The 71,237-nt window shown below is 47.2% G+C and overlaps 3 protein-coding genes and 1 non-coding gene across 6 annotated transcripts; all 4 read left to right on the top strand.

Moving 5' to 3' along the window:
- Positions 1 to 16,338: 16,338 nt before the first annotated feature.
- On the top strand, positions 16,339 to 18,776 carry LOC127335567 (uncharacterized). Of its 2 annotated transcripts, none has more exons than XM_051362277.2 (6): positions 16,339 to 16,465; positions 16,559 to 16,725; positions 16,981 to 17,067; positions 17,163 to 17,294; positions 17,378 to 18,380; positions 18,477 to 18,776. In XM_051362277.2, the coding sequence occupies exons 1-6, from the start codon at positions 16,373 to 16,375 to the stop codon at positions 18,504 to 18,506; spliced, it is 1,512 nt and encodes a 503-aa protein (XP_051218237.1). In that variant the 5' UTR covers positions 16,339 to 16,372; the 3' UTR covers positions 18,507 to 18,776. The 2 variants fall into 2 exon arrangements, with proteins under 2 accessions (XP_051218237.1, XP_051218236.1); XM_051362276.2 differs by having other exon boundaries at positions 18,472 to 18,776.
- Positions 18,777 to 26,560: 7,784 nt separating this feature from the next.
- LOC127335566 (uncharacterized) lies at positions 26,561 to 32,764 on the top strand. Of its 2 annotated transcripts, XM_051362272.2 has the most exons (10): positions 26,561 to 26,707; positions 28,173 to 29,443; positions 29,757 to 30,339; positions 30,471 to 30,581; positions 30,713 to 30,799; positions 31,187 to 31,294; positions 31,753 to 31,805; positions 32,119 to 32,218; positions 32,310 to 32,408; positions 32,492 to 32,764. In XM_051362272.2, exons 2-10 carry the CDS (start codon positions 28,260 to 28,262, stop codon positions 32,558 to 32,560), a joined length of 2,394 nt encoding a protein of 797 aa, XP_051218232.1. In that variant the 5' UTR covers positions 26,561 to 26,707; positions 28,173 to 28,259; the 3' UTR covers positions 32,561 to 32,764. The 2 variants fall into 2 exon arrangements, with proteins under 2 accessions (XP_051218232.1, XP_051218234.1); XM_051362274.2 differs by lacking the exon at positions 30,471 to 30,581.
- Positions 32,765 to 33,558: 794 nt separating this feature from the next.
- On the top strand, positions 33,559 to 33,629 carry TRNAG-GCC (transfer RNA glycine (anticodon GCC)). The gene has a single exon. It is a non-coding gene; the product is annotated as a tRNA-Gly (tRNA).
- Positions 33,630 to 35,806: 2,177 nt separating this feature from the next.
- Positions 35,807 to 39,752, top strand: LOC127335565 (probable inositol transporter 2). The gene is made up of 7 exons (XM_051362271.2): positions 35,807 to 36,181; positions 37,023 to 37,178; positions 37,363 to 37,433; positions 37,542 to 37,877; positions 37,978 to 38,085; positions 38,281 to 38,883; positions 38,982 to 39,752. Exons 2-7 carry the CDS (start codon positions 37,046 to 37,048, stop codon positions 39,474 to 39,476), a joined length of 1,746 nt encoding a protein of 581 aa, XP_051218231.1. The 5' UTR covers positions 35,807 to 36,181; positions 37,023 to 37,045; the 3' UTR covers positions 39,477 to 39,752.
- The last annotated feature ends 31,485 nt before the right edge of the window (positions 39,753 to 71,237 follow it).

Genomic DNA, 71,237 nt, shown 5'->3' with positions numbered 1-71,237 from the left:
GCATCTTGCGATCTAGGCAGTACAAGTTTATTCGTCATCCATGCGTTGCTCGTACTGAAGCCTTTTTGATGGCGAGCAACGTAGTTATCTTAGATGTGTTAGGGTTAGCATTGTTCTTCGTATCATATGCTGTCGTAGTGCAACCCTTAGACATCTAGCCGCCCTTACGCCTATCTTAGGTGTAGGGGCGGCACCCCGCTTGATCATTATTCAGTAGATCCGATCCGTTACGGTTGCTCCTTGTTTTTCAAGGATTAGTTTAATATCTGCAATAGTTAGGCCTTACAAAGGGTTGAAGGATCCAGCGACGTGTAGGGTGTAGTTTGCTAGTCCTAGACAGGATGTTCCGGGGATCAACCTCGTGTTGGTTTTTAGGCCTTGTCTAGGATTGACTTACGAACACCGTGCGCGGCCGCGAGGCTCAATCACGAGTAGGATGTTCCGATTATGCGGTGAAAACCCTAAATCGTCGTAGATCGTTTTAGCTTTATCTTGATCAAGCAGGACCACCATATATTCGTACACCTCGTGCGAATCATGGGTGGATCGGCTCTTTGAGCCGATTCACAGGACAACCTGAGAGCCGATCGAGGCTCGTATTTAATGTTTACGTGTATGCCATGCAGGAAACTAAGCGAGGCATCATCCATCACCTTCCTGACCAGGTATAGGTCAGGTGGCACGCCCTTGCACCAGCATCGGACGTGCGTGCCGAATCTTTGCGGGCCGTCGCTCGGAGGGACCAGGGCCAGCCGCAGCCCTAAGTTGCTCCCGGCTCTCCTGTGTTGCACGTCGCTGCTCGCCGGTGGGTTTCTGACCGCAACAGGAAGGCACGGCCCGATCTGGACGTGAAAATTCAGCAAACGTTGGAGTCAGAGATGCGCCCGCCAAAGAAAGTGTGGCGCCCTAAACAGACAAAAGCCGATGCAGAAGCATCGGCTGATACAAACATGGTGTTTATACTCCCGTCGGAATTTTGTGCTCCAAAGGACGAGGAAGTATCGGTGGCTCAATTCGACTGCGGTCCACGGCCAGTGATCTTTGAGAAGCCACGAGAGAGGAGCTACAGGCATTTGAAAGCTCTATACCTAAAAGGTTATATCGATGGGCAGCCTGTCAGCAAGATGTTGGTTGACACGGGAGCGGCAGTCAACATAATGTTGTATTCCATGCTACGACGTTTGGGACACTCCAATGACAATCTGATCAAGACCAACGTCACGTTAAGCGATTTCAACGGCCAAGCATCAGAAGCAAAAGGTGTTCTGAATGTAGATCTGACCGTAGGCCGAAAAACCATACCTACCTCGTTCTTCATCGTCGACAGCAAAAGCAATTACGCTGTCCTGTTAGGAAGGGATTGGATTCACGCTAACTGTTGCATCCCATCCACAATGCACCAATGCATCATACAGTGGGATGGAGATGAAGTGGAGGTTGTTCAGGCAGATGACTCAATCGAGATCTCACTAGCTGCCATGAATATTTGGGATGCAAACGACCAAGAGCCGCTCTCTGGAATCAGTTTGGACGGTTGTGAACGCATCGAAGCTTCAAAAAACGGGGTGAGGCTGGTCTTATCCACCGGCCTGACAGAGTAGCAAGATCTAAATCAGTAGATGTACGTGGCAAGGCCGATCCCTGCGATCGGCCCCAAAAAATGAAAAGTAGTAGTCTTATCTCAAGCGCGTCACGTAGCCATAGTGAAGCACCAAGAAGTTGTAAACCCTCATTGAGCATTGCAATGAAAAAGGAGGCCGATTCTAGCAATCGGCCAAAATTATCCTCAACATGCATTTTACCTGTGTTCAGCATTGATCTAGCAGGTGATGGAAAGCTGGGGTATGGGTTTACGTCAGCTGATGAGCTAGAAGAGATTGACATTGGTCCTGGGGATAAGCCACGACCAACATTTATCAGCAAAAAGTTAGATCCACATCTCAGGGGCCTGATGATAGCCTTGTTAAAAGAGTACCCAGATTGTTTTGCATGGGATTATACGGAGATGCCTGGGTTAGACAGGAGCATCATTGAGCATCGGCTTCCCCTGAAAAAAGGATTTCGGCCGTTCCGGCGGCCGAGCACGACAGATGAAGGCCGAAATCTTGGTGGAAGTCAAGAAGGAGATCCAGAAGATGTTGGACGCCGGGTTCATCAGGACATGCAGGTACGCTGAATGGATTTCCAATGTCGTACCTGTGGAGAAAAAGGATGGCCGATGGCGCGTCGCCATAGATTTTCGGAACCTCAACAGTGCCACTCCAAAGGATGAATATCCAATGCCAGTAGCGGAGTGTTATCACCAGAATTTGACCGAGTCAGAGGTGGGCCGCGATCAAGATGGACTTGAAGATATACATGGAAGAAATATGTAAATCGGCCTTGATATGCAAAGTATGGGCTAGTTGGCCCGTGTATCTGTAACATATTAGGATACGTGTCGGTTAGTTAGAGTTTTACTTGTGCACGGTTAGGTGCACGTCTAAATTAGAAAGTCCCCTGGACTATAAATATGTATCTAGGGTTTATGGAATAAACAACAACCAACGTTCAACCAACAAATCAATCTCGGCGCATCGCCAACTCCTTCGTCTCGAGGGTTTCGGTAAGCAACATGCTGCCTAGATCGCATCTTGCGATCTAGGCAACACAAGCTTCATGTTGTTCATGCGTTGCTCGTACTGAAGCCTTTTTGATGGCGAGCAACGTAGTTATCATAGATGTGTTAGGGTTAGATTTGTTCCTCGTTTAAACATGCTGTCGTAGTGCAACCCTAGCATATCTAGCCGCCCTTACACCTATCTTAGGTGTAGGGGCGGCACCCCGCTTGATCATTATTTAGTAGATCTGATCCGTTACGGTTGCTCCTTGTTCATCAAGGATTAGTTTAATATCTGCAATAGTTAGGCCTTACAAAGGGTTGGAGGATCCAGCGGCACGTAGGGTGGCGTTCGCTAGTCCTAGACAGGATGTTCCGGGGATCAACCTAGTGTTGGTTTTTAGGCCCTATCTAGGATCGGCTTACGATCACCGTGCGTGGCCGCGAGGCCCAATCGTGAGTAGGATGATCCGATTATGCGGTGAAAACCCTAAATCGTCGTAGATCTCATTAGTTTTATCTTGATCAAGCAGGACCACCATATATTCGTGCACCTCGTACGAATCATGGGTGGATCGGCTCCTTGAGCCGATTCACAGGATAACCTGAGAGCCGATCGAGGCTCGTATTTAATGTTTACGTGTATGCCATGCAGGAAACTAAGCGAGGCATCTCCATCACCTTCCTGACCAGGTATAGGTCAGGTGGCATGCCCTTGCATCAGCATCGGACGTGTGACCAGAAGGCTTTGCGGGCCGTCGCTCGGAGGGACCTCGGCCAGCCGCAACCCTAGGTTGTTCCCGGCTCTACGGTGTTGCCCGTCGCTGCCCGCCGGTGGGTTTTGATGTCAACACATTCTGGCACGCCTGGTGGGACAAGCTTCAACATCAACCACATCGCCATCTACATCTGAGATGGCGGACGGCACGCCAGTCACGTACGAGGATCTGACGGATGAGCTCAAGAAGAAGTATGACGAGATCAAAGTCATCCTCGAAGCCGACCTCATCGGCTCTTTCCACAGAACCCGTTCACATGGCATCAGGTGGACGGGGTTCTCGCCTAATGGTGCACTCGATGGGATAGACCTCTCTGCCCCGTCGGAAGAACGCACCAGGTCCCTGCGGCAGGAGATCAACTACTTGGTGGCTCACTCGCTACACCGCCACTCTGAGAACCTGGTAAACACGTTGGAGCGTGTCGCTCTTCGCGTGATCCAGGAGATCATGAGGCACCAGTATTCGCCGTCAGGACCAGCTCTCGGGACGCATCAAGGAGAGTTGCCACTCCAGTCCCGTCCACCGCTGCCATTTGCATGGGCAGCGCCAGAAGTGCCGAATTCACTGGCATTCGTCGTCTACAAGATCGGTGGTGACCCTAGTGACTACCAGTTCTTGCTTGAGGCGCCTAAGGAGATCCCTCACGGGTACACGTGCACGTATGTGCCGGATTGCGGCAACTGGGCGCTCACAAACCAGGCCACAACATCAGGGACTTCTGGGAAAACAGGAGGGACGTCAGCGACAGATCTTGAGAAGCAGACGTGGCTAACTAAGTACGCCACCCCGACGAACCTCCAGAGCTCAGCTCCTGCAGTTGGCTCAGAGCTGGAAAAGCAAACATGGCTGGCTAAGTACGCCACCCGCGAATCTTCGAGTTCAACTCCTACGCCGGCACGGACGGATCAGATCGGTACCATGCGAGAGACCAGTTCGGCATGGTGCCGAAAAGGAGGGCAATCGGCTATTCCAAGCCGTACCCCCGACGAGTACGAATTGATCCCACTACCACCTAAATATCGGCTCCCCGATTTCTCCAAATTCGATGGATCGAGATGGTTCCAGCTCCATCGAGCACATAGGCCGATATTTGGCACAGCTAGGACCGGCTTCAGTGTCGGATCAACTACGCGTGAGGTTCTTCTCACAGTCCCTCACGGGATCGGCTTTCGGGTGGTACACCTCATTGCCACCAGACTCCATCCGGACTTGGAAGCAGTTGGAAGAACAGTTCCATATGCAGTATCACTCAGAGGCTTCCGAGTCTGGCCTTGCCGATCTAGCACAACTACGTCAGAAGCGTGGAGAAAGCGTGACAGAATACATCCAGCGCTTCAGAATCTTAGGAACCGATGTTATTCGGTTCGTATAAGCTGAAAAGGAAGCGATCGAGTTGGCGGTGGCGGGCCTTGCAGCACCGCTCAAAGACATGGCCTCCCAAGCGAGACTACCCCTCACGGCGCATATGGTTCGAAGCGTCGGCATATGAACAGCGCCACCGGACTGTACCAGACAAATTCAAGCGTGCGATAGTCCTGGTCGAGGCGAGAGGAAGACGAAGTTTCTGCGGGAGATCAAGAGGTAGCAGTGGCTGAATGGACTCGGGGGGAACCCCGTGTCCTACAAATGGGTAAAGCCACCAGGCCCGCCCGGGGTTTGATTTTGACGTGACCAAAGCGAGCAAATCTTCGACCTCCTGCTCAAGGAGAAGCGATTGACGATCCACGAAGGTCTCAAATTCCCCACGGTACAAGAGCTGAACGGAAAGCCATACCGCAAATGGCATAACTCGCTCTCCCATGCCACCAACGCCAGGGTGTGGCGTCGGCACATCCAAGCGGCGATAGAAAAGGGCGTCTAATTTTCAACCGATGCGCCATGAAGGTCGACACCCAACCCTTCCCCGCCGTTAACATGGTGGAATGCACTTATCCTGAAGGTTGCCCGCCCGGGGTCCTCGTTCAGCATCAACATGGTAGGATCTGGGCACCACTCTGGCAAAGATGGAGACGAGGGCAGCTGCTCTCGTAGCAAGGACACAGAGGAGGCCGCTCCACGCGATCGGCTCCGTCATGATGGCAAGCGCTACGTCACAGGGGGAGAAGTGAAGAACATACGATATCAGCGACCCCTCTCTGATCACCTCCTCAACAAGTATGTGAGTCAGTATGACCAACGCCGACGATCAAGCAATGATGATGAAAGAGATCGTCTGGCTAGAGAAGCCAGAAGACATCGTCGGCACGATCGCGATGAGGAGGAGCACGAGCGCCGTGCCGAAGAAAAATCAAGGGAGCAAGACGACAACGATAGGCACTGGGACTGCCCCTTCTTCAGACACTGCTGGGATTCAGGAATGAGCCGATTGCCCACAATCGGCAATTGCCCAGAATGCAACCAGAAGAAGAAGGAGGCAGCCAACGTGTCTGTGTTCAAGCGCCTAGGGCCTCTCCCGCCACAAAGCAAACGCGCTGAGTCACCTCGTTGGGCAGATCTCGAGGATTCAGAAGACGAGGGAGAAGAAGAAGAAGACAGGTACCACCGGCCAAGGTGGTGCCCTGACGGACTCAGCCGTTCCCAAAAGCGCAGGGTTCAGCGATTGCGCGGCCTGGAGGAAGCCGAAAGGTTATACTTGCATACGTTAAGGAAGGCACGACCTGATCTGGCTGCGAAAGTTCAGCGAACCCTGGACGAAGAGGGTCGTCCACGGAAAATGGAGTGGCGCCCCAAGCAGAGGAAAGCCGATGATGAAACATCGGCTGGCACGAACATGGTGTTCATCCTCCCTGCGGAGTTCAGTGCTCCAGGATTAGACGAGGCACCTGTGGCACAACTTGACTGCGGCCCACGGCCAGTTATCTTTGAGAAGCCACGAGAAAGGAGCTACAGACATCTGAAGGCCCTGTACTTGCGAGGTTATATCGATGGGAGGCCTGTAAATAAGATGCTGGTGGACACCGGGGCGGCAGTCAACATCATGCCGTACTCTATGCTACGTCGGCTGGGACGCTCTAGCTCAGATCTAATCAAGACCAACGTGACGTTGAGCGATTTCAATGGCCAAGCATCTGACGCACAATGTGTTCTGAACGTGGATCTGACCGTAGGAAGGAAAACTATCCCTACAACGTTCTTCATCGTTGATAGCACGAGCACTTATGCTGTTCTGCTAGGAAGAGATTGGATCCACGCCAACTGCTGCATTCCCTCCACGATGCACCAATGCATAATACAGTGGGATGGAGATGAGGTAGAGGTCGTCCAGGCCGATGACTCAGCCAGAATTTCAACGGCTGGCATGAACGCATGGGAAGCAGCAGGCCAAGAACCCCTCTCAGGTATCAATTTGGATGACTGCGAGCGCATCGACGTGACGAAGGGAAGGGTTAAGCTAGTTTTATCCACTGGCCTGACCATGTAACTGAAGCAAAGCGATGAGCAAACGTGGCGAGGCTGATCCTTGTGATCGGCCCCAAAAATTACGAAGGAGCATTACAGAACCTTCAGTCGGCGCTTCAATCGATATGGAGGCCGATTCCAGAAATCGGCCAAAATTATCTTCACCATATGTTCTGCTTGTGTTCAACATTGATCTACTGGGCAGCGGCCACGTCGGCGGATGAAAGTTAGCACGAACCCTCGCGGAGCCGACGTGCAAGTACAGTGCTTTGGCTAACCACAAAGCCGATATCTGCAGTCACCTGGCAGATTCGGCTCGGGGGGCATATAGTCGGATGAACATGTGCAGATAAACATGTGTAAACACATGTGCAGTGAAACATTGGGGGCCGGTTAGGAAAAAATTGGCCAGTAAAAAAAAAAAAATTACAGCCGATGCAAGGGCATCGACTTTAGAATTAAGAGGCGAAGCCGATGCGCAGCCATCGACTCTAGTACAATCATACGAGGTTTACCGGATCTCCACCAAGTCCAGTTCAGTTGAGAACAATGAGAACTTCTTTAGCTGCTTCGAGCCGATCCGGGTTCCTGAACCTTCTTGTCGAAGATTTACAACCTTTGATACTAGTTCAGCCGTGTTGACAGAAGGGGTATATCGGCGTTCTAAGGAAGAAAGGTGATCGGCTTTGGCGCATCCTCTTTGACATTCTCGCCTCGAGTAAGGCTCGGGGGGCAGCAGGCCTGGTAGATGCTCTGTTCAGGAGCCGATTGGGGTACCATCGGCTGATCTTTCATCACAACCTTCTTCACAGATGATGAATGCTAAAGAAGACCATTAGGTTTGGTTGGAAGAATTCAAAGGCTTCCCTGAAGATTCTACATTATCCACCAGATTTCAAAATCATCAGTTGAAGGGTGAATTTTAAAGGACCGATGCGTTGCCATCGGCTCATTACGCATTGGCAAAGGGGACGAATCGGCAAGGTCAGTATGAGAGGGAATCGGCTAAATTAAGCTCAAAGGAAATCGGCAAAATCAAATTGGGAAAAGTTCTTCATTGATAGGCGAGATTTCTTACATAAAGAGCTGATTGCTCTCAAAAGGAAGTACTAGGGGATACATTGCCCCATCTACTGCTACTGGCCCTATACTAGAGGTCCTATCTACGGGCCGTCACTGCCCTCGTCGTCGCCATCGTCGCCGCTGTCGGCGCTGCTCCCGACGGGCTCGTCGTCGCTCCAATGGCCGTCGACCGGGCCCTCATTGTCCTCGTCTTCTTCGTCAGCGTCATCGTCGCTGTCGAAGTCGCTGAGGTTTCCCGGCCAGGGGCAGAACCGCTTGGCCGGCGGCTCGTCGGAGGAGGTGTCATCCTCCTCCTCCTCCTCTTCCTCTTCCTCCTCCTCGGGAGAGGTGAAGTCGCAGGAGAAGCGATCGTCGTCGCTCTCCTCCTCTGTTTCCCCGTCGGCGAGGAAGCAGAGGTCGCTTTCCCCGTCGGTCAGGGACTTGTCGTCCTCCGACCAGATGGAGAAGTCATGGCTAGACTCCTCCCCGGCCTCAATGGCGCGGCGGGTGTTGGCTGCGTGGACCTCCGCCGGGTTTGGCTCCGGCGTCGGCTCGCGGGAGGAAGAGGACTGGGTGGAAAGATCCGATGAAGCAGAGGAGGAAGAAGACATGGTGCCGCAGGAGGGCTTTTGGGGTGCTAATGCGAAGAAGATGCGGAAATAAACTGTGCGGAGCGGTTAAATAAAAGGGGATATAGTGGAAATTCAATGCCACAGCAGTTTCCGAGGAAGTGGTGCCTAAAAGAAAAAAAAAACTGCCAGGTCACGCGGAGAAGTTGAGAAGGCAAGGCATCATGATGACGGATACTGCAACGGTTCTGCCACGACATGACCCAACGAAGGGAACGTAGAGTGATTTTGGAATTACCAATTCCAAAACCAGGGGGGCATGTGTTATCACCAGAATTTGACCGAGTCAGAGGTGGGCCGCGATCAAGATGGACTTGAAGATATACATGGAAGAAATATGTAAATCGGCCTTGATATGCAAAGTATGGGCTAGTTGGCCCGTGTATCTGTAACATATTAGGATACGTATCGGTTAGTTAGAGTTTTACTTGTGCACGATTAGGTGCACGTCTAAATTAGAAAGTCCCCTGGACTATAAATATGTATCTAGGGTTTATGGAATAAACAACAACCAACGTTCAACCAACAAATCAATCTCGGCGCATCGCCAACTCCTTCGTCTCGAGGGTTTCTACCGGTAAGCAACATGCTGCCTAGATCGCATCTTGCGATCTAGGCAGCACAAGCTTCATGTTGTTCATGCGTTGCTCGTACTGAAGCCTTTTTTGATGGCGAGCAACGTAGTTATCATAGATGTGTTAGGGTTAGCTTTGTTCCTCGTTTAAACATGCTATCGTAGTGCAACCCTAGCATATCTAGCCGCCCTTACACCTATCTTAGGTGTAGGGGCGGCACCCCGCTTGATCATTATTTAGTAGATCTGATCCATTACGGTTGCTCCTTGTTCATCAAGGATTAGTTTAATATCTGCAATAGTTAGGCCTTACAAAGGGTTGGAGGATCCAGCGGCACGTAGGGTGGCGTTCGCTAGTCCTAGACAGGATGTTCCGGGGATCAACCTAGTGTTGGTTTTTAGGCCCTATCTAGGATGGAAACTACGATCACCGTGCGTGGCCGCGAGGCCCAATCGTGAGTAGGATGATCCGATTATGCGGTGAAAACCCTAAATCGTCGTAGATCTCATTAGCTTTATCTTGATCAAGCAGGACCACCATATATTCGTGCACCTCGTACGAATCATGGGTGGATCAGCTCCTTGAGCCGATTCACAGGATAACCTGAGAGCCGATCGAGGCTCGTATTTAATGTTTACGTGTATGCCATGCAGGAAACTAAGCGAGGCATCTCCATCACCTTCCTGACCAGGTATAGGTCAGGTGGCACGCCCTTGCATCAGCATCGGACGTGTGACCAGAAGGCTTTGCGGGCCGTCGCTCGGAGGGACCTCGGCCAGCCGCAGCCCTAGGTTGTTCCCGGCTCTACGGTGTTGCCCGTCGCTGCCCGCCGGTGGGTTTTGACGTCAACACGGAGACATTGATCAATGCAGCTGCCGGTCATAAAATTTTAAGTTTCATGGATGGCAATGCCGGCTACAACCAAATTTTTATGGCTCCAGAAGATATACACAAGACTGCATTCAGAGTGCCAGGCTCGGTGGGCTTGTTTGAATATGTAGTCATGACTTTTGGACTGAAGAATGCTGGCGCAACATACCAAAGAGCTATGAATTACATCTTTCATGATTTAATCGGCAAATTGGTGGAAATTTACATCGATGACGCGGTGGTCAAGTCTGTTTCGACGGATGGACACTTGGAGGATTTGCGACACGTCCTGGACCGAACTAGGAAGTTCGGACTAAGAATGAATCCAAAGAAGTGTGCCTTTGGTAAGGATGGCAATGGAGCGGGTTTGGACGGATATAAGAAAACCAGATCCATGCCCAAATCCATCAGGCTCGCTCTGCCCCGCCCACGAAAGTATCCATGGGCATGGATGTCGCCCCAAATCCAAATCCGATGGATACCTGGATATCCATGGATATCCATGCCCATAAAATTTGAGTACCATTTCAGCAATATTTCACTTGCATTTCGTCAATAATAAGCTAACATGAATATTTTGGCAGCATTTCGACATTATTTCAGTACCATTTCAGCCGTAATTATGTCAACAATTCATAGGAATATCAAAGCAACAATATATCACATTACCGAGGAGGCAGAGCAATCAATGAAGATCCATAGTCAATGCGGCCGACGGAAGCCCTACCAGCACAAGGCGGTTCCGTGATTATTTAGAGTATAAAATCATGAAAGCTTAAATTAAGTGTTTGGTGATTTGGTCCTAAAAAGGACAGCCAATCGTAGGTAAAATCGCATGTGTCACTGAAATTTGGGTCCCACATGTCAGTTGGATATCCATCGAATACCCATGGAGCAAAAGCTCTGCCCGTGCCCGCTCCATGAATTATCGGATATCCGCCCCATGAAATCCGTGGACAAAACCAACCCTCCATACCCGTGCCAGGCGGGTCGAATATCCATGGATACCCGGATCCGTGGATAAAATTGCCATCGTGAGCCTTTGGTGTGACGGCCGGTCAGTTCCTGGGTTTCTTGGTTCATGAACGCGGAATTGAGATCGGCCTGAAAAGTCAAGAGGCAGTGCGAACGATGAAGCCACCCACCACGAAGAAGGAACTTCAATGTCTCATCGGCAAAATTAATTTCGTCAGAAGGTTTATCTCCAACTTGTCAGGACGAATCGAGCCGTTCATGGGATTGGTTAAAATCAAGTCTGATGAGGAGTTTCGCTGGGGAGCAGAGCAACAACAAGCATTTGACGATATTAAGGAGTACCTAATGAAGCCACCTGTGTTAGTTCCGCCACAGCAAGACATGCCGTTCTACATTTACTTATCAGTGGCTGACATCTCCATCGCATCAGTGGTGGTGCAGGTTTATGATGGTCTGGAAAAAGTGGTTTTCTACCTCAGCAGAAGGATGTTGGATGCAGAAACAAGGTACCCTGAAATTGAGAAGTTGTGCCTCTGTCTATTTTTCACCTGCACCAAGATCCAGCACATCTTCTTTGTCGCAGAAATCATCATCATCTGCAAATCGGATGTCATCAAGCACATCTTGTCGGCTCACATCTTGAAAGGCCGACTCGGCAAATGGATGTTTGCGTTATCGGAATTTGATATCCGGTATCAACCTGCGAAAGCAGTCAAGGGACAAGCGTTGGCCGATCTTATCGCTGAACGAATAAACACGAACGTAGCCGCACTATCTGTGCGTGCATGGGCCATGTTCTTCGATGGATCGGTCTGTGAGGATGGTTGCGGCATCGGCGTGCTACTCGTGTCGCCTCGGGGGGCAACATTTTCCTTCTCCATCAGGATAGCTACCCCTTGCACCAACAATGTTCCTGAGTATGAAGCGATGTGCAAGGGAATGGAGTTGCTATTGGACGCTGGGGCGGAAGCAGTTGAGATCTTTGGAGACTCCAAATTGGTGATTTCTCAACTCACGGAAGAGTACAAGTGTGAGAGCGAGTCGCTCTTTCCATTATGGATACAATGCCGTGAGCTGATGACACGGTTCAGATATATAAACTTCCATTGGATCCCAAGGTCGCAAAATACCGAGGCGAACGATCTCGCACAAACGGCGTCAGGATACAAGGACGTAGCCGATGGAGCCGATTTTCAGGTGCAGTTCATGGAACCAGATGATTGGAGAGCCGATATCTTTAATTACTTGAAAGATTCGGCTCGGGGGGCACCTAAACGGATAAGATATAGGGCCATGAAGTATGTACTGATTGGCGATGACATGTTCTACAGGACATTGGAAGGATTGCTTCTCAAATGTTTGGGACCAGCCGAGTCCAATCGGCTCTTGCATGAGGTGCATGACGGTGCCTGTGGAACTCACCAATCGGCTCATAAGATGAAGTGGCTGATCAGACGATCGGGATTTTATTGGCCCACCATGCTTGAAGATTGTTTCCAGTATTATAAAGGGGGTCAAGCATGTCAGAAGTTTGGGAGCATTCAGATGGTACCCGCATCAGCAATGAATCCTATCATCAATCCTTGGCCATTCCGAGGTTGGGGCATGGATATGATCGGCAAAATTCATCCTGCATCGAGCAAAGGCCATGAATGGGTTCTGGCCATTACAGATTACTTCACTAAATGGGTGGAGGCCGTCCCTATAAAGTCAGTAGCATCGAAAGATGTTATCAGTTTCGTGTTGGAACATGTCATTCATAGATTCGGGATTCCCCAGACTATCACGACCGATGGAGGTTCGGTCTTCATTTCTAAGGAGTTTAGAAAATTCTGCGAGGATATGGGAATCAAGCTGATCCGATCGTCTCCATACTATGCTCAAGCAAATGGGCAGGCCGAAGCGTCCAACAAAAGCCTGATCAAGCTGATTAAGAGGAAAATCGACGAGCACCCTAGACGATGGCATGAGGTATTGTCAGAAGCTTTGTGGGCTTATCGCATGTCGTGTCATGGAGCAATAAAAACCTCGCCATACCAGCTGGTCTATGGACAAGAAGCTGTGTTACCCTGGGAAATCAAGGCTGGGTCGAGACGGATAACATTTCAGAATGATTTAACTGCTGAAGAATATGCAGCCCTAATGAGCGACAGCATTGAGGATGCAACGGAACTCAGACTATGGTCACTTGAGAAAATCAAGGAGAATAAAGGTAAGGTGGCTCGCGCATATAATAAGAAGGTGAAGCCAAAGGAGTTCCAGGTTGGTGATCTGGTATGGGAAGCTGTATTACCGTTGGGGACTAAGGACAAAGTATATGGCAAATGGTCTCCTAATTGGCACGGTCCTTACAAAGTCATCCAGGTTTTGAAGGGCAATGCCTACATGCTTGAACAGCTGGATGGTGTGAAGTTCCCAGTGGCCGTCAATGGCCAGCATCTCAAGAAGTATTTCCCAAGCATGTGGGATGATGGGCAGTGAGGTATGGGGGCCGATTTTAAATCGGCCAGTAAAAAAAAAGAAAAAAAATGTGTACATATAAATCACAGCCGATGCACAGACATCGACTTGAGAAAATATGCGAAGACAACAGTATACTAGTACAGCCGATGCACGGACATCGACTTCAGAATAATAAAAGCCGATGCATTGCTATCGACTCTAGAGGAACAAGCTCAATTGAGCAGGTTAACAGATCGGTTTCAGACCAGAGATCATGATATCTGAGATGAATCTCTCAGTGGATTTGCTGAGGATTTGAGTCTGCGCGTTTGAGGTTGGAGGATAGTTTGGACATGGACTGGACCTGTTTGACCGTGTGAATAGGCAACTGTTTGGCCTCAAATCGCGTTTGTAGTGCAGGCCGATGCTTTGCCATCGGCTCTTTGTACAGCGACTTCGTTTGACAATTGGTAAAATTGACAAAGAAAGCAAAATTAATAGGGGAATATTTTCTTCATTAATAATAGGAGTTTTTACAAAGAGAGAGCCGATTGCTCAAGGGAGGAAGAACAAAAGAAAGGTCTATTGACCAATCTGCTACTACTACTAGGCCTACACTAGTGGATCCTAGTCTACGGGCCATCGCTGTCCTCGTCGTCGTCGTCCTCGGAGCTCTCGTCGGTGCTGCTGCCAGCGGGCTCCTCGTCGCTGCTCCCGTAGCCCTCTACGGGAGCCTCGTCCTCCTCGTCATCGTCGCTGTCGTCGTCGTCCCACCAGGTGCGGAGGCGCTTCGCCGGTGGGTAACCCTCGAGGGAGTCGTCGTCGTCGTCGTCTTCCTCCTCCTCTTCCTCGGAGGAGGTGTAATCGTCCCAGGAGAACGAGTCGTCCTCGCTCTCCGATTCCAGTTCCCCATCAGCGAGGAACTGGAGGTCTTCATCTCCGCTGGTCAAGGACTTGTCGTCCTCGGACCAGACGGAGGAGGCGTGGTCCTCCTGGTCCCACTCCTCTGGGGCGTGCTCGTCGTGCGCCGCCATCTGAGCCGCCACCGGATCCCACTCTGGCGTGGGTTCGCGGGTGGAGGAGGAGGAGGAGAAGGTCTGGGAGGAGAGATCCGACGAGGCGGAGGAGGAAGAGGAGGAAGACATTGCTCTGAGATTGGGGTTTGTTGGTGCCGATGGCCAGAACAGAGCAAGGGGATGAAGTGGCGAACTGTTTGGAGCAGTTAAAATAAAGGGGACGGGGAGATTTAATGCTGTGGTGATTTCCGAGGAAGTGGTGCCAAAACTGTCGAATCGTGCAGAGAAGTTGAGAAGGCAAGGCATCATGATGTAGGATACTGCGACGGTTCTGCTCTGCTACGACATGACCCGTCGAAGGAAAAACAGAGTGGTTTTGAAATTATCATTATCAAAACCAGGGGGGCATGTGTTATCCCCAGATTTTAGCCAAATCAGGAGATGGGCCGTAATTGAGATGGGCTTGAAGAAGATACACGTGGAGAATATCTGAAGCGGCCTTGCACGTGAGTTTGGGCTGAATTGCCCGTGTATCTGTATATTATTAGATCGTATTTAGAATTAAAAGATAGAGTTTGGCTCGTACACGGTCAGGTGTACTTCCGAATTAGAAAGTCCCTTGGACTATAAATATGTACCTAGGGTTATTGAGAAAGGAGGACAATCACGTTCACAACAAACACAAACCAGGCGCATCGCCACCCCTTATTTCGAGGGTTTCTTCCGGGTAAGCATCATGCTGCCTAGATCGCATCTTGCGATCTAGGCAGTATACGTTTATTCGTTACCTTATGTTACTCGTGCTGGAGCGTTGTTGATGGCGAGAAGCACTATTTATCGTAGATGTTTTGGGGCTTGCATTGATGCAGGTGTAAGGGCAGCACCTTGTTTGTTCGTTACTTAGTAGATCCGATATGTTATAGTTGCTCCTTGTTTCAAGGATTAGTTTAATATCTGCATGATTAGGCCTTATGCTGGGGTTGGATGATCCGGTAGTGCGTGAGGTGTTGTTTTACCGTTCCTATAAGGGATGTTCCGGGAATTGACTTAACGTTGGTTTTTAGGCCTCTTTTAGGGATAGTTTCCATCATCTTTCGTATCTGCTAGGCCCAACTACGCGTAGGATGTTCCGATTATGCGGTGAAAACCCTAAACTGTCGTAGATTGGTTTAGCTTTGTTTTGATCAAGCAGGATCCCCATGTCATCGTAAATCCAACGTGAACCATGGGGCGATCGGCTCTTTGAGCCGATCCACAGGGCAACCTGAGAGCCGATCGGGCTCGTATTTAATGTTTACGTGTCTACCATGCAGGAGACTAGTTGAAGCAATCCAACACCTTCCTGATCATGTATAGGTCAGGTGGCACGCCCTTGCAACCGCCAGGACATGTGCTGGGACTTTGCGGGACGACGCGAGGCACCAGGGCCCACTTAGCTAGCAGTCTTGGGAGTCTCCCGGCTCTTCGTGTTGCTTAACCACTGCTCGCCGGTGGGTTTTGGTAGGCAACACCATGTCGCCCCAAGCGGAGCGGACAAGGAGTTCTAGACTAAACCGGTTCCATGTGTTAAAGTCTACCGATGGCAACCGAAAAATACCACTCCGTATGTGACTCCTTTTTGCGTGTGAATCCAAATCAATCTAGGAGGCCCTCGCAGAAAAAGCAAATCCCTCTAGTCTAGGTAGAAGTAAATGATTTGATTCAAATTTGGAATCACCGGTCAAACAGCCACTAGACCCTACTGGCCGCGCCGCGCCGCGCCGCGCTGGAGATCCACCATTGGCCCGTTCAAACTTGCGAACAAACAAACCAGCACAAACGTCAGGCCCCACCAACCGAGATGAACGCCTTGATCATCAGTGCGGCTGGCCCACCACCGAGCCGCGCCATTCACGCCAACAACAACGGTCAGATTCCCCACGAACCCAAATACCCACCGCAAAAATTCCCCACAAAATTCAAACCGAGGCAGTCCTCCATTAAAAAAAAGCTCCACCCAAATTGAACACCCCGCATCTCCGCCGCCATGGGCTGCTTCCGCGCCTGCTTCGGCGGCGGCGGCGACCGCCGGAAGTCGCGGGGGCGGTCGCCGGCCAGGCTCCCGCCGCGCCCGGACCATGTGAGTTTCCCGATCTCGGGGTCCTGTGCTAGGCAGGGCGCCTTGGTTTGCGGCGGGTTTCCTGATCCTGATCGGTTGGGTTTTGCCTCGCAGGTCGCTTCGGTCGGCAAGGTCTCGCCGCCAGCAGATGTGGTGGTGAAGGAGGCGGCGCCGCCATCGCCAGCTGCGAGGGCTTTGGCGAAGCCACCGCCTCCGGTGCTGCTCGTGGAGGCCGCGGCGGAGGAGGCGGTCACTGGCGCGAGCCCCGGAACGGAGCAGAGGTGCGTGTAACCCCCATTGCGTGCCGCGCCTTTGCATGTTCCCTCCCGTGCTTGAATGTTTACGCTGTGCAATTATGTGATTTGAGCGTGCGTTCGCATGATACGCTCGAGACACGACTGGCTAGGAGCGAATTGCAGCTCTGCTGTTTGCTAAAATGCCACACAGAAGCATCATCATATTAGAATTGATGATCGATGCGAGGGCTTTTGCGCAACAGATGTTAACTGCACTTCTTCTTGTTGGTTTGTTTGCAGTAAGTCGAGTGAGCAGGAAACTTTGACACCGCCATCGGATGTTGAGGAGGAGGTGGTCACTGGTGCAAGCCCTGGAAGAGAGCTGAGGTGCGTGTACTCTTCATCCGATCGCCACTAGGCGTCTTTGCGCGTTTCCAGATCCTTCCCGTAACCTGTGTTTCTTGCTGGTTGCTTCTTTGCAGGCAGTGGAGTGAGAGCAAGGGATCGCCTGTGCGCTCTTTGCCGCAGGAGAAGACAGCCACACCACCACTCTCCCCAGTGAGATGTTCCCCCGTGGCAGCACCAGTGGTTTCAGCTCCCGATACGGAATTGAGGTAAATGGCTTGTCCTCTCCGTGTGAATCATGATGCAGACTAAGTGCCTGCCCTGTTAATATGCCACCTTTCTTGGTTTGCAGGGATGGTAGTGAAGAGGATAGTCGCAGCGGTGGCAAGAAGAAGGTAACATTCGACATGAATGTCACAACATACGAAGATACATCGCTACCACCTGATGAAGAAGGGGAACTTTCAGAGCCTGTTAAGTGCGTGGAAGATGAAGACGCAGAACAGACGCAGAAGAGTGTTGTGCTCCCAGAGAATCATCGGTATGGGAATTGCACAGACAGTGAAGACGACGAAGATGAGTACGCTGAGGATGGCAACTATGGTGATGACAGTGAAGCGGAGGAGGATTTCGTGGACTGCAAGATTGACTTGGTGGATGAGGAGGAAGTGCGAGTTGTAGAGAACACGGAGGAGTCTCATGAGTCTCTATTCTCACTGCCAATGTCTAATGATTGTCAGAATGGCCAAGAAGTCAGCAGCCCTGTACCCAAGAGCAGTGTTACCCCTGCACAGGAAGAAAGCCCGTTAATCCATGGGAACAATCACCGTGATAGGAGCCAGTACGTCCGTCCCGTACTGAACCCAGTTCAGAATCTGTCACAGTGGAAGGAAGTTAAGGCCCAAGCAGGACCAGTTAAAAAGTTGTACAAGGAGAATGTGAACTCGGTGCCAGATGCTGGTGCAAACCTTAGTTGTAAGGTTGCAAAGCAGTCAAAGATGGGCCCTAGCAACTCTGGCAAGGGAGAAGTTTCTGTAGATGCAAGCCTCTCTACGTGGTTGGTTTCTTCAGATAACTCAACAGTTGACAAGGCCCAAAGTAAATCCCCCCGCTCCGTTTCCTCCGTATGCAGAGAAGAAAGGCCTGTCCTGGGTGCTTTGACTGTTGATGACCTTAAGCAATCATCAGCTACGCCATCTCCACGTAGGTCTCCAAGCCATAACCGTGAAGAGGTGCCGATCTTGGGTACGGTGGGAAGTTACTGGAGTAGCACAAAACAGGGTAATGAGTACTGTTCTTCAAGGTCCGATTCAGGAAGTACTGGAATCCCCAATACAACCAGCAAATACAGAGAGGTGCACTAAACATGCCCATTGCAACCGTGCATTTCTTTTGTTTTTTTAGTGTTATGAAGTGATATGCTTATCCCTTAATGATTTCTTGCAGGATAGAAGGGTGAATTGGCACTCGACTCCCTTTAATGTCAGGCTGGATAAAGCTCTGAAGAAATCTTCTGCATGAGTTTTGGCGCTGCTGCTAAAGATTTTAGTACTTATGTGTTGAGTTCCCTCCCACCTGTAAGAAATACGCGTGGTGTGCATTACCAATACGCGTGGTTTGTCCCACTTTGTGTAGCAAAAGTCTTGTAGATTCAGGGCTGTGTCCAATTGAACTTTATGTATATTGAAGGGAAGATGTCTGTTCCCTTGTGCCGGATATAGAAGGGCCACAAAATTGGCCTGTTTGCATGAGTGCCTATGTGCATTGCAAAATTTGAGGAAGATAATTTGATTATTGCTCATCTTTTCATGTTCCACGCTTTTTTAATTTGCAGCCCACTTTATTTTCCTATAACGGCAGGGCTTCAACGGTGATGATGTGAAGGGCCTATCCAAAGGTGAAAATGCTGGCACCACCTCGATTTGTCAGGACGTTGAGTACAGTACATAGGTAGTTCTGGCTGCTTGACAGTTAAGATTAGCATAAGCACATGTGATTCTCGTATTTATCTTTAATGTGCTACTTTCACTGTACAAATGCACTATGCTCTTCGTGGAAATTTTGCATGTCTTTTCTTGACACGTTGTTGCGGGAAATGTTTGATTAAAGGAGTACCCTTACTAACAAAAAAATACATAATTGAACAACATTTAGACTGAAGCTGAGAAAAGGCATGTTTAGTAAATGTATGAAACATAAATAAAAATATTTAGTCTTATATGTTTTGATAGGCAGAAGTTGGTATCTCAATACTGCAGAACAGTGAAGGTACTTGAAAAAAACAGCAATGGTGTGACAAATCATATGCTTGTGTCCAATTAAACACCCCCATATAAGCAATTCAATAATGAGCAGATCACACTACACCATCGTACGAAAGGAACGGTTGGGACCACAGACAGAGAAAACCTCAGATGGAAGAAGCTAGGATATGTGTACTGAAAAAATAAGATATCAAATTTTTGGACGAAGGATGTCCTCATCTGGACTCTTCAATCTGTCAATCGTTGCTGACTTGTTGAGTATCCAAGTTCTGGGAAAACTGAAAGGTCACAAATAAAGTAATCTGGATTAATTAGTTGTGTGTTTGGAAGGATGCATATGCATTTCGGACATGAATCAATCAAGCTATTATGTAGCTTAAGTGCTTGACCGCAGTCCCTTGTACACATCAAAAGATCTTTTTACAGCCTATTGTGTTTTATCTGCTTCTGCCTTTTCCTCCCTAATATGCAAGAGGAAAAAACAGCAGCTATGCTCAAATTAAATAATACAATCTGAATGGAATATTGTTTTCATATCAGAGTTACTATTTTGTAGATTAATAGGCAAGAATTGATGCTTATGACCAGCTAAGACAGTTGTTTATTAGATTCATGACCAAGCATCAATTCAGATTCCTCTTTTTCATGCATATTCAAATCAAATATTCATTAAATTAATTTTGTCCAAGAGAAATAACAACTGAAATCTTTTGGTGGTACCTTGTACATCTGAATCGAGGAAATGTGAAGAAAACAAAGAAGGGATGAATGTAGCTCTAGTGGCTTGTCAGGCCATGGAAATGAGGATTCAGTCAGCAGTTCTAAATGACTTTCTTACATAACTGATACAAAAAAGAAAGACATCGAACTACTTCTGTTTGAACCTTGTCTGCTGGCTAAATGAGAATGCGTGTGTTTAGTAGCAGCAAATCTCTGTACTTCCACTTGGACTGGGTGTCTTCTTTGCATTGAAGTTAGAATTCGGCACAGAATATAATAAATAAAAATGCAACTCGAAACCCAACTACATCAGACGATGAGAGCTCAGGATTGTATTTGTACATCACAATAAACATACCTGACCTGGAATCCCAATTTGAAAGCTAGATTGAAATCAACAACGGGATATAAAGATAAAGAACTCCAATCATCTGACCGTATGCATGGCAGGACACTCACCAGAAGCAGAACCCATGATGAATCTACGGCAGAACGCGAGAGGGTGAAGCCAAAGACAATATCCTGGTAGGCGAGACACACACTGCTTGCCTGCGTATGAATCGATTGTTGCAGCCTCCATCTTCAAGGGAGGCCTGCTGCAGGGCACCAAAAAACGAAATTAGACGAAGAGAAGGGAGGAAATCAGTTCATTTTTCATGAACACATGATCAAAGTTCGAGGGATCTTTATATGGGGTGGAATGATAAGAGGAAGAGGAGGGGATCGGGAAGGAAATGAACACGCGATCTAAATGCGCGCGAGTTAATTGGAATGAGGAGAGGAAGGGTTGGACGGGGAGATTCAATTCTTCGGTAGGGAGACAAAGGGGCATTTATTTGTTGGTGGATCAGGAAGGGGAATAGGCAGGTCCTGCTGCCTGCTGGGCTGCAGTTACAATATGGAAAATTAACTCCAATTAGTGGAATATAAAATAGTGGCAGGTTTGCTTACGTGGGAGACTGGATGATGTGGCGCGCTAGGATTGCTCAAGGTTGATTGATGAGGTGGATAGGTTGCATGTGAAGAGAAATGGGATCACCTATTAAGAATACTAGATGATACCCCGCGCGTTGCTGCGGAATATATAGATATATACTATCAATAAAAAACTATATAAATAAAAGTAACATTGACATTATGTCAAGAATATAAGATTTTAACAGAATATTTATGTAGTACCTTGTCGTATACGGCCTGAGAGTTTGAAAAAAATAATGGTACTATTGACTCAATGTTTCAAATTGAGACATTTCAGTGAATACATAAATTTATTTTAGATAGAACACTGAGGACTAAATATCTAGCTTTGGCTATTGCATTCAGGGAGAGGCGGAGTTCAAGTTGTCGTCCCGGAAAAAAATAATCAAGCTCCTGCTTGAAGATCTTCGATTGATTCTTGGCAGACTCCTATTTCCTAAATAAAGAAAAAATAATATTGTTACATGTAGCTAGTCCATAACATCGGTGGTCATCAAGTAGCAGACCTAAAACAAAGCAGGGGATTGTTGCAAGTTGATAGAAAATAAAAGACTGCTAGAAAACGTCGATATATCTTCAATTCAAGAAAATGGCATACGAATGATCAAAATTCTTGATCAACAAATCAGCTTGAGATATAGTCCGTATTTATGATCGGGCATTTTTCCAATGCCTCCAGGGAAGGAGCATCACATGCATCAGGCATGAATGAATCTGAAAGTAGAAAGACAAAAAAATCAAATAATTGATCACCCTGCACTTCAGGCTTACCCGACCTGAAACAGAAATACTTGTCGCTTACCTGAATCTTGCTACTCCGAGCTTTACCTCTAAAATAATATTTACTCTGAATATTTATGTTCATACCAAGACATGAGGCTGCAGCACTGATATGTGAAATCAGATAGCATAGTTTGACTCCATCCGCAGAAGACCAACCAAAAAACTTGCATCGTATAGATGACATATACGGAGCAATACAATCATTCACTCATCTATTAACACTTTTAAGAGCCCATGGAAGAGATATAGTACTAATTAACAATCATGAAAGATAATCTCACGGTAATATAAAAAAATAGTTGATGAGGATTAAGAATGGAAGAAGCAAGAAAAACCTAGTATAGTTTGCAGACTGAAACATGAGCGAGAAAAAAGACCAGCAAGATGCAAAACAATCTTCATGGCGTGTGTAATTAGGAAATTCAATCAGGGATTATATAGAAAAGGTTTAGTTTCCTGATCATGCGGAGCGATACCAGAGACGACGTGAGACAGAGGTCATCCACAAAAACCTGGAGGCGCCACGGCATCATGATCGGGAGGTTGGGTCGATGCCTCCTGCTAAAACCATGGGGCAGACAGGAGTCGATTTGATTCCTCGGCTCCAGCACGTTAATATTTTGGGGGTGAAACCTGAGGAAACCTCAAGAGCATGTGTGTGGAGACCCAACCATGGCGATCTTGCGCAGATGCTTAAAAGGAGATGAATCCATCAGTTACTTTATTTGTTCGGTGGAGAATATTAAGAGGCAAAAGTAAATGCATTAATAGTATTGGCAATATAGTGGAGGAGATGAACCATGAGGGGATTAATTTGCAACGGAACATTGAAATCAATCGGTGGTGGAGGAGCATACAAAGGGGCCACACTGACCGTTTCTGCTTGGAAGATCAACAGTAATGGGCTAGTATGGGCTTTGTGTATGTGGGAAAATAGAAAATAATTGGTGACGTGGTCTCACAAAATTTGTTGGCAAGACTGCTGAGGTGGCAGTCTAGGATTGCTTGTAGATACATGATGAGATGGATACCTTGCATGCGCAGGAAAATGGGATCACCTATTAAGAATAGAAAGATATAAAGATACCGCTTAGTTCATGATCATTAGTGGACTTCCATGTCCCCTCATTGATCTCATTTTTCAGGCTACACGGATCGTTTAAAAAAATCTTAAAGTGTCATTTTCGGTTCTTTATTTTATGGATTCAGCCTATGCAATTTTCTGTTTGTTGTCAAATCATTTCACCTCACATGGCTCACGATGATTTGACCAGATTATAGCTTTTCTCTCTTTCACTTCATTTTCAGAAACATTATGATTGCTCCTCATCCGAGTGTCCGGTGGTGGCAGTATCTCTCGTCTTTAGATTTGCCTACTAATCATTGATCAACTAGTGGTTGTACCCATTTATTGATTTGTAGAATCTTAAGGTAAAATTGTGTACTAGTACAAAAAATCTATATGACATTTATTTTTCTAGTTCTACCTATGATACCACTATAATATTCCTCATCATTAATTATAGTGACAAGTCCGCTTTTGGGAATGCATGATACTATATCTATGACAATGTTCGGGTTTCTTGTTCCTCTCTTTTGATTTTCGGAAATGGGTGTGAATGCCTACTGGTTCCGGAAACTAGGTGTGTGCCGGCTGGTAGCATTCAAATTATACATAGTTACCGGATAAAATTTTACATGTTTGTTTGTTTGTCATATCAATGATCTACATGTTCAGAGAGTAGTATATGATTTAGTTTAGACACGTAAAAGATGATATTATCATTATGCAAGGCTTACATGGGTTATAGAGACCAAATTTTTACATGGCAAACAAATTTTTCTAAAGTGGTGACCAAGTGACTATAATTTGGCAACTAGGTAACAATTTTATTACTAAAACATATCAACGTGAGATCTAGTTTCGAAGATCTCCTTGCGGAAAAGTTAATTGCGGATAGGGATTTGGTGCAAATGAGCACCAGTGCTCCCTCCACTTTCAGATTTTTAAAAATTTCAAAACCTCACACTTCTATTTCTTCAAAAATTATGACGTTAAATATGTAGATACATATGTACAGAAGGAGTCTACGCAATAAAAGTCCGAGTAAAAAATACTTTAAATTTTGAGAAATACAAAATATACAAATTTCTGATAAAAAGATATACTATTTTAATACTATTGTACTATCATTTACTGTCACAAATTTGTCTTTTTTACATTTTCCAAAATACCACATATTTTTTAATGGGAATTTTTTTGCATATACCCATTATCTATCTATATATTTAACACCGTAATTTTTAGAAACATAGAAGTGTGAGATTTTAAAATTTTAAAAAATCTAAAATTGGAGGGACCACTGGTCCCATGTGCCAAAGATACTTTCTGGTTAATTGCCCTATATAGCACAGTTAAGTTTTGAAACACTATAATGCTACACTAACTCTCCCTGATAAATAAAGAGATGTAATTAGAGCATCTCCAGTCGCATCCCCCAAATCTCCGCCAGATTGAACGTTTGGGGGACGTGTTTTGTTCGTGCAGCGTTTGGAAGACGTCGCTTCCCAGTCGCGTCCCCAAACGCCGCCCCAAACTTTTTAAAGGGTTTTTTGAAAACACAACCATTATCAAATATATCATACAAATTAATATGTTTACGGAGATTTTTTTTAAATTAAAATACAACAAACAATAAAACAACTAAACACATGTAATAAATATGGCTAGATCAAGGTGCCGCGGAATTTGTTGATAATCCTTTGATCCTCCATAAATGCTCAACAAGATCAATTTGAAGTTGATCATGAACATTGTTGTCACGGATCTCTGCGTGCATGGCGAGAAAATCAGCAAAATATGCAGGCAACTCATGATCAACCTCCGCAAGAGGACCCTGACACTCATAGGGACCAACATGTGTCCTGGCATGATTCTTGCGGTCATCCTCGATGATCATGTTGTGCATGATCACACAAATCTGCATCACCTCCCACAGTTGGTCGTGAGACTAGCTTAGAGCAGGGTACCGGACAATTGCAAATTGAGCTTGAAGCACACCAAATGCCCGCTCGACATCCTTCCTACAACCCTCCTGTCGCGTAGCAAGTGGGCATTCTTCAGACCTGATGGATTCGATATGGTTTTGACAAAAGTGGCCCATTTTGAATATATACCATCAGCTAGATAATAACATTTGGTATATTGGTTGCCATTGATTTCATAGTTGCATGGTGGAGCATGCCCTTCCATTAGTCTGCTGAACACCGGAGATTGCTGCAACACGTTGATGTCATGGTGTGATCCCGCCATGCCAAAGAAAGAATGCCAAATCCACATGTCATAATCTGCCACAGCTTCAAGCACCACACTGCAATATCCATGATGTCCTTTGTATATACCTTGCCAAGCAAACAGGCACTTCTTCCATGACCAGTGCATGCAATCGATGCTTCCAAGCATTCCGGAGAATCCTCTAGCAACATTTTGTGCCATGATCCTTGCAGTCTCTTCCTCAGTTGGCCCTCTCAAGTAGTATTTGCCAAACTTTCCCACCACAGCTCGACAAAACTTGTACATGCACTCAATGACGGTAGACTCACTCATGCGAAAGTAGTCGTCATGTGTATCGGCAGGTATCCTCATGGCGGCGGTGCGCTTCTGAATCGACGAGAACCCAATAACGCCTACAGCGTCGTGCTTGAGCTTGAAGTAGGGGTCGAACTCTCGAACGCCGTGGAGGATATTCATGAACAAACCCTTGCTTATCCTGTACCGCAGCCGAAAATTGTCGGCATGTGTGGCGTCATCTGCGAAGTAGTCGTTGTGCAGCATGGTATGTCCCTCCATCCTCTGCCGGGGCTTCGACTTCTTTCTCCCCGGCCTTGATCCTCCGCGGCGCGGCCTCTTCCTCTTCTCCGCCTCGGCGTCAAGCATGTCCTGGAGGGACGCGATGGTCAGCAAATGCACCCGGAGGTCGTCATCGAAGGCTTGCTCGTCCTCCAGCAGTAGGGCAAGCATCTCGTTGTCGCTATCCATGTCTGAGCAAAATCAATGGTTAAAATTGCGCCGCGACAGACGAGGCAACGAACAGCGGCCAATCGCGCCTACCTGGCAAGTCGTCGAGCACCTTCTGTGCGCGGAGGTGGGGCGGATTTGACGCCGCGTTCTGTGACGTGCCGGCGAAGCGGCGGCGGCGGAACGACCGACGAGAGTGCCATCCGCGACGATGGTGCCGACTCTCAGAAAAGACCAGCCGTCGAAACGGCCGACAAATCCAGCGGCGACGAAGGGGTGGGAGGTGCGGGAGGGAGGAGCGACGAGAAAAAAAGTGCGAACCAACGGTTTATGGAAATAGTCCCGACATGTGAGAGCCCGCCTCGCTTTTCGTTGTGTCCGGCGTGCCCAGAGCGTCCCCTGTGGGACAGGAACGGACTCGGGCCGCCGGACACTGTATCGGGGCGTCGGACAAAAAACGATTTTAGGGGACACGGCTGGAAACGTTTTTGTTTTTAAATCCGACACGGCCCAAATCATTTTGGTGGACGGTTTGGAGGACGGCTGCTGGAAGATGCTCATAGCCCCAAAAGTAAAGAAACGAAAACCAGCAATAGTGGTCCGTCTTCAAATCAAACAAACCAAACGTGGCCTCGATCCAGATTCAAATTCGATCTGCACTCCTTTTCTTCCGCTACCCCCTCTCCCGAGTCCTCACTCCTCGCGCACGTACACCGCCCCAATCCGCCCCAATCCGCCCCAGCGCCGCCGCCGCCGCCGCCCTACACCTCTCCTCCGTGGCTCCCAATCCGCCGCCGCGCCCCGCCCCGCCCCTCCCATCCGCCAAACCCCTCCGCCGTTCACGCGCGCCGTCGCCGCCACCGCCGTTCCCGTTCAACCTCGCCGCGTCCCCGCCTTCTCAACCGATTTGGTTTCCGAGGTATGGCAATTTTCTTCACCGACGATTAGTTAAACCCCACTCGCCTCGACAAATTTCGGGCGCACCATCTAGATCCGTGCGGAACCCCATTTTTTGCCGTTAGTTTATTATCTTTGTTGGATTCAAATCTAACTGAGCCTCCTGACAATCCGCCCCTGGTGGTAGGTCACGCGGCCCTGTTTCCTTATACGTATCTAATCCGTAGCTCTTCATTTATATCCAGATCATGTTTGTACTGGTTTAATTGTCTCAAGTAAGCCACTCCACTCGTAGCAAATAGGAAGTAGTTACACCTCAAATTCGGGGGGAGTTGCTAGATGCTTGATATGCTCAGTGGTCAATGCCGATTTGCCTTCATGTGAACTAATGATCTTATCTGATAATGATTGATTACTCTGAAGATATTTTTTTAAGAAGGCATTTAACTGATTCTGCCATCCGTTTCTTACTCCCATGTTCTTTCTTTGGCAATATATTTCGTAGGATCTTATGTGTCTTTTTTTTTTTGGTAAATCAAACACGATATGTTGGAACTGTTGAATCCAATACAACGGTTATTGATCCCCATCTCCACATACACACTCAGTTAATTCCTTCCCCATCACCGCAAACTAGATCCTGACCGCCAGCTTTCAGCCATCACAGAGACGCAGAGAGATACCTTCCTCCCCCAAAAAGGTCGAGATCGTGCTCTGAACCTGACGCCGACGGCGAACCTCACGGACGCCGCATCCGATCTGAGAGGCGCGCCTCCCCCTCGTCGGAATCTGACCTCCCCACCACCCCGCACCTTTCCTCACTTGTCTTGTACCCAAGCCCCGATCCGTCCCACCCAGTGCGGCTATGAAATCTCCGCCGCAGCCGTGCCGAAGTGCTGCCTCCGCGCCGTAGCTTAGCGCCACCACTGACGCTTCGCACCCTAAACCCTCTCCGCCTCTCGCGCGCGTCGCCGCTCCCGTTCCAACCTCATCACCATCACGATCTTGGATATTCGTTTATGAGGTATGAGCTTTTAGTAATACAAGTGAACGCCCGGCACAACGTGTTCTACTGGTGACCACTGGCTGTCCATTGCTGCAGTGATAGCTACTGGCCTCCCTGCACGTTCTCCCTTATCTTTGGCAATATCATTTTTTTCTTGATGCATCTGTGCCATTCTCCTCCCCTTCTCAGTAATCTTCCTCCAGTAACCTACCAGCTGCCAAACCATCAGTCATTGCCAGGGACACACACCACTCTGCCTTCACCATGAATTAGTTTCCCTTTTCTCATGTTTTCTTGACATGCTGTAGATGTTCGTCCTAGATCAAAGTACTTATTTGAGGAAAAATAGATCAAAGTATTAACCTAGTTTTTTTTTTTTGCCTTCATTGATCTAATTATTACTTTTCTTGATGTTAATGTTCTTTTGATCAGGATATGAGGTAGTTATGCCCCTTTTGTAATATTTTTCTGCATGTTACAGAGAGGTTGGATAAATTTTTGATCGTATTGACATGCAAAGGTGAAGGGGGAATTCATCTGCAACTGCAATAACTTGTGGTGGGATAACATGGTTGACATGAACTCTGATCACATTTTTGAGGTTCCTGACACTCCTGACCGAATACAGCAGCCAACATGCCCTGTATCTAGCTCAGCTGCTACGAGAGGTATTACAGCAGTCAACATTTTTGAGGTTCCTGACACTCCTGACCGAGTGCAGCTGTCAAGATACCCTGTATCGAGCTCAGCTGCTACGAGAGGCATTACAAGGATGCCTGGAGATCCTTCACCAAACCGCATAATGAAATTTAAGATCAAGAATTATTCCTCCAACCAGGGTCATTCAAGTAGAGGGAGCGGAACTGGTGAACTGCGTGCACCCTTAGCAACCGGGGATTTGTTTAAACAAGCTGAAGTGGCACGGTTGTTGCCAGAAGCAAAACAATCCCCACCAAAATTAGATAGGGCTACTGGAAAATCTGTTGCGAATGGCTATGGGGCTCGCACTCTTAGTTTGGGTCAGAGCAGCAGCATTTCAAACAACATGATATCGGGCGCTGGAGTAAGCGGCAATAGCTGCCAAATCAGAGAAGGGAAGTTTAGTCATCGAGATGCAAGCCGCCGGAACATGGACTTTCTTGGTGTGGGATCAAGTCTTCCTACTATGCCAGTGGGAAAACCACAGAACAGAACAAAAAGTAGCACCTCTAGTGGGCTGAAGGAAGCAGTAGGTACTGATGATTTTTCACGATCGAGTTCCAGTGGGGACAAAAGGGAAGCGGTCAATTTCAAGGGTACAACAGGGCTCTCAAGTCTTACACCATGTGATGTTCCTAATAAACATGTGGGACAAAGAAAGTGGGTGCGGAATGGTTTTATTTCTCCCTCTAACATAGTCCAAAGAAGTCTAAAAGCTGATGAAAAGCAGGAAATGTGCTCTACAAGTGGAGTCTTACACTGGCCAGATCCTCGGGCTGATGTTTCCCATGAAGGAAATATAATTGATCTTACTGATTCACCAACAGTAACAAGGAAAGGAAACACAGCAACTGATCGGTTGATCTCTGTAAACAATATGCGAACAGATGCGTCCGAAAAGATCAGAATGACCAGAGCTGTGGGGAGTCTAGTTCCACAGGGTGCAAATCAAGCAAGCAGCAGTCATTGTTCTGAAGGTTTTAACAACAAAGGCAAAGAAACTATCCATGATCTCATGCACACCGAACGGTCTGGAGAGGATAATACAATGAGGTGTGCCCTATTTCTTTGTTCATACATGTGTCATTCATTTCATGGTTTAATTATGAGTTACTAACATGAGTAGAAGTGTAGTCGAATTCCTTTTCTCCAGACATTGCAATAGCGGCATCCTGAATGTTAGTGAGTATCTCAATGTAGTTATTTGAAACAAAACTGAATTTTATAGGTGTCGAAAAAGTGAATCTACTTTGTTCAGTAAAGTACCACCCCTAAAATGAAAATGTGCATGATTCATTTGTCATACTATTAGAATTTAAGATATCTATCTCATATCATTAAGCTTATTAAACCTCCTTTGTTACAGGGTTTGTCCAAGAGCTGTAGTAGATTCTTCTGCTGTAAACGGCGATATTTCTGGCATAAGTTCTCAGCAAGGTTGGCGAAGAACACATAATCACACTAGTAAGTTATCCAGGTCATTATTGGATACGATGACCACTAGTTGTGGAATAGAATCTGGATCTTCTGGGCCATCTAATCATGGTCATGAAACTGCAGTAGGAGACAGCAATAACTCATTTAGTGCAGCAACAACTACACGGTCAACAAGTAGGACTACAAAGATCAGTAAAGGAAAGAGGAAACTCACCTCAAGTTCCTATTATCCTGGTGATAGCTCTAGTTCTCTTCATGAACATAGTGGTTCATGTCTTGCATCTTCAGACATGACAGCTGGCAGAAATCATACCACAGTTTGTCACGATACTCCTGTAATAGATATTGATGACCTATATTCCCCTGAAGTTAGACCTCATTTGAGGGGCAACCATCATGGAACCTCGATTGGTCCTAACATAAGTGCACAGTTGGAGGCTGATGAAATGTTGGCTCGGCAACTTCAGGAGCAGCTTTACAATGAAACACCACGTGTTGCTCCTAGAGAAGATGTAATTCCTGATCATCTCTTTCCCCCTCCGTGTCTTCATGTTTGTGCGCGTGCACGCTTGGTGCATTCTCTTGACGTCGTGAAGGCGCTAGTATTTCTTCAACATTGTAACTTTCTTTTTTCATAAAGCAGATTGATGCAATCGTTGCAATGTCACTTCAACATGAAGAAGATGCAGTGCGGACATCCAGACACGTTAGGAGGTTTCAAAATGAAACACCACGTGTTGCTCCTAGAGAAGATGTAATTCCTGATCATCACTTCCCCCCTCCGTGTGTTCATGTTTGTGCGCGTGCATGCTCAGTGCATTCTCTTGACGTCGTGAAGGCGCTACTAGTTCTTCAACAACGTAACTTTGTTTTTTCATAAAGCAGATTGATGCAATCATGGCAATGTCACTTCAACATGAAGAAGATGCAGTGCGGACATCCAGACCCGCAAGGAGGTTTCAAAATGATACTGTAAGAGCACCTGCCTCATTGATTTTTCCCTTTTTGTAAGTTAGTTCATATCTTTATTTGAAGTCACCATGTCTTTCTCGTTTTGATGTATGTTTGCCCCAACCCTAGGCCTTGTTAGCTTGCTAGCAATTAAACAATATCTCAATTGCTGAAACTTAAGTTATAGGGATATGTGCCCATAAAAATCCGAACGGTACTGGTAGGAATTTGGTAGTTTGCTTAATATTAAATGGGAGTTCATGCTATACATAAAACGATAAACAAACTTGTTTTTTAAGATTATTTTCATGTAAAGTGAATTATTTGTTATGACTAGCACGATGACTAGTACAATGGCTGCTTTGAGACTGACATGTTTTATCTTGTTGTCCTTTTTTTTTGGTTAAGAGAGCTGCAAGAGCATCCCGCTCGAGTGCTGCTCAGCGTGCGATCAGGGCTAGATATGAGACGGCAATTTCTGATATGCGGAATGCGGCTCCAATAACTTTGGGACTGGTATTGCTTTCACTCTTGACCTTGTAGTTCTTTTACGTGTAAATGTTTTCTCTTCTCAAAAGGAAGATCTTTACTTTTAAAAGATAAGACTGACATTTTTTTTTTTGCTTTCATGTCATTTGTGTTTAACTCAATCTCACTACTTAAGATGTTGTAAAATATACCGAACGGCATGCGATAAAGTTAGATAGTGTGTTTCTACTTTTTATTCTTTTATCTATGGCTATGTCCTCCTATAACCAACAGAACATTCCTTTTGGGGTGAAAACATTTTGGCATTGACTTCACCGGATGAGATGTATATCTAACTTACAGTTGAACTCTATGATATACGCTTTGAAGTTTGAACTTTCATGATTTACCAAATTGGTTGCATTTAATCTTTGAGTTTACAGTTTGCGATTGCCTGAATTGATTCTACAGAATTATTAACACAGCTTCTGATCTCAATTTTTCAGAGGGCTATGATTCCCGGATATCCTGGATTGCGTATTCAACCTAATATTGATTTGTAAGTGCCAAATCATGTTGTACTTCCAGTGCCTGAATCTAGTACCTGAGTATCTTGAGAGCTCGGAACAACTTACATGTTGTGATTCAGTTAGCTATTTGCTGACTGGAATTTACATGTAACATTGCGTTACATTAGTTTAGCAGCTTCATTGATTGTGTAGCTTTATGTGAGTTCTCTACATGTGACTAGCAGTAGTGCTAGTGCACATTGTGGATAGGGACATAGGGTGACAGGCAACTTGATTCAGTTTGCTGAGCAAATAAGTTTCTATCAATGTTGAACATATTTACTAAAGGAGTTTCTGTTGCAGAAATGATTACGACGCGTTACTTGCATTAGATGAGAATAACCACCAGCACACTGGTGCTTCAGAAAGTCAGATCAATAACTTGCCACAGTCGGTATTTCAGGTAAATCTATTCAGCTTAGTATTCACAAAGTGGTATCTGTTCTTGTTAGTCGCTTAGAAGTCCTGACTAGTCATTTTTTTTCATTGGACAGTCAGCTAGCACTGAAGAGCCTTGCGCAGTATGCCTTGAGAATCCCTCTGTCGGAGATACCATCCGCACTTTGCCATGCTTTCATAAGTTCCATAAAGATGTATGCACTCTTACCGTTAGGTGCCATAACCCTTGATATGTGCAGAGCTGCATTTCTGACATGAAATTGCTTCCACCTTGCAGTGCATCGACGAATGGCTGAGAAGGAAGAAACTCTGCCCAGTTTGCAAGTGCGGGATTACAAGAAGTTAGCCAATGCCAATTTTCGTGCATCCGCAATCTGTCAGCTGCTTGTGTGGTTGCATTTTTCCGTCAGTAGTGATACAGATCGGAGGCTGCACTTGGCTGCATCATGTGCCAATGCCCCGATGTGCCTTTGTTCGCACAAATCATACTTAATAATCAATATTTAGCATGTTTACTGCAGTAATTTGTATATACATGTTTCTTTTTTCATTTGTTGCTAAAGCTTTATCAACTGGCATAAACTTTCAAGTGATATGTTGTCATAATGTCATTCAAGATTTACTGATAACGGGCAGCCTATCACAGCGTGGAAGTTACTATTATCACTGAAGAATTTTCGCTCTTCGTGGGCAAGGCTTGACTGCCAGAAGGGCTGCAACTTGGATTCAACTTTATTTACTTTCCGTCTGAAAGTTCCGCCGTGCACTCGTACTGCTGGAACATGTGTTGGTTTTTTAGGTTGGAAGTAAGAAGTTTAGGGTTTGGGTTAAAATACGGGTGGACATGGTAGAAATTCAGCGGTGTATGAGTTGGCAAGTCAGGAGAATTTTATTCAGTACCAGAGTAAGATAGAAAACCTATGTTTTGAACTTATCAAACCTTGGATTTTTAAGTTCCCAGAATTACATGTGTGCAATTAGAACATGGTTAGAAAGCCACCCTTGTAAAGTTGTAATACTCTTAAAAAAAATCTGTCTGCAAAATTCATAAATGGTATACGGTTTTTTTTTTGCTACGATTCTGGAAACTTTCGTGGAGTTATGTAAAGTGATTATGGATGAGGAAATCCACTTTGGCTCCACATAACTTAAATTATACTACGAGTAATATTTGGAGAAAGGGAGCCTAGAGGCTCATGGAATTTTTCGAAGATAACTTGAATTATAATACGGGTAATTATATATTTGCTATAAACTGAAAAATATGACATACTCACAGATCTGAAAATCTTATGTAAGCTAATCCAGTAACAAATAAAATGTTTTCTGCAATTTAAACAAAAAGCACCAGTGGTCTAGTGGTAGAATAGTACCCTGCCACGGTACAGACCCGGGTTCGATTCCCGGCTGGTGCATCGCAACCTTTGTTTTGTGCTTGATTAAGTGATTAAACTTTTTTTGCTTGATCTTTGTGATTGGGGATAATCGGCAATATTTTTGATTGGTCCTAGAACTCTTCCGTGCTAAATGGAAGGGGTAGAAGAGAAGATGGCTTGAGACCATTTATAATGGTCTTATTTTAGCGATGTTAATCTAGGATAATCACATACAATACCTAAGATAAGACAGTTTTTATCTACCACTGTACATGGTAACATATCTAGTGCTACCACCCCTTTAGGTGCTACCGTGCTACCGTACAAAAAAAACGTATTTTATACGTGTCAAAAAATTGTACAAAAAATTGTGAGTGCTCATGAAGCATGTCCCTACAACATCCCAGAATTTTATATCCAAAATCGACATGGACACTGAGAAACAAAAAAAGAGAAAATCAGCATGAATAGTGCTACCTAGTGTCACAAAAAGAGGTAGCACTATTCATGCTGATTTTCTCTTTTTTTGTTTCTCAGTGTTCATGTCGATTTTGGATATGAAATTCTGGGATGTTGTAGGGACATGCTTCATGAGCACTCACAATTTTTTGTATAATTTTTTGACACGTATAAAATACGTTTTTTTTGTACGGTAGCATGGTAGCACCTAAAGGGATGGTAGCACTAGATATGTTCTCTACTGTACATACCTTGAGAGACTGGCCATGAATTAGCATCACGGTTGTACGCTAGAGCAGTTAGCCCTACAAGGTGGACACGGACCCGTGTTGTTGTATGGTAGGCTGAATTTGGACAAAGTTTCTTGGCACAATAAGTAAAAAATATTGCATAATCCTTGATTGGAGAACACATTAGAGCCTAATCGATTCTAATAGTTTTATGGAAACTTTGGAACATGACATCTATGCGGTGTTTGATCTGTAGAATTTTACCCTGCAAGATTTGTTTTCTTAGAAATTACAATGAACATTCATGAAAAATTTACATCGACTCAAAACCCTCGTTGGATATAATGCTCTGGCTTTTACCTAACAATGCTTTTTTTTTTATGTTTTTGTAGTGAAGCACACTTTTGGTCCATAAACTCAAGACGAATGAACACTCGTCCATGAGTTAGACGCTTGGCACCACAAACTCGCTCAAGCCGTACACTTTAATCCAAACATAGTTCGAACAAGGGAGGATTTCACATGGTGTCCACATGTGCTAGGAAATATACTTGGGCATTCTTCGGGGCCAGGCCAGGCTTCGGACTAGGCCTAACAAAGCCTCACGCCAAAAACCTAGGCCCAGGCCCGGCACGACCATTGGGCCTAACTTTCAGGCCCAAGCCTGGCCCATCACTACAAAGCCCATCGGGCCTCGGGCCGGGCCGCTTCCCTATTTCACACATTTTTCAGGCCCAAGCCCAGCCCGGTCCAACCATCGGGCCTAAATCTTTGGCCCAGGCCTGACCCACAGACATGCACGGGCTGGCCGAAGCCTAGAAAATTCGGGCCAAGCCGGACCGAGCCGTTCGGACCGAGCTTCCCATGGCCAGGTATACTAGGAAGGACCAAACCTAACTAGGGTGTGTTTTTTTTTGGTTGCAAAAGGGACGTCACACGTCCTGTGGCACGGTCCATGTTCAAATGTTCGTCCATTGTTCTCACTACCACTTGGAGCTTTGTCCCCCACCTCTAATTCTTCGCCGTGCTGCTCATGTTCGTGCCCATAGACTATCTGTGCATCGCGGTTTGCGGAAATGGTAACACCGTTGAACCCTCAAGTGACTTATCGCACTAAGGATCCCACTCGCCTGCACCGGTGGGCCGCGATCATCTTCCCAGCCGAGCCCGATCATCGCGATGTGTTTTTACACTATGCTCCCCCTCCCCCTCCCTCTTGGAACCCTTTTTTTTTATCACCAAAGTGCATCACTATAGAGATTTGTGGCGCTAAGCCTGCATTTTCCGAGTTAGTGGACAAAATTATTCATTCACCGCTAGTTTATGTGCCAATGGTGTGTTTCACCCTAAATTTCATGCAAATTCCATCGCACAATATCCAAGTGGATATGAAAATACAACAATCTTTCTCATCACAGCGTTTTTGAAATCCTGCAAACTAAAAATGCCTTTTGTCACGGCGGGTACACCGGATATTTCCCCACGCTTGTTCCCCACGAACCATTCCGAGCGACTGCATCCCCGGAGTAGAGGACCGACTGCAACCGCCAAGCAACAAGATGCACACCATCGGAGTGTGACTGGTGCCGGATCACCACGCACGCCTCCACGCCGACATTCGCTCTCCACCCTCCCCTGATCCGTCTCCTGCTCCGACCTTCCTACACCTATCCAAGCTCCACTGGATCCTACCAATGCGGCTATAAAACCTCTCCTGACTCTACCACCGCCGCGCCTCCATAACTGATTTGCCGTGCCGTAGCTCTGCCTCTCCCGTGCGCACAAACCCCTCCGCCGCACTCTGACGCGCATCGCCCTTCCATTTCTGCCTCGTCGCTAAACCGGCGCCGATCGGCCCTGCTGCCTCTGCCACCTCCGCGACATTTGAAATTGGTTATTGAGGTATGAGCACATCCAGTGATGGATCTGTTTCTTTCGAGGTAGTTTGAGCAGATAAGTCGAGGAAAACATCGAGTGATCAGTTAGTTAAACCCCACTGACCTTCACAACACCACCCAGAATGTGGATCCTCACAGTCTTGTTGCGAGACTGGCATGGGATTTGGGCGGAGGTGAAGATTCTTGGTTTATCAATTGTCTTTAGTAGATCGAGATATGTTCTTCATGGCAGCGTATATATGATCAAATGGTTTTGGACCTTGTGTTGGGAGGAATGTTATGTGTGTTCTCTACATTGGTCTGTATCTAGGGAGTAACAGGATTTGGCCTGTAAATATTCTGAAACGCTAGCATTAGGCGGCTATCCCTCATTTACTGTTTTTTTTTTACTTGTGCACATGGATGCTAGCAGTGTTGGCTGTGTTTTTTTTGTTATTCCCCGATAATGAAAATGGATCCCCATTTGGGTTGCTTGGGAAAAAAATCTTCTCTAATATTAGAGACAAGTACTAATATGATTCTGAGGGAGTAGTATTGTTAACGGGTGTGTACCCTGGATGTCCTAGAATTTTGTACTGTCCCATATGTGTCCAAACTCCTTTTCAGTCTGCGCTCACTGCTGTTGATCTTTAAAATTCGCCTTCGATTACAAAAAAAATCTGAGATTTTCTAAAAATACGTTTCAAAGAATAATCTAGTTAAGTTCTTAAAAGTTTCAACGTTCCAACATACACAAAACCATATAAATTTATCCCATAACCCGTACTTCCTATTCTCTATGCTGATAAAGGTGAATTTCTTTTTTATTTCGTGACCATGCTCTTCTGATTCTGAACATACTTCAGGTGCCCAAAGGCCCTTGAATGCAATGGAAGGGGGTGCAACTGTAGCCGATAAGGCTGAGTTCAAAGAGTGTTTACGCCTGACTTGGAGCCAGCCATTTATTCTTCGACTTGTTTTCTCTGCTGGCATCGGCGGTCTTCTCTTCGGATATGATACAGGTATGAAGTAGATATTGGTACATGTCACGAAATACAGGCACCACTGGTCTCTATTTTACTGCTGAAAGAACCATGATGATGCTTTTGGTTTCTTCTATATACGCTTAACTAAAATCTGGGATGAAATTTGGATGGAAAATTTATCCCATTGTTAAGTTGTTAACATACACATTTTTTTTGCTAGGTGTCATATCTGGAGCACTTCTGTTCATTCGAGATGACTTTATTGCGTTGGAGAAGAACACTACTCTACGAGTACGTGACTATTTTCATGGATTCTGCAATCTGGTTCAACTTCAGTTTCTGCAATTCTTCAGAACATTACTCATGTAGCTATAACATCTGATCTGATTCGCAATGCAGGAAACAATAGTGAGTATGGCTGTAGCTGGAGCTATTGTCGGAGCCGGACTTGGTGGTTGGATGAATGACAAGTTTGGGAGGAGGCCTTCCCTCATCATCGCCGATATCCTGTTCCTTGCAGGTGCCGCGATCATGGCCTTTGCCCCGAACCCAGCTGTTATTATCGTCGGTAGGGTCTTTGTTGGTCTTGGAGTTGGAATGGCTTCCATGACAGCGCCATTGTACATCTCTGAAGCCTCCCCGGCTAGGATAAGAGGTGCGCTGGTGAGCACAAATGGCCTTCTTATCACTGGAGGGCAGTTCATGGCATACCTTATTAATCTGGCCTTCACCAAGGTACTAGCTAAGAACAGTCTCTGAACTTTCGTCATTTGATAGATAATCAGATAATTTTTCCAAATTGTGGCAATGATGTTATCTCCGCAACTTCTATCAGGTTCCGGGAACCTGGAGGTGGATGCTTGGCATTGCAGGAGTCCCTGCTCTTCTTCAGTTAGTACTAATGTTAACACTTCCAGAATCACCAAGATGGTTATACAGGCAGGTTGGTATCTCTGCAGAGATCGATGTAGCACTAGTTCTTTCATATGCAAGAATATTTATCTGTGAGATTACTGGCGAAACACCATTGCACGATAGTACAATATTGTGGCGAAATGTTTGCAAAAACTTCAAATGTTGACAGTATATAAGTCTTTCAAAAGAAATGTGCTCAAAACTTGTGCTTGGTTACCAACAGGGTAGGAAAGAGGAAACTGCAGCGATCCTCCGGAAGATTTACCCTGCCAATGAGGTGGAACAAGAGATCGAATCCCTGCGTAAATCAATTGACGACGAGATACTCCTGGAGGGGTCCATAGGCGAGCAGGGCATGCTTGGCAAGCTGAAGAAGGCATTTGGAAGCAAGGTTGTCCGTCGTGGTCTCATGGCCGGCATCATCGTCCAGGTCGCCCAGCAGTTCGTCGGCATCAACACCGTCATGTACTATAGCCCGACGATCGTCCAGCTGGCGGGCTTCGCCTCCAACGACACGGCCATGGCCCTCTCCCTCATCACCTCGGGGCTCAACGCCATCGGCTCGATCGTGAGCATGTTCTTCGTGGACAGGGCCGGCCGGCGGCGCCTGATGCTCCTCAGCCTGGTTGGCATCGTCGGGTGGCTCGCCGTGCTCGGCGGCACGTTCCTTGGGGCGGCGCACAATGCACCGCCCGTCAGCGAGCTGGAGATGCAGCCGTTCGCCAACCAGATGTGCCCGGAGTACAAGCCGAGCGTCCACTGGAGCTGCATGGACTGCCTCAAGGCCGAGTCGACGTGCGGGTTCTGTGCTCACCAAGGAGATACGGTAAACCCCATCCATCCCGTTCGGTCTTCTCGGTAAAACTGATTTCAATCTCTTGTCGCAATTTCTCATGGTCTGCAAACCTTTCGGCGCGCATGCAGCTTCTTCCCGGCGCGTGCCTGGCGCTGAGCAACGAGACGAAAGGGGTGTGCCACGCCGACCACCGCGAGTTCTACTCGGAGGGGTGCCCCAACAAGTTCGGGTGGCTGGCGCTGCTCGCGCTGGGCGCGTACATCGTCTCCTACTCGCCCGGCATGGGCACCGTGCCATGGATCGTCAACTCGGAGATCTACCCGCTGCGGTTCAGGGGCGTCTGCGGTGGCATCGCTGCCGTGGCGAACTGGGTGTCCAACCTCATTGTGACGCAGACGTTCCTGACCCTGACCAAGGCGCTGGGCACGTCGGCCACCTTCTTCCTCTTCTGCGGCGTCTCGTTCCTGGCCCTCGTCGTGGTGTTCTTCACCGTGCCGGAGACCAAGGGCCTGCAGTTCGAGGAGGTGGAGAAGATGCTCGGTAGCAAGGACTACAAGCCTTGGAAGAGGTACCGCCCCGAGGCGCCGCTCAAGGGGCGCGAAATCGGCCTCGTTATACCGTAATCTGCACATCTATTTGAGTTCTTTGGTTACGAGTAGGAATAATCTCGTAGCACGTAGAGACCTCCGTTGCCGATATATATATTTTCCAAGAAGGAAACGGAAGCGTTTAGTCATTTCTAGTCATTTGTTGATATATATTAGCACAGCTTTCCTCTTGTGTTTTAGAACATGTAATCAATCTTTATTTCAGTGTTGGAGTGATAGGAAGCTCTAGCACTATTACATCGGAGCTGTTCAAAAATCAGAGCATTCAATTATATTGGGTTTCAAGTGGTCTCTGGTCAAGTATATTGCTATATTCACACGCACCGAGTGAAGTGTGTTGCTTCATTTCCTTCCAGCGGGCCAATTTCATTCCCCCCTGGTTTCCCTCGCGTCGCCCCCTCTAGGTGACCGGGGGAGAGAAACCCTAGCTCCAGCCACTAACACCTCCTCCCCACCTCTCCCCCTTCCCGTTGCCCTAGAGGCTACCGCTGGAAAGGCCATGCAGTGCCAGTGAAGGGGGCGACGGGGTGTTGCGGTTTTGGCCAGTATGGAGGAAGGCTCATGCATTGGATTCATCGCTCCGTTGCCGGCGGTGCTGGCTCCCTTCTCCGTGGAGGCATCTCGGTCCCCCAACCCTCCACACTGTTCTTTTCCTCGACCACCACCGTCGTCATTGGCTCCCTCGTCATTAGGTTCCTGCACCCCCTGCGGATGCTCCGCTTGGATCCGGTCGTGGGTGTCGATTCCGCTGCTCCCCGGGTGATGTCTGCAAGTGCACATGACGTATGTATCTAGTTTCGAAATAGAAGTATTGAACCATGGTTGAGCTATTGGCCATGGTCTTTATGCCTCTTGTTGTAGTTTTACCAAGATCCTGGATCACAAGAAAAAGTTAAAAATGATTGTAGGTGTTTGTGTTGTCAGAAAAGTAATATTAAAAGAAAACGAGTGGAGAGCACTATCACAAAGTAAATGATGTAATAATAATAAACCTGGAATAGGGCCAAAAGCGTTCTCAGGGAGTTCATGATTTAGTACTAGCATTAATAGAATATGATTAGGATATAGCATGTCTTAGTTGTATGCGTGTGCACAGGAGGAGCCCCACATATATAGATGCATTCCAAAAGCATCTATCGCCGCACCTCTCATAATCAAAACTAGTCCTCCATAGCAAGCAATCGGAATACAATAGCAATTCAGGGTCTCCTCATGGTTATGGATCCACTCTTGAATCTCCATGCTCCCACGTCAATGCATAGATGATGAAGGCGGCAAAACATCTCGCTATAAGCCCACATACCAACAACTACACACAACGAAAACTTCCTTCAAGTCCCCAATGGGTGAAATATTATTCAGACGACCTCCATACAATATCGTTGAAAAATGTTACTACACACTAATACAAATGAAGACAACACAAACTTTTTTTTTGAATTCATGGTGGTGCTACGGTTTCTCTATCTGCTCGGGAACAAATGAAATTACTCACACATTGTGGCAAACAATATCATCGTAATAATATGAATGTAGTATGCAGGATTAAACGAGTACATGCGCAAATCCACACTAGTCTTTGGAATTACAATGAGATGGATCAAGGGGTTGATGGAGATGATGAAGATCGATGTAGGGGCGTGAAGATCCAAGCTGCAGTGGTGATGGATGCCCTTTTGCAAGTTCCCCCTCCAGATCCTCACAGAGATGATATTTCGCAGTTTTCTGGTTTCTTCGTGTGTCCATTCCATGATTCATTCGCACAATGTGAAAGTACTTGAAGCGGTTCCACCATCGGGTCATACGCATACATGTAAAATGTATCCATGAACTTCAGTATATTTGATATGATATTTTATGATATATGTATGATATGTGAGGTTCCCTAGTTGTTTTATATTGTTTTATTGAGATTTGCAACAAATTTTCCTGTCATTGTTTTTTTTTTGACGTTGCAATACATGAAAACCCTATTTTGCATATTTTTGAGTCTCAAGGACCTTACAAACATGAAAATGAGCTGGAATTTTTGGAGCGTTATTTTTTGGGGTTTATCAAAATGATAACAAAGTGGACTAGGAGGCCCGTGGGCCTCGAGAGAGGGACTAGAAAGCGGCCACCCGAGCCCGTGCCATGAGGCCAACCTCGAGACTCGAGCACTCCCTGTTTCGGTTTTGATACCAACCGATTAGCCTAAAAACACACACACACATATATGATAATGATACCATCTGCAGTTTCACAAAGAGGCGTCCGTCAACACATAAAAACATGAAATAGAGAAGTCCTGCAAAGATTGAGAGGGGAAACATCGCCGGAGTCGCTCTTAGTTGGTACTCTGCCTCCATGACTATGGTTACCACCATGATAAAGAGGTAGTAGTCCACCCTTGGACTATGGGTTTGTGGAAGTAGCTTGTATCATCTCTCACTAGGATCTTCACTAATTAGTATCACTTGAGCTTCCTATCATGATTGTGATCATATATGTAATGTTTTGATAGTGGATCTTTTGTTATAAGATGCGTTATGAGATTCAATGGATTATTTTGTGGTTGATGAATTAATAGATGCATATCTTATCCTATTTATGTATGTTATGTTCTGATCAAACTTGTATACATGAACATGTGTGGGATATGTGTGTGCCATTTGGAGTAACTTGGTATTATGCATGTGGTTGTGACAATAATTTGTATGCTAGTAAGGTTTTTTATCGTTTCATTGGTTACCTTAGTAGGGATTAAAAATTATGTATGATATTGTCATCTAGTTAAAATCTATGTGGTCTTATTTTCTCAAGATAGTATCAGTAAATCCACTTCATGTCAAAATACTTAAGGAAATAATCTATTTAGTCTTAAAATTGGTTCGAGAGGATCTCTTCCCAAGGGAGTATTAATCAGATTTGTTGCATCATTTCTATGCTAGGATGTGATGTCCATATAAATGGCTATCAACTACATAATATTACTTTCTACCACATGTTGCTTTATGCTATATTCATTTCACCATGTTTAAAAGAGAGATATAAAGCGAACCCATGAAACCTGGTCCATTTTAAACTATAGGAAATGCCTATATATATCTACTTTGCTTGCAATTTTAGTCTCATTAATTTAGTACCTTGAAATAAAAAATACTTTTCCTATTTTAATTTCTTTAATTATTTAATTTTTGTATTACTTACACCTTGTTGTGCCTGGAAAACACTTCAGTGAAATTGTGGACACAAAACTATTGCCCATTACTTGTTAGGTTGATTGAAGAGGATGGAAGGAAAAACTAAACTTTTTCCCGGAGAGTTTGGCGTAAACCCCCGATAGAGGGATCATGCGGCTCGGCTCAGTGGTACCATCTAGGTACCGTCCAGGCAGGATGTGGCTCGGCCCGGTGGTACCAGTGAAGTATCGTCTAGGGAGCATGCAGCTCGGCCCGGTGGTACCAGCCAGGTATCGTTCGGCCACAGAAGGCATCAACGGGTGAGTGGACCAGGGACCGGTAGTAGCTCAGCACCTCATACGTCTCAAACGTATCTATAATTTCTCATGTTCCATGCTAGTTTTATGACAATACTCACATGTTTTATATACACTTTATATCATTTTGATGCATTTTCCGGCACTAACCTATTAACAAGATGCCGAAGCGCCAGTTCCTGTTTTCTGCTATTTTTGGTTTCAGAAATCCTACACAGGAAATATTCTCGGAATTGGACGAAACAAAAGCCCACGGTCTTATTTTCCACGGAGCCTTCCAGAAGTCCGAAGAGGAGACGAAGAGGGGCGACGAGGCGGCCACACCCTAGGGCGGCGCGGCCCCACCCCTGGCCGCGCCGCCCTATGGGGTGGGCCCCTCGAGCGTCCCCCGACTCTGCCCCTTCGCCTATATATTCTCTCCGTCGCGAAAACCCTAGTACCGAGAGCCACGATACGAGAAAAGTTCAAGAGACGCCGCCGCCGCCAATCCCATCTCGAGGGATTCAGGAGATCGCCTCCGGCACCCTGCCGGAGAGGGGAATCATCACCGGAGGGCTCTACATCACCATGCCCGCCTCCGGACTGATGCATGAGTAGTTCATCCTTGGATTATGGGTCCATAGAAGTAGCTAGATGGTTGTCTTCTCCACTTGTGATATCATGTTTAGATCTTGTGAGCTGCCTATCATGATCAAGATCATCTATTTGTAATGCTACATGTTGTGTTTGTTGGGATCCGATGAATATGGAATACTATGTCAAGTTGATTATTGATCTATCATATATGTGTTGTTTATGATCTTGCATGCTCTCCGTTGCTAGTAGAGGCTCTGGCCAAGTTGATACTTGTAACTCCAAGAGGGGGTATTTATGATCGATAGTGGGTTCATGCCTCCATTGAGTCTGGGACAGTGACAGAAAGTTCTAAGGTTATGGATGTGCTGTTGCCACTAGGGATAAAACATCAATGCTTTGTCTAAGGATATTTGTATTGTTTACATTACGCACAGTACTTAATGCAATTGTCTGTTGTTTGCAACTTAATACTGGAAGAGGTGCGGATGCTAACCTGAAGGTGGACTTTTTAGGCATAGATGCATGCTGGATAGCGGTCTATGTTGTTTGTCGTAATGCCCTAAGTAAATCTCATATTAGTCATCATGATATGTATGTGCATAGCTATGCTCTCTCTATTTGTCAATTGCCCAACTGTAATTTGTTCACCCAACATGCTATTTATCTTATTGGAGAGACACCACTAGTGAACTGTGGACCCCGGTCCATTCTTTTACATCTGAAATACAATCTACTGCAATCATTGTTCTCTGCTGTTCTTTGCAAACAAACATCATTCTCCACATCATACGTTTAATCTTTTGTTTACAGCAAGCCGGTGAGATTGACAACCTCACTGTTAAATTGGGGAAAAGTATTTTGATTGTGTTGTGCAGGTTCCACGTTGGCGCGGAATCCCTGGTGTTGCGCCGCACTACACTCCTTCACCAACAACCTTCACGTGGCCTTCATCTCCTACTGGTTCGATAACCTTGGTTTCTTTCTGAGGGAAAACTTGCTGCTGTGCGCATCACACCTTCCTCTTGGGGTTCCCAACGGACGTGTGCATCACGCGCCATCAAGATCGTTTTTAAAGCGCCGTTGCCGGGGAGATCAAGACACGCTGCAAGGGGAGTCTCTCACATCCAATCTCTTTACTTTGTTTATTATCTTGCTTCACTTTATTTTATTTTCTGTCTTGTTTGCTTTCTTTATATCAAAAACACAAAAAAATTAGTCACTTGCATTTAATTTATTTACCTTTTGGCTATTTCATCATGTTTCCCCCTAAGTTCACTTTGAAAGATATATCAGTAGGGCGTGGGTCTATCATTGTAAGAGATAATATAGAAGAATTTTTCACTCATGTTAGTACAGTTAAAGATTTTGAAGATAGACCCTTGGTAGAAGTTGCTCCTACTTATGAAATTGCTACTGCCTCTTTAGTGCACATGTTGAAAGCTAGATTTGTTAATCTTAATCCTATAATTCAACATATGTTTCTTACACTTTGTGATATGGAAGAAGGAGAAAAGAAAGATTTTGTTTTAGAAACCCTTCTTAGAGAATTTGGTGATGTAGCTAGAGAAGCTAGGAAAGTCTTTATTAAACATAAGAGGCTTGGCTTTTATACCAATTTTGCAAATACCCTTGAAAAGATGGAAAAAGATAGGCTAAAATACACTAATAAAGCCAATTGTGAGGGGGAGATTAAAATACCAATACCTAATAAACTCTTAGGAATGCATGAGGCACCAGAAAAGAATTTTGCTTGGATTTTTCCTGAAAATTTGTTTGAGGAGGATAGTAAGCCTACGAGTAACGAAAGAGGAGTTTCTTACATAGATAAGATACAATGCATAGTTGAGAAAAATCCAAACTCCTCTGTTGATGCTTCTTCTCTTGATGTTACTTGATTTACACTTTCTGCACCTAGCTGAAAGACGTTAAAGAAAAAGCTCTTATGAGAGACAACCCATTATTTTACTTCTGCAATTTTTGTTTTATATTTGAGTCAAGGTGCTTGTTAATACTGTAGCAATACCTTTGTATCTTTACTTTATTACATTGCTGTGCCAAGTAAAGTCTTTGATAGTAAGGTTGATACTAGATTTGGATTTCTGCGCAGAAACAGATTTCTAGCTGTCACGAATTTGAGTAGGTCTCTCTGTAGAAAACTCAGAAAAATCTGCGAAAATTCGTGAGTGATCCTCAGATATGTACGCAACTTTCATTCAATTTTAGCTTCTTCATCTGAGCATGTTAAGTGCCTCTAAGAAATTCGTATTTACGGACTGTTCTGTTTTGACAGATTCTGCCTTTTATTTCGCATTGCCTCCTTTACTGTGTTTGAATGGATTTCTTTGCTCCATTAACTTTTAGTAGCTTTGGGTAATGTCCAGAAGTGTTGGGAATGATTGTGTCCTCTCTGAACATGTGAATTTTTGATTATGCACTAACCCTCTAATGAGATTGTTTTGAGTTTGGTGTGGAGGAAGTTTTCAAGGATCAAGAGAGGAGGATGATATAATATGATCAAGAAGAGTGAAAAGTCTAAGCTTGGGGATGCCCCCATGGATCACCCCTGCATATTTCAAGAAGACTCAAGCATCTAAGCTTGGGGATGCCCAATGCATCCCCTTCTTCATCAACAACTTATGAGGTCACCTCTAGTGAAACTATATTTTTATTCCGTCACATCTTATGTGCTTTACTTGGAGCGTTTGTATGTTTTTATTTTTGTTTGTGTTTGAATAAATTCGGATCCTAGCATTCATTGTGTGGGAGAGAGACACGCTCCGCTTGTTCATATGAACACTGGTGTTCTTAGCTTTACTTTTAATGTTCATGGCGAAGGTTGAAAACTGCTTCGTTTATTGCTATTTGGTTGGAAACAGAAAATGCTTCATGTGGTAATTGGTATATTATCTTGAATAATTTGATACTTGGCAATTGTTTTGAGCTCTCAAATAGATCATGTTTAAGCTCTTGCATCATGTAGTTTGAACCTATTAGTGGAGAATTACTGTAGAGCTTGATGAAATTTTGTTTGCATGGTTGGTCTCTCTTAAGTCTAGATATTTTCTGGTAAAAGTGTTTGAACAACAAGGAAGCCAGTGTAGAGTCTTATAATGCTTGCAATATGTTCTTATGTAAGTTTTGCTGTACCGGTTCATACTTGTGTTTGCTTCAAACAACCTTGCTAGCCAAAGCCTTGTACTGAGAGGGAATGCTTCTCGTGCATCCAAAACCTTGAGCCAAAACTTATGCCATTTGTGTCCACCATAACTACCTACTGTGTGGTATTTCTCTGCCATTCCAAAGTAAATTGCTTGTGTGCTACCTTTAAAATTTCATTCCTTGTCTTTGCAATATATAGCTCATGGGAAAGTAGCTTAAAAACTATTGTGATAAAGAATATGTCGCTTATGTATCTTATTTATTATAAGTTGCTTGTTGAGCGGTAACCATGTTTCTGGGGACGCCATCAACTGTTACACATTTGTTGAATATCATGTGAGTTGCTATGCATGTTCGTCTTGTCTGAAGTAAGGGTGATTTGTCATGATTAAATGGTTTGAGTATGCATATTGTTAGAGAAGAACATTGGGCCGCCAACCAAAGCCATGTATCATGGTGGAAGTTTCAGCTTGGACATTAATCCTCAATCTCTTATGAGAATATTATCTGTTGTTGAATGCTTAAGCATTAAAGAGGAGTCCATTATCTATTTTCTATGTTGTCCTGGTATGGATGTCCTCAAGTTGAGATTTATCAAAAACGAGAAATCAAATGCGATCTATCTCCTTGGACCTTTGTACAGGTGGCATAGATGTACCCCTTTGTGACACTTGGTTGAAACATATGTAATGCAATGATAATCCATGGAAATCCGAGCTAATTAGGACAAGGTGCGAGCACTATTGGTATTCGATGCATGAGGCTTGCAACTTATAGGATGTTTTATGTATAACACATATGAATTATTACTACCGTTGACAAAATTGTTTCCATGTTTTCAAAATAAAAGCTCTAGCACATGAGTAATCCCTGCTTCTCCCTCTGCGAAGGGCCTTTCTTTTACTTTATGTTGAGTCAGTCTACCTACTTCTTTCCATCTTAGAAGCAAACACTTGTGTCAACTGTGTGCATTGATTCCTACATACTTGCTTATTTGCACTCATAATATTACTTTGTGTTGACAATTATCCATGAGATATACATGTTGAAGTTGAAAGCAACTGCTGAAACTTATATCTTCCTTTGTATTACTTCAAAACCTTCTATTAAGAATCTATTGCTTTATGAGTTAACTCTTATGCAAAACTTATTGATGCTTGTCTTGAAAGTACTATTCTTGAAAAGTCTTTGCTATATGATTCAATTGTTTAGTCTTTATCTTTACCATTGCTTTGAATCACTTCATTCATCTCATATGCTTTACAATAGTATTGATCAAGATTATGATAGTAGCATGTCACTTCAGAAATTATCCTTGTTATCGTTTACCTACTCGAGGGCGAGTAGGAACTAAGCTTGGGGATGCTTGATACGTCTCAAACGTATCTATAATTTATTAAGTTCCATGCTAGTTTTATGACAATACTCACATGTTTTATATACACTTTATATCATTTTGATGCATTTTACGGCACTAACCTATTAACAAGATGCCGAAGCGCCAGTTCCTGTTTTATGCTGTTTTTGGTTTCAGAACTCCTACACAGGAAATATTCTCGGAATTGGACGAAACAAAAGCCCACGGTCTTATTTTCCACGGAGCCTTCCAGAAGTCCGAAGAGGAGACGAAGAGCGACGATGAGGCGGCCACACCCTAGGGCGGCGCGGCCCCACCCCTGGCCGCGCCGCCCTATGGGGTGGGCCCCTCTAGCGTCCCCCGACTCTGCCCCTTCGCCTATATATTCTCTCCGTCGCGAAAACCCTAGTACCGAGAGCCACGATACGAGAAAAGTTCAAGAGACGCCGCCGCCGCCAATCCCATCTCGGGGGATTCAGGAGATTGCCTCCGGCACCCTGCCGGAGAGGGGAATCATCACCGGAGGGCTCTACATCACCATGCCCGCCTCCGGACTGATGCGTGAGTAGTTCATCCTTGGATTATGGGTCCATAGAAGTAGCTAGATGGTTGTCTTCTCCACTTGTGCTATCATGTTTAGATCTTGTGAGCTGCCTATCATGATCAAGATCATCTATTTGTAATGCTACATGTTGTGTTTGTTGGGATCTGATGAATATGGAATACTATGTCAAGTTGATTATTGATCTATCATATATGTGTTGTTTATGATCTTGCATGCTCTCCGTTGCTAGTAGAGGCTCTGGCCAAGTTGATACTTGTAACTCCAAGAGGGGGTATTTATGCTCGATAGTGGGTTCATGCCTCCATTGAATCTGGGACAGTGACAGAAAGTTCTAAGGTTATGTATGTGCTGTTGCCACTAGGGATAAAACATCAATGCTTTGTCTAAGGATATTTGTATTGTTTACATTACGCACAATACTTAATGCAATTGTCTGTTGTTTGCAACTTAATACTGGAAGAGGTGCGGATGCTAACCTGAAGGTGGACTTTTTAGACATAGATGCATGCTGGATAGCGGTCTATGTTGTTTGTCGTAATGCCCTAAGTAAATCTCATATTAGTCATCATGATATGTATGTGCATAGCTATGCTCTCTCTATTTGTCAATTGCCCAACTGTAATTTGTTCACCCAACATGCTATTTATCTTATTGGAGAGACACCACTAGTGAACTGTGGACCCCGGTCCATTCTTTTACATCTGAAATACAATCTACTGCAATCATTGTTCTCTGCTATTCTTTGCAAACAAACATCATTCTCCACATCATACGTTTAATCTTTTGTTTACAGCAAGCCAGTGAGATTGACAACCTCACTGTTAAGTTGGGGAAAAGTATTTTGATTGTGTTGTGCAGGTTCCACGTTGGCGCGGAATCCCTGGTGTTGCGCCGCACTACACTCCTTCACCAACAACCTTCACGTGGCCTTCATCTCCTACTGGTTCGATAACCTTGGTTTCTTTCTGAGGGAAAACTTGCTGCTGTGCGCATCACACCTTCCTCTTGGGGTTCCCAACGGACGTGTGCATCACGCGCCATCAAGACTGTTTTCTGGCGCCGTTGCCGGGGAGATCAAGACACGCTGCAAGGGGAGTCTCTCACATCCAATCTCTTTACTTTGTTTATTATCTTGCTTCACTTTATTTTATTTTCTGTCTTGTTTGCTTTCTTTATATCAAAAACACAAAAAAATTTGTCACTTGCATTTAATTTATTTACCTTTTGGCTATTTCATCATGTTTCCCCCTAAGTTCACTTTGAAAGATATATCAGTAGGGCGTGGGTCTATCATTGTAAGAGATAATATAGAAGAATTTTTCACTCATGTTAGTACAGTTAAAGATTTTGAAGATAGACCCTTGGTAGAACTTGCTCCTACTTATGAAATTGCTACTGCCTCTTTAGTGCACATGTTGAAAGCTAGATTTGTTAATCTTAATCCTATAATTCAACATATGTTTCTTACACTTTGTGATATGGAAGAAGGAGAAAAAAAAGATTTTGTTTTAGAAACCCTTCTTAGAGAATTTGGTGATGTAGCTAGAGAAGCTAGGAAAGTCTTTATTAAACATAAGAGGCTTGGCTTTTATACCAATTTTGCAAATACCCTTGAAAAGATGGAAAAAGATAGGCTAAAATACACTAATAAAGCCAATTGTGAGGGGGAGATTAAAATACCAATACCTAATAAACTCTTAGGAATGCATGAGGCACCAGAAAAGAATTTTGCTTGGATTTTTCCTGAAAATTTGTTTGAGGAGGAAGTACCGCCCGGGCCTAGAAAAAGCTTCTCCCCATTTTTTATTTTGAATAAATATCGCAAATAGCAGATATGAGAAACACTGTAATTTGAGATTGGACCGATTTGGACGAAACCACATTTTGCACGAATTTAGAGGTGAAACCTCTCAACATGAAGAACCGGGAAAACTCCAAAATCAAAAACGCAACCAGTTTTGCATGTGAAATCTGTAGGATAACGTTGCATAGAAAACAAAAATTTTCCTACGGTGAACACGCAATCCAAGCCAAGATGCAATCTAGAAGACGGTAGCAACGAGGGGGTATCGAGTCTCACCCTTGAAGAGATTCCAAAGCCTACAAGATGAGGCTCTTGTTGCTGCGGTAGACGATCACTTGCCGCTTGCAAAAGCGCGTAGAAGATCTTGATCACGATCGGTTCCGGCGCCACGAACGGGCAGCACCTCCGTACTCGGTCACACGTTCGGTTGTTGATGAAGACGACGTCCACCTCCCCGTTCCAGCGGGCAGCGGAAGTAGTAGCTCCTCTTGAATCCGACAGCACGACGGCGTGGTGTCGGTGGCGGTGTAGAAGTCCGGCGGAGCTTCGCTAAGCTACGCGGGCAATATGGAGTGGAGGAGCTTGGCTAGGGTTTGGGAGGGGTGGCCGGCCACTCTATGGGGGGGCGGCCAGCTTGTGGTCTTTGGGGTGGCAGGCCCCCTCCCTTGGCCCCTCATTATATAGGTGGATCCCAAGTGTTGGTGTCCAAGTCTTCGAATAAGACCCGAAACCAAAACCTTCCATAGGAGGGGGGAAACCTAGCCCAACTAGGACTCCCACCCAAAGGTGGGATTCCCACCTCCCATGTGGGGGGTGGCCGGCCCCCTATGGTGGAGTCCACTTGGGACTCCACCCCATCTAGGGCTGGCCGGCCATGGAGGTGGAGTCCCTTGTGGACTCCACCTTCCTTGGTGGTTTCTTCCGGACTTTTCTAGAACCTTCCAGAACCTTCCATAGAACCTTCCGCGACATTTTATTTCACATAAAATGACATCCTATATATGAATCTTATTCTCCGGACCATTCCGGAACTCCTCGTGATGTCCGGGATCTCATCCGGGACTCCGAACAAATATTCGAACTCCATTCCATATTTCAAGTGCTACCATTTCAACATCCAACTTTAAGTGTGTCACCCTACGGTTCGAGAACTATGCGGACATGGTTGAGTACTCACTCCGACCAATAACCAATAGCGGGATCTGGAGATCCATAATGGCTCCCACATATTCAACGATGACTTTAGTGATCGAGTGAACCATTCACATATATTACCAATTCCCTTTGTCTCGCGATATTTTACTTGTCCGAGGTTTGATCTTCGGTATCACTCTATACCTTGTTCAACCTCGTCTCCGACAAGTACTCTTTACTCGTACCTGTGGTATGTGGTCTCTTATGAACTCATTCATATGCTTGCAAGACATTAGACGACATTCCACGAGAGAAGGCCCGTAGTATATCTATCCGTCATCGGGATGGACAAATCCCACCGTTGATCCATATGCCTCAACTCATACTTTCCGGATACTTAATCCCACCTTTATAGCCACCCATTTACGCAGGTGGTGTTTGGTGTAATCAAAGTACCTTTCCGGTATAAGTGATTTACATGATCTCATGGTCATAAGGACTAGGTAACTATGTATCGAAAGCTTATAGCAAATAACTTAATGACGAGATCTTATGCTACGCTTAATTGGGTGTGTCCATTATATCATTCACACAATGACATAACCTTGTTATTAATAACATCCAATGTTCATGATTATGAAACTAATCATCCATTAATCAACAAGCTAGTTTAAGAGGCATACTAGGGACTTCTTGTTTGTCTACATATCACACATGTACTAATGTTTCGGTTAATACAATTCTAGCATGATATATAAACATTTATCATAAACATAAAGATATAAATAATAACCACTTTATTATTGCCTCTAGGGCATATCTCCTTCAGTCTCCCACTTGCACTAGAGTCAATAATCTAGATTACATTGTAATATACCTAACACCCATGGCATTCTGGTGTTGGTCATGCTTTGCCCTAGGGAGAGCTTTAGTCAACGGATCTGCTACATTCAGATCGTTGTACTTTGCAAATCTTTACTTCTCCATCTTCGATGTACTCGCGAATCGAGTGGTAACGCAGCTTGATATGCTTCAGCCTCTTGTGTGACCTTGGCTCTTGTGCATTGGCGATGGCACCCATGTTATCACAAGTAAATGATTAATGGGTCCAATGCACTAGGAACCACACCGAGCTCTACAATGAACCTCTTCATCCATACCGCTTCGATGAAGCCTCCGAAGCCGCTATGTACTCTGATTCTCGTTGAAGACTTCGCCACCGTGCACCGCTTTCGAGCTTGCCCAACTTACTGCAGCACCATTCAATATAAACACGTACCCGCATTGTGACTTAGAGTCATCAGATCGTTGTTCCAACTTGCATCGGTGTAACCGTTTACAACGAGCTCTTGGTCACCTCCATAACTAAGAAAGATATCCTTAGATCTTTTAAAGTACTTCAGGATATTCTTGACCGCTTTCCATTTTTCCATTCCTGGATCACTTTGATATCTGCTAGTCAAACTAACAGCATGTGCTATATCCGGTCAAGTACATAGCATGGCATACATGATAGATCCTACTGCCGAGGCATAGGGGATGTTACTCATCCTTTCTCTTTCTTCTGCCGTAGCCGGTCCTTGAGTTTTACTCAATACCTTGCCTGGTAACATAGGTAAGAACCCTTTCTTACTTTCGTCCATTCTAAACTTCTTTAGAATCTTGTCCAGATATGTACTCTGTGATAGCCCTATTAGGCGTCTTGATCTATCTCTATAAATCTTGATGCCTAATATATACGATGCTTCACCAAGGTCTTTCATTGAAAAACTAATATTCAAATAACCCTTAACACTGCTTAATAGTTCTATATCATTCCCGATCAATAATATGTCATCTACATATAATATCAGGAATGCTACAGAGCTCCCACTCACTTTCTTGTAAATACAGGCCTCTCCATGACACTGTATAAACCCGAAGTCTTTGATCACCTTATCAAAGCGTCGGTTCCAACTTCTTGATGCTTGCTTCAGTCCATAGATTGAGCGCTGAAGTTTGCATACTTTGTCAGCATTTTTAGGATCGACAAAACCTTTGGGTTGTACCATATACAACTCTTCCTCAATGTCTCCATTAAGGAACGCCGTTTTGACATCCATCTGCCAAATCTCATAATCGAAAAATGCAGCTATTGCTAACAAAATCCTCACAGCATTTTAGCTTCGCTACGGTGAGAAAGTCTCATCGTAGTCAACTCCTTGAATTTGTCGGAAACCCTTTGCGACAAGTCGAGCTTTATAGACAGAATATTACCATCAGCATCTGTTTTTCTCTTGAAGATCCATTTATTCTCGACAGCCTTTCGGCTATCAGGTAAGTCTACCAAAGTCCATACTTTGTTATCATACATGGATCCCATTTCGGATTTCATGGCTTCTTGCCATTTGTTGGAATCTGGGCTCATCATCGCTTCTTCATACGTCGTAGGGTCCTCATCATTGTTATCTACAATCATGACATTTAGACAAGGATCATACCAATCAGGAGTGGCACGTTCCCTTGTCGATCTGCGAGGTTCAGTAGTTTCCTCGTTTGAAGTTTCATGATCATTATCATTAGCTTCCTCTCGTTGCTGGTGTAGGCGTATGTGCACAACTTCCAGATCGCGCTATTCTGATCAACGAGTATAGATTCATCAATTTCATCGAGTTCTACTTTTCTTCCAGTCACTTCTTTAGTGAGAAATTCTTTCTCAAGAAAGGTTCCATTCTTAGCAACAAAGATTTTGCCTTCGGATTTGTGATAGAAAGTGTACCCTATAGTTTCCTTAGGGTATCCTATGAAGACGCATTTATCCGCTTTGGGTTCTAGCTTGTCCGGTTGTAACTTCTTTACATAGGCTTCGCAACCCCAAACTTTCAGGAACGACAGCTTAGGTTTCTTATTAAACCATAATTCATACGGTGTCGTTTCTACGGATTTTGATGGTGCTCTATTTAAAGTGAATGCGGCTGTCTCTAATGCATAACTCCAAAATGATAACGGCAAATCAGTAAGAGACATCATACTACGAACCATATCTAAGAGAGTTCGATTACGACGTTCGGACACACCGTTTCGTTGTGGTGTTCCCGGCGGTGTCAATTGTGAAAGTATTCCGCATTTCTTTAAATGCATGCCAAACTCATAACTCAAATATTCACCTCCACGATCAGATCGTAGAAATTTGATATTCTTGTTACGTTGATTTTCTACTTCACTTTGAAATTCCTTAAACTTCTCGAAAGTTTCGGATTTATGTTTCATGAAATAGATATACCCATATCTACTCAGATCATCTGTGAAGGTTAGAACATAACGATAACCACCGCGCGATGCTACACTCATTGGTCCACATACATCGGTATGTATGATTTCCAATAAGTCAGTAGCTCGCTCCATCATACCAGAAAATGGAGTCTTTGTCATTTTTCCCATTAGACATGCTTCGCATCTATCAAGTGACTCAAAGTCAAGTGATTCAAGTAATCCATCATTATGGAGTTTCTTCATGCGTTTCACTCCAATATGACCAAGACGACAGTGCCACATATAAGTAGAATTATCATTAAGTTTAATTCGCTTAGCATCAATGTTATGTATATGCGTATCACTACTATCGAGATCTAACAGAAATAAGCCATTCTTTTGTGGTGCTCGACCATAAAAGATATTATTCATAAAAATAGAACAACCATTATTCTCAGACTTGAATGAATAACCGTCTTGCATTAAACAAGATCCAGATATAATGTTCATGCTCAACGCGGGTACAAAATAACAATTATTTAGGCTTAAAACTAATCCCGAAGGTAGATGTAGAGGAAGTGTGCCGACAGCGATCACATCGACTTTGGATCCATTTCCAACGCGCATCGTCACTTCATCTTTCGTAGTCTTCGTTTATTCTTTAGTTCCTGGTTCGAGGTACAAATAGGAGCAACCGAACCAAGTATCAAATACCCGTGTACTAGAACGAGAACCAGTGAGATAAACATCTATAACATGTATATCAGATATACCTTCTTTCTTCTTCTTGACAAGGCCGCTCTTCAGATCAGCCGATACTTGGAGCAATTACGCTTCCAGGTCCCTTCTCCTTGCGTAATAGCACTCAGCATCAGGTTTAGGGCCGTTCTTAGGTTTCATAGGAGGCGTGGCAGCTTTCTTGCCTCCCTTCGTGTATTTTCCCGTAGACTTGCCCTGTTTCTTGAAACTCGGTGGTCTTGTTGACCATCAACACTTGGTGCTCTTTCTTGATCTCAATCTCAGCAGCTTTTAGCATGCCAAAGAGTTCAGGTAACTCCTTGTTCATGTTCTCGCATATTGTAGTTCATCACAAAGTTCTTGTAACTTGGTGGCGGTGATTGAAGGACACGATTAATCCCCGATCTGTTAGGAATCACTATTCCCAAGTCATCGAGTTTCTTCGCATGCCCGGTCATGGCGAGCATGTGCTCACTAACGGAGCTGCCTTCTTCCATCATACAGCTGAAGAAATGTTTCGATGCTTCATAGCATTCCACTGCCGCATGAGTCTTGAATATAGCTTTCAGCTCATTCATCAACTCATGAGGATCATGGTGCTCAAAACGTTTTTGAAGATCGGATTCCAGACTGCATAGGATGGCACACTGAACTTGAGAGTACCGAGTTTTCCGAGTTGCGTAAACAGCTTTTACTTCATCGGATTCATCTTCTGCAGGAGGGTCACCTAGCGGTGCATCAAGCACAAATTGCAGATTTCCGCCAGAGAGGAAGATCCTCACATGACGGAACCAGTCGGTGAAGTTGCTACCGTTGCTCTTAAGTTTCTCTTTCTCTAGGAACTGATTAAAATTGATTGGGGACGCCATCTCTACAACATATATTTGCAATAGTTTAGACTAAGTTTATGACAAATTGAGTTCAAATTTTAATTCAACATAATTAAAACCCTAGGTGAACTCCCACTCAAAACAATATCCCTCGCATTGTCTTAGTGATCACACGAACCAAATCCACCGCACCTTTGTCCGATCATCACGAGACAAGGTGTGATTTCAATGGCGAACACTCAAAGTGTTCATCATATCAACCATATGATTCATGCTCTACCTTTCGGTATCACGTGTTCCGAGACCATGTCTGTACATGCTAGGCTCGTCAAGGCCACCTTAGTATCCGCATGTGCAAAACTGTCTTGCACCCGTTGTATGCACTTGTTGATTCTATCACACCCGATCATCACGAGATGCTTCGAAACGACAAGTCTTGGCAACGGTGCTACTAAGGATGAACACTTTATTATCTTGAGATTTTAGTGAGGGATCATCTTATAATGCTACCGTCGCGATCTAAGCAAAATAAGATGCATAAAAGGATTAACATCACATGCAGTTCATATGTGATATGATATGGCCCTTTTGTCTTTGCGCCTTTGATCTTCATCTTCAAAGCATGGACATGATCTCCATCATCTTTGGGCATGATCTCCATCATCGTTGGCGTAGCACCAAGGTCAATGGCGCCGTCTTCATGATTGTCCTCCATGTAGCAACTATTACAACTACTTTGAAATACTACTCAACATGAAATTTAAAGACAACCATAAGGCTCCTGCCGGTTGCCACAATACAATAATGATCATCTCATACATATTCATCATCACATTATGGCCATATCACATCACCAAACCCTGCAAAAACAAGTTAGACGTCTCTAATTTGGTTTGCATATTTTACGTGGTTTAGGGTTTTCGAGAGAGATCTAATCTACCTACGAACATGAACCACAACGTTGATACTAATGTTTTCAATAGAAGAGTAAATTGAATCTCTACTATAGTAGGAGAGACAGACACCCGCAAAGCCTCTTATGCAATACAAGTTGCATGTCGAACGAGGAACAAGTCTCATGAACGCGGTCATGTAAAGTTAGTCCGAGCCGCTTCATCCCACTATGCCATAAAGATGCAAAGTACTCAAACTAAAGATAACAAGAGCATCAACGCCCACAAACCATTGTGTTCTACTCGTGCAACCATCTATGCATAGACACGGCTCTGATACCACTGTAGGATAACGTTGCATAGAAAACAAAAATTTTCCTACGGTGAACACGCAATCCAAGCCAAGATGCAATCTAGAAGACGGTAGCAACGAGGGGGTATCGAGTCTCACCCTTGAAGAGATTCCAAAGCCTACAAGATGAGGCTCTTGTTGCTGCGGTAGACGATCACTTGCCGCTTGCAAAAGCGCGTAGAAGATCTTGATCACGATCGGTTCCGGCGCCACGAACGGGCAGCACCTCCGTACTCGGTCACACGTTCGGTTGTTGATGAAGACGACGTCCACCTCCCCGTTCCAGCGGGCAGCGGAAGTAGTAGCTCCTCTTGAATCCGACAGCACGACGGCGTGGTGTCGGTGGCGGTGTAGAAGTCCGGCGGAGCTTCGCTAAGCTACGCGGGCAATATGGAGTGGAGGAGCTTGGCTAGGGTTTGGGAGGGGTGGCCGGCCACTCTATGGGGGGGCGGCCAGCTTGTGGTCTTTGGGGTGGCAGGCCCCCTCCCTTGGCCCCTCATTATATAGGTGGATCCCAAGTGTTGGTGTCCAAGTCTTCGAATAAGACCCGAAACCAAAACCTTCCATAGGAGGGGGAAACCTAGCCCAACTAGGACTCCCACCCAAAGGTGGGATTCCCACCTCCCATGTGGGGGGTGGCCGGCCCCCTATGGTGGAGTCCACTTGGGACTCCACCCCATCTAGGGCTGGCCGGCCATGGAGGTGGAGTCCCTTGTGGACTCCACCTTCCTTGGTGGTTTCTTCCGGACTTTTCTAGAACCTTCCAGAACCTTCCATAGAACCTTCCGCGACATTTTATTTCACATAAAATGACATCCTATATATGAATCTTATTCTCCGGACCATTCCGGAACTCCTCGTGATGTCCGGTATCTCATCCGGGACTCCGAACAAATATTCGAACTCCATTCCATATTTCAAGTGCTACCATTTCAACATCCAACTTTAAGTGTGTCACCCTACGGTTCGAGAACTATGCGGACATGGTTGAGTACTCACTCCGACCAATAACCAATAGCGGGATCTGGAGATCCATAATGGCTCCCACATATTCAACGATGACTTTAGTGATCGAATGAACCATTCACATATATTACCAATTCCCTTTGTCTCGCGATATTTTACTTGTCCGAGGTTTGATCTTCGGTATCACTCTATACCTTGTTCAACCTCGTCTCCTGACAAGTACTCTTTACTCGTACTGTGGTATGTGGTCTCTTATGAACTCATTCATATGCTTGCAAGACATTAGACGACATTCCACCGAGAAGGCCCAGAGTATATCTATCCGTCATCGGGATGGACAAATCCCACTGTTGATCCATATGCCTCAACTCATACTTTCCGGATACTTAATCCCACCTTTATAGCCACCCATTTACGCAGTGGTGTTTGGTGTAATCAAAGTACCTTTCCGGTATAAGTGATTTACATGATCTCATGGTCATAAGGACTAGGTAACTATGTATCGAAAGCTTATAGCAAATAACTTAATGACGAGATCTTATGCTACGCTTAATTGGGTGTGTCCATTATATCATTCACACAATGACATAACCTTGTTATTAATAACATCCAATGTTCATGATTATGAAACTAATCATCCATTAATCAACAAGCTAGTTTAAGAGGCATACTAGGGACTTCTTGTTTGTCTACATATCACACATGTACTAATGTTTCGGTTAATACAATTCTAGCATGATATATAAACATTTATCATAAACATAAAGATATAAATAATAACCACTTTATTATTGCCTCTAGGGCATATCTCCTTCAAAATCCGTTTTCGATGAGCTAGAGCTTGTCACGAGAATGAACACAAGCTCTAAAATATCAGATGGATAAGAACCAAGAATAACCAAGAAAGTTTATGCAAGCATGCAAGGGTTTGTGCTCTATTCGAACAATACGATCAAGTTAATCATTCGAGAACCCTCTTAATAGTATGTCCAACTATCCTATAAAGCGGTCTCCCAACAATGCCACGAGACTGGTAAGAAAGAAACCGTATCAAAAACAAACCTTAACCTTGATCTTTTCACTCAAACTAGATGATGAAGACTTGTCCATTTCAAGATATAATTCCTTTCTTGATTGTGCTTGCTTGATGAATTCTAGCAGATTGCTCCTCCATAATCATCATGTGAGAGATTCTTCTTCGGCATATCTTCATGTATCCATGATCACCATTTGAATGGCCAGCTCCGTCTTCATATATCTTATTCAATGAACATTATTTCTTCTTTATTCATATTGTTGATGTCTTGAAGATGCACAAGAAAGTTCACTTCGTCTTCTTCTTTAATACATACTCGACAATGGCTCAACACTTGTCATAACCAAACTTTGGATCACTCCTTGATCATCTTGGTTTGATAATCTTGATTATCACTTCCTCTTCATCTTTCAACAATGAAACCAACATATGGATCAATGATAATATATGGACAAAGCCTACAAACATAGCTCAATACACACAACATTAGTCCATAGGAATTTCTACCAATTATCAAAACCACACATGGGTCTCCATGTGACGTGGGAATTACCCTTCGGGTAACCGACATTGCCCTATCCTGTATTGACTAATTGGAGGCCCATGAAGACACTTGAAGGCAAGATGGGCCACCTGAACGGCGCACCAGAGGAATCCTTGACGGGCAAGAGAAGGAAGCAGCCGAACAAGGAAAGATTAGATTCGAAACTGCTGTAAACCTAGTCGTACTCGGTTAGACCTCTTGAGACCTGGCCTCCTATATAAAGGCAAGGAGAGGGGCTGCCGAGGGACACAATCAATCTTAGCAGCCTTAGCCACCAAAAAGTCTAGAGCTAGGTCACCATAACACTTAGCCTCTCGACGAGATCTCAGCCGAACTATTCGGCACCCCATTGTAACCCATTATCGTCATAATCAAGAACAGACAGGCAGGACGTAAGGGTTTTACCTCATCGAGGGCCCCGAACTTGGGTAAATCGCTCTCCCCGCTTGTCTGTGAACCGATGTCTCGTGTCAGCTTGCAGGATTCCGTCAACCATAAGCCCCAAACGGAGGGCATTGCCGAGGAGTACCCTCGACAATTGGCGCCGTCTGTGGGAACCCTGTCGGCACAAGATCGGACATCGGCGGAGCCCGTCATGTCATCAGCAGCTTCATCAACACCATCATCACCTCATCTGGGAAGCCCGATTCGTTTCGGCTCCTATGAATTCACCCCGCACAGCGACTTGTCTCGCTCGACCTTCTCCGATCTGCAAGGCAACATGGAGATGACCTTCGGGAGCGTCCACTACAACGTCAACTCGGTAGGAATCCTTCGGCTGCTGGAATCGCCCATCTCCAGATCGACGGGCCCAAGCGCATCATCATCACTCGACCTTTCGGCTGGCCTGACAAGCTCGCCGAGTTCGCCCGCGCCCTCGACTCCCCGTTCGGCATCTTCCATGTCGGTTGGATCCAACAATCCCGCGTCCTCGGAACTAACCTCGTACTACTGCTTGAACTGTGACACCAGGCACGGGCTGGGATCGAGTGACACACCGTTCATCTGCAATGCCCAGTATTCATCGGGAGAGGACAGCATCGACAGCATCGTTCGAGGAGTCACCCGAAGAGCGGCGCCCCACCAAGTTTATGTTGCTAACAGGGGAGACGGAGATCGCACCCCCCGTTCCAGCAGGCGAGCTAGTTTTGAGAACAACGCCACCAACAACAACAGCGACCACACCATCGCAGAGGAGGAGTGGGCAGCAGCCAAGGCGGCCGTGCTTAACAACACGCCACTTCCGGCAGGAACCACGGTTGGCACTCTCAATGCTTATCGCTCCATATTGGAGAAAAATCGGGAGCGACTATCCAAAGAACAAGCCACCCCCGAGAGACGCTTATCTGCGGCAGACCGATCCAGCGAGCGACGAAGGGGCTCGCAAGGAAGCGCCTCTCGAAGTACTCATGGGGCAGGCAAACATCGATTAAGAATGTCCAGGCTCTCGAAAGACATTGCTAGAGAAATAACATCGAATCTGACCAAGTCCTTTATGACCACGGACACCGCGGGCATGCCACGGCCAAAAACCGTCGCGGGAGCGACCGCCAACCTCGCTGCATACCTCATCAATCAGCGCCCTGAAGGTTCCATGGCTCAAGCCCACCGAGGTGCCCTAGAAAGTCTCGCGATATTGGGAGACAATCTGGTCCCGAGAAAGGAAAAGACCACGCTGCAAGCTAGTGGCTCAAAGCATCATGCGAGAGATGCTCGGGATGAGATCACCCAGAGCAGGATCGACAAAGCAAGACGACGACGCGCCGCCAGGGAGGAATACAACATCGACTCTTCAGATGAGAGTCAGGAGAACGACGACGAGCTTAGGGGAGCCGACTAATTGAGCTACAAAATCTGTGAGGCAATGCCTCCCAGAAAGTTCAAACCCACCCCTACTGACGCTGCCAAATACGATGGGCAGCAGGAGCCCAGGTCCTTGATAGATGACTATCTGCAGACTGTGATTCTGCAAAAGGGGAACCAGATAGCAGCAATGCAGTGCTTGCAGCTTTACCTAAAGGATTCAGCGCGAGCCTGGTTAAGAGGTCTGCCGAAGGGTTCCATCAAATCATGGGATGACCTAGTAGAGGCCTTCGTTGCCAACTTCTAAGCAACGTACAAAAGGCTCGCCGGGATCGAAGAGTTACGGCATTGCCAGCAAAAGCAGAAGGAATCGATGCGCTCATACATCGGGAGATTCACCAAACTCCTAAACGCTGTAGAAGACGTATCTGTCGACAGAGCAATCGACGCCTTCAGCGACGGCATCCGACGTGAAAGCTACATAGAAGAACTCGGACGCAAAAAGCCAAAAACCATAACCAAGTTAATGGAAATCGCCAACAGCTGGGCTGATGGCGAGGACAACGTTCGAAAGCCGCGACAGCGCAGTGATGACGAAGATGATGACCAGCCGAAGCATGACTCAGGTGGTCGAAGGGATCGCAACAAGAGAAGGAAGAACCGCAGCTATGACGACAACAACCTGGTAGCTGCAGGGTATTCTGATCGGCAGGACGATCGGTATGATGACAGACGAGATGATCGACATGACGGTAATCAGAACAACTCTGGGAACCGTGGCAACTATAAACCACGACAACAGAGGACTCCCGAACTACCCTACGCTGAGCAGATCAACGCTCCCTGTTACTTGCACTCGTATACCGATTCCAAGGACGGCAAAACGAAGTCAAGCCACCTGCTCAGGGACTATCGGCAGTTCATTGACATGCACAAACTCATCCAGCAGGCAGGCCAGCAACAGCTACCGCCACCACCTCCACCGCAACATCAGGTCCAGCAGGCTCAACCTCATCAACCCAACGAGGCATTTCCACCACCACGTGGGCAGATGAGTATGATCCACAGGACATGTGTTTCAAGAAAAGAAATGAAGAAGCTCACTCGAGAAATCAACCTGGCAGAAAGCATCATGGCGAACATCCCTGAGTATGTCGAGTGGTCGTGTCAGAACATCACGTTCAGCCGATCGGATCACCCGATGACTATACCAAAACTAGGACACGCTGCCCTAGTAGTGGAGGCGCAGGTCGGAGGATTCAAGATGAGCAAAGTCTTCATGGATGGTGGAACTGGACTCAATCTGATATTCCTCGACACAATTAAGAGTATGGGGATCACCATGAGAATGCTAGAAGAATCAGACACCCGCTTTCATGGGATCCTCCCCACTTCACCGGCGTACTCTCTTGGCAAAGTTTACCTGAACGTCGTCTTTGGCAAACCCGACAATTTCAGGAAGGAAAAGATCGAGTTCGAAGTCGTGAACTGGGAATCGCAGTATCACGCTATACTCGGGAGACCAGCTTATGCCAAGTTCATGGCTGTACCGCACTATGCATACCTCAAGCTGAAAATGCCTGGGAACAATGGGACAAACATTACAGTCTATGGATGTCGGGGGGAAGACCCCGGGTAGGGCAATGGACGCGGAGCAGCCGGCTGGCCACTGGCCGGCTCGTGGCAAAGGCCGGCTGAGGAGCAGCCGGCTGGCGCCGTGGCCGGCTGGTCCGGAAGCCGGCTGGCTCTAGGTCCTAGTCGGCCTGGCTACGGCCGCCAATGCTGTGGCTGGGCCGGCTTCTACAAGCCATATCCGACTGGGGGTTTGTACCTCAGACCGACTCGAGGCTGGCGAGTCTTGCACTAGAAGGAACCGGGTTGGTGATCCGGGTTCCCAAAGTCCACGCTGACTTCATCTTCCGTAAAGCGCGGGGCACTGTGGAGCAATAGTGCCACGCGCCGGACAGGCCATCATGGTCTACGTCGATCCGTACTAGCTACATTGGCTGATGGTGACAGGGACACCTCCTCTCCATACCGCTGACCTTGGCAGCCGGATGGGACAGGCCATGAGGCCTCAACGGCTCCTGACGTCACTGCCTCGGGAAGGAGCGGAAGCCGGAGCCGGCCAAGCCGGCCAGTAAACTATAGGGTCTTATATGTAAAGTGCCGGTGCCTATATAAGCCGCACTACCCCCTCTCGTGCAGGGGATCGATCATTCTCACCTCACTTCCACCCCTAGCGCTGCCCTGTGAGAGAGACTCTTGTCTTCCTTAGCCTCCCAGGAGCAGCCGGACACAGCTCAAGGAGCAACCTTGTATTGTGTGATCATCATATACACTCTAGCAGGAGTAGAGGTGTTACCTCCATTGGAGGGCCTCGAACCTGGGTACGTCGCCGTGTCGCTCGTCCCCATACCCGCATCCGGATACCGCCGTGAGATCTCTTAGGAACCACCTTCGTTAGCCACCCTATGGCATATGCTGTGACGATACCACGACATTTGGCGCCCACCGTGGGGCCTTCAGCATCCTCGGCCGGTGTCTTCATCCGGACGGGCCTCACCATCACCACCGGCGAGCGAGTCGCTTCAGGTTTGATATGGAGATTCGGCTCCCTCGACTGCGTCAGCGACAACGCTGGCTGCTTCGCCGACCGGCCCTTCCCAGCCGGCGGCAGCGTCATCTCCTTCGGCGGCCACGACGTCTACGTCGCCACCGTCGCACCGCCGCGCTACCCGCGGCAGGTGCTGCGCTGCGCAAGCCCTCCTCCGCGAGTCGGCAGCAGCGCTCCCGCCAGCCCCGCCGTTGTGCAAGTCATGATGGCTGGCGAGGAGCTCCCCACCAAGAACCCGCGCACCCGCGGCCCCAACCTGGAGCGCAACGTCGACCCCAACGCCTCCGGCTCGGGCCCAAAGGCGCCTCCACCTCCATCCCGGCTGGACGAAGTCCGGACGAAGTTGAGCTCCCCGCTCACCGCAGGCGGCGACGCCGCCACCGTCGAGGCGGACCTGGAAGCACATTGCCAGCTCCTCCTCCAGCAGGCCGAAGAGCTGGCTGCAGCCAAGCGCCAGCTGGCCATCACCCAGCGTGAGCTCGAGCACACCCATGGCTTCACGCCAGGCGGCAACAACCCCAGCCGAGCCGGCGTGATCCGCAAGCGCGGAGGCACCTTAGGCGCCGAGATCGAGCGCGACGTCGCGGAAACGCCGACTCCGTCCACGGAGCTGCCCGTCTACAACACCCCCGACAAGAACATCCTCGCAGCCGAAGCAGCTTCGAAGGAGCTAGCCCTCCTCGAAGGAGAAGAGCTGCGCCGCCAGACGCAGCGCGTAGCTGACCTGTGCCGGGCTGCAGCTGAGCAGACCAAGGACCCCAGGTATGGTGCTTCGAAAGCTCCTCCCGTCCGCGCTGCTGCAGGCACTAGCAAGGACCCCCACAGAGACACGGCCGAGTCCGCCTCGCCCGCACCAAGCCGGCACAGAGACTCCCGCGACACCCGCGCAGGTTCAAGCCGGACAAGCCGGCTGGACGGCGGCCACAGCGGCCGCAGCCGCCCGCCACCAAACCGGAACGAGGAGCATGACTCCGAGCTGGCGGCGCCAAGGCGCCAACACAGGCCGGCTCCAGAGCGAACCGGCACCCGCCAGCCGGCACGTTCCCGGCTGGGCCCCCGCATCGAGCCCGTCGACGCCAGAGACCGCCTTGATCGGCTGGTCGAATCCCGCATTGCGGAAGAGGAGGCGCCGGCTTGCCCCAAGTGCTTTGGGCCCCGCATCGCCAACGAGCCCATGCTCGACGGCTTCCAGCTCCCCCGCGACACGCCCAAGTACGACGGCACCGCCATGCCGGAGGACTGGCTGCAGGACTACTCCACCGCAGTCGGCATCTCCAGAGGCAACAAGCGCTGGGCGGTGCGCTACTCCCCCCTGATGCTGGTCGGCTCTGCCCGCACCTGGCTCAACAACTTGCCAGCCGGCAGCATCAACGGCTGGCTTGATTTCGAGGAGGCCTTCATCAGCAACTTCACCGGCACCTATCGCCGGCCGGGTCGCCCCCAACAGCTCGAGATGTGCAAGCAGGGCCCGGACGAGACGAATCGCGCGTACCTGACGCGCTGGTGCGAGATGCGCAACTCCTGCGAGGGTGTGCACGAGATCCAGGCCATCAGCTTCTTCATGGGCGGCTGCCGGCCCAACACCATGCTGTGGCACAAGCTGCGCCGCAGCGAGCCCAAGTCCATGGCCGCCCTCATGGCCATTGCTGACAAGTACGCGCTGGCTGAAGAAGCCGGCAAGGCGACGGCTGACCCAGCGCCGGCTCCCTCCAGACGGGACCACCACAAGTCGTCTGAGCACAAGCCGGCAGACGGTGCCTCTCATGGCAGCCGGCGGGACAACTACCGCGGCAAGCGTCACAGCGACCAGCCGGACCGCCGGTAAGGCTCCGCCCACGTAGCCGCCGTGGCAGACAACGCGGCAGGCGGCAGCCGCCGCCAGAAGCAAGACCGGCAGTGGAAGCCGAAGTACACCTTCGAGCAGATGCTCGACTCGCCGTGCAAGTACCACAGCGGCAAGAACCCCTCCAACCACACCACCCGCGACTGCCACTTCATGAAGCGGCTGACAAGCGGTGAACCTCTCCCACCTCCACCCCCGCCACCTCCAGCCGGCGGGCCGGGTGGCGCAGCCGGCGCGGAGAACGCCAACCTCGAGCACCACGAGGCTAACCAAGTGCACCATGGCCGATACCTGGCCGAAGATGCTACCTACATCATCTTCACCTCCGAGCCCGAGGACAAGACGAGCCAGCAGAGCCGTTCCCTCGAAGTCAATGCGGTCATACCGCCGGTCCCCCAGTACCTAAACTGGTCAGAGCAGGCCATCACCTTCGATCGCCGCGACACACCGGCTGTCCTGCCGAAGCCGGGCAGCTACGCCATGGTCCTTGACCCCACCATTGGCACGACCCGACGCAGCGTGCGTTTTTCGCACGTCCTCATCGACGGCGGCAGCAGCATCAACATCCTCTACCGCGGCACCGCCCGCAAGCTAGGCATCTAGGAAGCCGAGCTGCGTCCACCCCCACCGTCTTCCATGGCATCGTGCCGGGCCATTGCTGCCAGCCGATTGGCCGGATCACGCTGGAGGTGATGTTCGGGAAGCCGGATCACTTCCGCACAGAGAAGATCGAGTTCGAGGTGGTGGATCTCGTGAGTCCCTACCACGCGCTCCTGGGCAGGCCGGCCATGACCAAGTTCATGGCGGTGCCCCACTATGGGTACCTGAAGATGAAGCTGCCTGGCCCCAAGGGGGTCATCACCATAGCCGGCGACTATCGTCGCTCCATGGACTGCGCCACGCAGAGCTCCAAGATGGCCCAGACGCTGGTCATCGCCACCGAGAAGCAGCTCATCCACGACGCCGTCGCCCTCGCCAAGGCCGCGCAGACAGACATGCCGGCTGCAGGCAACCCGGCTGGGACGACTCACTTCCAGCCGGCCGACAACACCAAGAAGATCCTGCTGGACCCGGCGCAGCCAGACAAGTACGTCACCATCGGTGCCGGCTTGAGCAGGAAATAGGAAAGCGAGCTCACCAGCTTCCTCTGTGAGAATCGGGACATCTTCGCATGGACTCCAAGAGACATGCTGGGTGTGCCGAGGGAGTTGGCTGAGCACCACCTCCACGTCCGGCCTGAAGCCAAGCCGGTGAAGCAGCCTCTCAGGCGCTTCGCCGAAGAAAGAAGGAAGGCCATCGGTGAAGAAATCGCCCGGCTGCTGGCAGCCGGCTTCATCATGGAAGTGCTGCACCTGGACTGGTTGGCGAACCCGGTCCTGGTTTTGAAGAAGAACGGCTCCTGGCGCATGTGTATCGACTACACCAGCCTGAACAAGGCGTGCCCGAAGGACCCCTTCCCCCTGCCGCGCATAGATCAAGTCATAGACTCGACTGCCGGCTGTGAACTGTTGTCTTTTCTAGATGCCTATTCAGGCTACCACCAGATTCCTTTGAATCCGGATGATCAAATAAAGACTTCGTTCATTACCCCGTACGGGGCTTACTGCTACACGACTATGCCGTTCGGCTTGAAAAATGCAAAGCGCCACCTACCAAAGGTGCATGCAAAAATGCTTGCAGGATCAAATCGGCAGAAACGTTCACGCATATGTGGATGATGTCGTTGTAAAGACCAAGGAGACGACTACCCTCCTTGATGACCTGAGAGAAACCTTCACCAATCTGAGAAGATTTCGGATGAAGCTCAACCCGGCCAAGTGCACATTCGGCGTGCCGTCTGGCCAGCTCCTCGGCTACCTCGTCTCTCAGCGAGGGATCGAAGCCAACCCGGAGAAGATCAGTGCCCTGGAGAAGATGGAACTGCCGCAGTGCCTCAAGGACGTCCAGAAGTTCGCTGGCTGCCTGGCCTCCTTGAGCCGCTTCGTCAGCCGGCTGGGGGAGAAGGCACTGCCCCTGTATCAATTAATGAAGAAGGCGGACAAGTTCGTCTGGTCACCGCAGGCGGATGAGGCCTTCCGTGACTTGAAGCGCGTGCTCTCAACCGCGCCAATCCTTGCAACGCCGGCTTCAATGGAGCCGATGCTGTTGTACATCGCAGCCACCAATCGAGTGGTTAGCATTGTCCTGGTGGTGGAGCGCAAAGAAGCCGGCAGGGAGCAGCTGGTCCAGCGCCCAGTCTACTATCTCAGCGAAGTGCTCTCTCAGTCGAAGCAAAACTACCCCCACTACCAGAAGGTCACCTACGGCGTATACATGGCGGCCAAGAAGCTCAAGCATTACTTCCAAGAGCACCCCATCAAGGTGGTTGCCACAGTGCCCTTGGCGGAAATCATTGGCAGCAAAGACGCCAACGGCCGGGTTGCCAAGTGGGCTCTGGAGCTAGCCGCCCACACCATCCTCTACGAGCCACGCACAGCCATCAAGTCGCAGATCCTCGCGGACTTCTTCGTCGACTGGGCTGAGATGCAGTACCTGCCGCCTGTGCCGGATTCCACACATTGGAAGATGCACTTTGACGGCTCGAAGATGCGCAACGGCTTGGGAACCGGCATCGTCATCACCTCTCCCAAGGGAGACCGGCTGGACTACGTCCTGCAGATCCACTTCGCCGCATCCACCAATGTGGCGGAATATGAAGCGCTCATTCATGGGCTAAAGCTGGCCAAGGAGATTGGCGTGCGTCGCATACTCTGCTTCGGCGACTCCGACTTGGTCATACAACAAGCATCTGGCGACTGGGAGGCGAAGGACGCCAACATGGCCTCATACCGCTTCCATGTCCAGCAGCTATCCGGCTTCTTCGACGGCTGCGAATTCCACCATGTGCCACGAGCAAACAACGAAGCGGCTGACGCCTTGTCCAAGATTGGCTCAACCCGGCAAGCCATTCCGCCGGGCATCGCCTTGGCGGTTCTCAAGAAGCCGTCCATCATACCGTCACCGGACTCGGATTCAATATTCGTGCCGGCTGACCCGGGGGCTGCTCAGCCAAACCCGGGGGCTTCATCGCCCAAGTCGGGGGCTAACAAGCCGAACCCGCCGGCTACCATGCCGAACCCGGGGACTTCTCAGTCCAACCCGGGGGCTTCATCGCCAAACTCGGGGGCTAGCAAGCTGAACCCGCCGGCTAGCAAGCCGAACCCGGCGACCATGCAGTCGAATCCGGAAGCTCCTACGCAGGAGGCCCTGTTGGTAAGCGTATTCGAGATAAGATGCGTACCTTCATGGGCACAAGAATTCCTCTCCTACCTCACCGATGGTGTGCTGCCTGATGATAGAGTCCAGGCCAGGCAGATTGAGAGAAGGGCCAAGGCCTATACAATCATCAACCACCAGCTGTACAAACGCAGCGTAAGTGGGGTGTTCCAGCGGTGCGTCGAGCCGGCTGAAGGGATAGAACTCCTACGGGAAATCCATCAAGGAGAGTGCGGACATCACGCCTCATCCAGAGCCATAGTGGCCAAAGCTTTCCGGCACGGTTTTTACTGGCCGACTGCGCTCAGAGACGCAGAAGAGTTGGTGAAGAAGTGCAACGGTTGTCAGCGCTTCGCGAAGAAGAGACACCAGCCGGCTTCCGCCTTGAAAACCATCCCCATCACATGGCCGTTCGCCGTATGGGGTTTGGATATGGTGGGCCCGTTCAGAACAGCACGAGGCGGCATGACACATCTCTTGGTGATGATTGACAAATTCACCAAGTGGATCGAAGCCAAACCAATCAAGAAGCTGGACGGCTCCACAGCCGTCACATTCCTCAAGGAAATCATCGTGAGGTTCGGCTACCCTCACAGCATCATCACCGACAACGGCAGCAACTTCTCCCAAGGCATCTTCTCTCGCTATTGCGGGGAAATGGGGATCCGGATGGCCCTAGCCTCTGTGGCGCACCCAGAGTCCAACGGACAAGTGGAGAAGGCTAACGGCTTGGTCCTAGCCGGCATCCGGCCCCGGCTGGTGGAGCCGCTCGAGCGAGCAGCCGGCTGCTGGATTGAAGAGCTGCCCAATGTGCTGTGGAGCCTGCACACAACGACAAACCGCTCAGTCGGCTTCACGCCATTTTTCCTCGTATACAGGGCCGAAGCCGTCTTGCCGACCGATATCGAGCACGATGCGCCAATGATCAAGCTGTACACAGAAGCCGAAGCCAAAGAAGCTCGCGAAGATGGAGTCGACCTGGTCGAAGAGGCCCGGCTGCTGGCTGCGTCCAGATCTACTATCTACCAGCAGAGCCTCCGACGCTATCACAGCCGGAAGGTCCAGCCCTTAGCATTCCGAGAAGGAGACCTAGTGCTCCGGCTGATCCAGCGGACAGCCGGACAGCATAAACTGTCATCCCCATGGGAGGGTCCCTTCATCGTGAGCAAGGCAGTAGGCAATGATTCCTACTATCTCATAGATGCCCAAGAGGCTAGAGAAAACAAGCCGAACAAGGCTGACGAGGAGACTAAACGTCCCTGGAATGTCAACTTGCTCCGCCCATTTTACACTTGAGATCAGGAATGTATGTATCCCTTGTATCCCTTTTGTAAGCTATGAAAAAGCGTGCGCCAAGAGCGCCGTTTCCGACAAGTTTTTCGCGTACTCTACTTCGTTTCGCCAATTGGCTTAAACCCTCTCTCGTGGCCGGCTCAGTAACGTGATCCGGTTTCCGACAGCCGGCTTCCGATCCAGCTACAGACCGCAACCCGGCTGTCCGGCTGGCGGGAGTAAGGCCTAGGGAGCCGGCACGCGAAAGACGACTAAGAGAAAGAGTAAAAGCGAGTTGACTTGCAACCTTTCATAAAAGTGTC

This window comes from Lolium perenne, chromosome 2 (genome assembly GCF_019359855.2).
Source record: "Lolium perenne isolate Kyuss_39 chromosome 2, Kyuss_2.0, whole genome shotgun sequence".
Taxonomy (NCBI): Eukaryota; Viridiplantae; Streptophyta; class Magnoliopsida; order Poales; family Poaceae; genus Lolium; species Lolium perenne.
The sequence above is the reverse complement of the archived record's forward strand: the minus strand, read 5'-3'. Positions and strand labels throughout refer to the sequence as shown.

Bases quoted from the DNA above. Each gene is read 5' to 3' on its own strand.
- LOC127335567 (XM_051362276.2), top strand. From the start codon at position 16,373: ATGGGCTGCTTCCGCGCCTGCTTCGGCGGCGGCGGCGACCGCCGGAAG. The intron at 16,466-16,558 runs GTGAGTTTCCCG...TTTGCCTCGCAG, and splicing joins TCCCGCCGCGCCCGGACCAT to GTCGCTTCGGTCGGCAAGGT. The intron at 16,726-16,980 runs GTGCGTGTAACC...GTTTGTTTGCAG, and splicing joins AGCCCCGGAACGGAGCAGAG to TAAGTCGAGTGAGCAGGAAA.
- LOC127335566 (XM_051362272.2), top strand. From the start codon at position 28,260: ATGGTTGACATGAACTCTGATCACATTTTTGAGGTTCCTGACACTCCT. The intron at 29,444-29,756 runs GTGTGCCCTATT...CCTTTGTTACAG, and splicing joins GGAGAGGATAATACAATGAG to GGTTTGTCCAAGAGCTGTAG. The intron at 30,800-31,186 runs GTAAGAGCACCT...TTTTTGGTTAAG, and splicing joins GGAGGTTTCAAAATGATACT to AGAGCTGCAAGAGCATCCCG.
- LOC127335565 (XM_051362271.2), top strand. From the start codon at position 37,046: ATGGAAGGGGGTGCAACTGTAGCCGATAAGGCTGAGTTCAAAGAGTGT. The intron at 37,179-37,362 runs GTATGAAGTAGA...TTTTTTTGCTAG, and splicing joins TCTCTTCGGATATGATACAG to GTGTCATATCTGGAGCACTT. The intron at 37,878-37,977 runs GTACTAGCTAAG...AACTTCTATCAG, and splicing joins TTAATCTGGCCTTCACCAAG to GTTCCGGGAACCTGGAGGTG.